At 38.7% G+C, this 72,089-nt stretch overlaps 3 protein-coding genes and 1 long non-coding RNA gene across 6 annotated transcripts in view; 2 read left to right on the top strand and 2 right to left on the bottom strand.

Moving 5' to 3' along the window:
- LOC307004536 (uncharacterized protein) overlaps window positions 1-1,075 on the bottom strand; it is a gene marked incomplete at its 3' end in the record, with an annotated part of 2,740 nt that extends 1,665 nt beyond the window's left edge. The window contains exons 1-4 of the mRNA XM_079623854.1: window positions 690-1,075; window positions 502-559; window positions 170-351; window positions 24-65 (exon numbers count right to left, since the gene is read on the bottom strand). The remainder of the gene's footprint in view (window positions 1-23; window positions 66-169; window positions 352-501; window positions 560-689) is intronic.
- Window positions 1,076-23,650: 22,575 nt separating this feature from the next.
- Window positions 23,651-29,507, top strand: LOC307004216. The gene is made up of 6 exons (XR_013798941.1): window positions 23,651-26,590; window positions 26,715-26,804; window positions 27,210-27,321; window positions 27,568-27,687; window positions 28,846-28,947; window positions 29,088-29,507. It is a non-coding gene; the product is annotated as an uncharacterized lncRNA (long non-coding RNA).
- A 4,752-nt stretch (window positions 29,508-34,259) lies between these two features.
- Window positions 34,260-40,922, top strand: LOC307004398 (uncharacterized protein). The gene is made up of 6 exons (XM_079623548.1): window positions 34,260-34,340; window positions 34,427-34,471; window positions 35,194-35,402; window positions 35,711-35,870; window positions 39,222-39,316; window positions 40,116-40,922. Exons 1-6 carry the CDS (start codon window positions 34,319-34,321, stop codon window positions 40,200-40,202), a joined length of 618 nt encoding a protein of 205 aa, XP_079479674.1. The 5' UTR covers window positions 34,260-34,318; the 3' UTR covers window positions 40,203-40,922.
- A 6,233-nt stretch (window positions 40,923-47,155) lies between these two features.
- LOC307003924 (uncharacterized protein) lies at window positions 47,156-65,053 on the bottom strand. 3 transcript variants are annotated; one of them, XM_079622809.1, is made up of 3 exons: window positions 64,705-65,034; window positions 64,233-64,350; window positions 47,156-48,965 (listed from the first exon to the last, which is right to left on the bottom strand). In XM_079622809.1, the coding sequence occupies exons 2-3, from the start codon at window positions 64,348-64,350 to the stop codon at window positions 48,094-48,096; spliced, it is 990 nt and encodes a 329-aa protein (XP_079478935.1). In that variant the 5' UTR covers window positions 64,705-65,034; the 3' UTR covers window positions 47,156-48,093. The 3 variants fall into 3 exon arrangements, with proteins under 3 accessions (XP_079478935.1, XP_079478937.1, XP_079478936.1); XM_079622811.1 differs by having other exon boundaries at window positions 47,488-48,965; window positions 64,967-65,053; XM_079622810.1 differs by lacking the exon at window positions 64,705-65,034 and adding an exon at window positions 64,554-64,674 and having other exon boundaries at window positions 47,488-48,965.
- Window positions 65,054-72,089: the final 7,036 nt, after the last annotated feature.

The following is a 72,089-nucleotide window of genomic DNA, read 5'->3' as shown; positions in this document are numbered from 1 at the left end:
CCCTAGGATTTAACTGTACTTACCTTTTAATGCCAGCCTGGCAGTTTCTGAAGAATCTGTAACAACTATGAAAAGAGAAATTAAACCATTTGACTGGATATACTGCATTTGGTTTGAATTTTGAATGTTTGAATTGACTGAATTTAATTACTTCTTTTTAAAAGCATACCTTTTTAAAAGCATACGGAGATGGCCTCTGGAGTAAATTCATTGAAGAGAACGCCAATTCATCTCCAGGGAACGATGCTGGGACATTGGGGTAAGACAACATGGGGGAATTGGGGCGTTGGAGGGTCTGATAGATTCGTGGAGGTGGTGATGGTTGGCTGTCCTGACTGGCTAGTTGGGTCGCTGCTTTGTGTAAATAAAAAAAAATATGTGGGTGGGGGGGGAGGTGGTTAGGGGCAGATGTGTGTAATGCATAATTAGATTCTCTATTTTTTGCAAAAGCTTTCTTTATGCACACACACACACACACAGCCACAATGTGGCTAACTATACCTGGAAATAACACTTTGGGGTTGGGCGAATCTGCGCTCGGCGATAAACTGGATTCGGTCTAAAAGTACAAGGGAGCAAAGCACTTAAATTGTCAACTTACAACAAATGGTCGAAACCTTTTCTATGTTTGCTTCGGACAAAGGCATCTGCCAAATGTGTGCAACTGGAAATTGGACATTCATTATTACCTTCTTTTTAGGCCATAGTGGCTCTCCTCCTCAGACTGGATGTCGGTGGTGTCACAATCTTTATTTACATATCTGTCCAGGCTCCTCGCTGCCTCATCATGACTATCTACAAACATAGAATAACAGTCAAGTACAGTCAGAGTCAGGAGAAATATTGTCAGACAGGGGATTGTCAGACCATTGTTCAGATTCTTATACCACGATTCTTATACCAGAACACCCACCACGAGTTATGAGGAGACGGATTGGTTGCCTAATAAGAGTCCTTAGAAGGGTATGGGGGCCAGAAGACTTTATCCCCTTCAACCCATATGTTTGGCACAATTTCAGTTGCACTACTGCTGAACTGTAAAACGCACCACTTGGTAATTTTTGTTTACTCTGTTTTCTATAGAGTCTTTGAAATTGAAATTAAAGCACAACAAAATGTATTTATAAACTGACGAACTGACTGCATAAACTGATTATATGAACTGATTTGGAAATTTTGGAAATTTTATTTGGTATGAATGATGGGAATGGCGATGAACTGTGTTTTGTACTTGTATGTACTTTTTGCCGATATGCTGAAGCCTTGTCAGACCAACATTCTTGCTCAACCCCCAAACTGTATATACCCCAATGTTTGCAGATGGAAAGGGATACTGGCCGTAGGATTCTTTCTTGGTAAACTTTTGAAAAATTAAGTAAGTCTCCTGACCTACCCTAACAATGTTTTCAACAACGGCAATGTCAGCTACAATTTGAAAACAGTTATCCCCAGACCTAGATGAAAACGTGTTCTTTTCCGTAACAAGCTTACGGTACTGGTCCCCATAACTTAATGAAGAGATCAATGGACCATCATAATGAGGATGCATGAATTTTTGTCCTTTCTTCACTGTGTCCAAGGTCGGTGCGGGTGATTCTGAGAGCCTTTTTACTACTGCTGTAAAGGCAAGTGAGGCTTGCGCAATAGGTGCTTCAGTTGTGCTAAATAATTATCGTTAGGAAATGCAGATATGTTGTCCAAGGGACTAAACAGACGGTATTCTGACGCCAAGTGTGTCAGCTGATGGACATTGTAGGTGATTTCACCTTTCCCATATAGTTGCCCAAAGTGAGTTACGAATTAAGTCAACAATTCCTGAGTGCAATCAATCATTTCCTCTGATGTTCCAGGAGACAACAGCAGATGCATAGCCACAGAAAGTAACATAAAGTTTTCATTAATTTCAAGGGCAACGGTATTTTTCAGGACTACTGGGCCAGCATAAAGCATGAAATATCGAAGCTCTGTAGCCTTCCACCGATCTATTTCAGAGAGGTGCCTGGGTTTCCGACTGAACTCAGGAGTGAAAGGTGCTAGTCCCTTCAATTTAACGGATATCTCTTCGATTGATTTACTTGACAACCTAGTTGCCAGTGATTTGCCCCTCATCCAAATATATAGTAACTAAAGACAGCACACGTGCATGTAATCTAATTGGAACATTGTTACCATTTTGACCAGACTAGCTAGCGGGGACAGTGTTTGTTTTAAGTGGTGTTCATTATCAGTCATAGAGTTGAAGTCTGTGTCTGTCCTCAATCTAACATTTGTTTCCGGACATGTCATCTTGTTGTGCCATTCACCCACAAGTGAAAACACTTGTTGCAGCCTGAATAACCATTGTGGCTTTTTATATTTTTAATAAAAGCTTGTGCATCGCATATAAATGAGCACACTTCTGCCATAATCTGCTGCCCATTGTGAACAATGCCATTTTTTTTTGAATGCCACTAAGGTCCTCAATAAATGGGCCCAAATACTCAAAGACACTCTTTGGTTTGGTAAAGCCACAGAAGAGGCTGACAAGGAATGGCGATTTTCTGTAATCAACATTAATGGTAGAATGGGCCAGAATTGAGTTCTGCTGCTTCGGAATAGTGGTAAACCATCTATACTGAACTGCAGCTTAATTGAGGTCAAATTAGCAGGCAGCTTCAAAGATTTCAGTTTTGACATCAATCCAGTAGCTAGACCAAAGTGATAATATTCCCCACCTTCCATTTTCTCAGTTTTTTCACCTTGTGTCTTGAGAATTGTCCGAACATCTCTTGGCAATTCTGGATGAAACACTCGCAAAATGCTCAAGAGTGCAGTCAATGCTGCTAATGAGACAGAAAAGGAAGAGGCCCAAAATCTTAGACTCGTCACTAACTCTAATGTTGGAGCTTCAGCATCAGAATCATCTGATTCTGAATCAACAGGCCTAGCTGATGGACAGTTGTAAACCGAGTCCAATGAGAGATGGGACTCACTGAATGCTGACCTCTGCTCAAGTTCCCCTATACTTGGTTGCTGCACAACTGAGCTGGATTCTGAAACACCTGACTCCAATGCTACACTTGGAAATTCAACATGTTCCAGTTCTGCAACAGGGTTGCCTTGCATGTTGGAACCAGTATAGGTTTTCTCCTATATAGGATAGGATTTCTGACTCTATGGCCCTAAGCATTGATTTAATTTTCCGCGTTTTTGACCAGCGTGATGTCATTGTGCAAGTTGTTTGCAGAAATTAAATAAAAAGAAATCAAAAAATTTGTTTTGTTTACTTGATGTGCAATAGTGATCTGTAAAAGAACAGAAAAGACAAAAGTCAGTGTTAAAAACAGCAATTAAAATTCACAATCACACAGTGTGACTGTACTTTATACATATGTACTCAGGTAACCAATCTGTTATCTGTTATTAAAAATATAAGAACAAATAAAGTTTCATATAAACAACATAATATACAAATTAAATAAACAGTGGTTTATTTATGTTTTCAGCTACAGTAATTTAACAGTAGCATACAATAAATAAATGTAAAAAATCAAAATAAAAAACGAAATACACTTTAATGTAGGCCTATAAAATATACAATTATCATTAAAGCTAGTGAATTACGCCCCCTCAACTGGACTCCCCGGCCCCTCAGATCACCATAAATGTCAAAGTGATTTTAATGATAAAATATGCTATTTAAAAATATGCTATTTAAAAATCACATTTGCCAACTGCATTTTTTCCCTATAGTGAATAACAAGCTAAAATAGCAACATTTTAGTTAAGGACAGTCTTAGGGAAAGTCGAATTTTGATTCGTCTTTTGAATTCAGAGAAAGTCTGAAATATTCGTATGCGTTTTTTTCATGTTCTTCATTACCTCTTAAAATACTTGCCGAATCCGTAGAATCAAAATAAGTCGAATACGATCCTAATTTTTAAATGACAGACGAAAGTTAAGGGGCATTGTGCAAACGTGGGGTCATAGGTATTTATTTTTTAACGTGCGGAAATTTCACTGTGCAAAGACCTTTACTGCTGAGGTGGTTTCACTCATCGAAAAGAAGATTGCAGCTCTACTGAGGCTAAAGGTACAATTACATATGTTGATTTAAAAGGTTTGATAATTAGTGGCAGTTGTCCGTGTAATTATTTTTTTTTCATTGTCATTGTAGCTGTTCAGGTTGTTTTAACCGTAATATTCCGTTAATGGGTTTCAACAAGCTGAGCATGTTTTTTTGTTTTTTTACTCCTGCTGTTGCTCGCAGGCCTTCAGGCTCCTTTTCTGAAATAAAACAAATGATGAGGTTAAGTGGCCGTTTAGAAATTGTATCTGTATAATTTTGCCTATACAACAAAACTATTTCTATAATTACGTCATTATTGAGCAACAATTCTATATGATGTGCTTATGTGTTAAAATACCTGAACCTCTTAAGGGATGTTCTAACATGAAACGAGCAACATCAACATTTTCATCACCCTTGTCACTTCAGACAGGAACAGGCAATCCATGACTCTGTACAGCCTCCAGAAAACACTGAAGAACTGTTGAGGCTTTGTGGTTAGTATTTGCTTGAAGATACATGATTTTCCTGCTATACCCATCAATTCCTCCATGGACAATTATTCGCCATCTAAAATAAGAACAGCAAAATAACAATTATTCCAAAGGAACACATGCGATAGGATTGTTACAAATAAGTGCATCTTGGAAAGTATAGCTGATGAATACTGTATGCATTTAATATAGTGTATATTATTTTTCTGTCAACTGCTTACATTTTCAAAACTTTGGCTCTTTTTTTTCACAACTTTACACACAAATCCAAGAATTGCACACACAAAATGCAAAATGCCTCACATCTCTTGTAAAATGAAGCACTGCATTCAAAATATCTCAAACACATCTCAAAAGCAAACATTTGTCTTACGTTGCAAACACCTTTGCCTTAACCCTCTAATGCATGAATTATGTTTTTGCATTAAAAAAAAATTTTAATCTTATTTTCTTGAAGATTTAAGATAACAGATTAACAAAAAAAAACACCCCCTTAGCAGATTTTATTTTGTTGCCTCAGGGCAACGCTATGCAGTATAGGTAGTAAATCACAAAAAAAATTAATATTGTCTCAACGTTTATTAGGAAAATCAAGAGGGAACTGGCACTCTATTCAATTAATAATGGGTTTCAAATATTTAATTGTAGCATTTGGTCCATTTACACACATCAAACAGTGGTAATTTTCCTTTTAAAAACACTTCAAATATGTCTTAGCAAGTAAAGTATTTAATCTGACTAAAACTTATTTGTCAATCCATCAAACAGAGGTAGTTTTCTTTTTTCAAACACTGTAGAACCTGTTTGAACAGTTCACTTTCTCACTCTGTGTGAAACTTCAAGAAGCAGTTGGAAGTGCTTGTAAAGCAGAGGTGGGTGTTACACTTCCTGCATTTAGCTTTTGGAGTGCCTTTGCAGCCTGGAACTCTGCACCTCCCCTTCTTCTCATCCATGATGATCCAGTGGCCTGTAGCATCCATCCGCACATCTGGGACTTGCTCTTTTCTACCATAAAATGTCCCTGCATCCATTTTCCTGTAAACATCAGTGCAGAAAAAGAAAAAACACTGATTTTGGCCTTCAAGAAAGACACATCTACCATTAGCATTGCTATTGCACTGAACACTAGCCTGTAAAAGTACAATTTAATTATTATTATTATTATTTTACCATATTGTGCACAAATAACATGTAATGATGTGTGATAACATCCAAACACATTGTCAGCAAAGACCTCCATAAAAAGTACCCCTTATCGCATAACGTTGCCCTGAGGCAACAAGAAGAAAAACTGAATTTCTAAACATGCTAAATTAAAAAAAAGTTAATAAAACTTGACAAACGGCTTCTCTACACCTTCATGCACATACATATATTTTTTATTTACAGTTCATGTCATTGTAAATAAGATTACTGAAGCAAATAATCTTACCACCTTCTCACACCATGTGCTCCTGTGACCACATGTCAGAAAAGGAAGTCCCGCCTTCAAATGATGCTTGATAGTGACTCCCACACCTTATTGGACCATTCTATAGCAATCATTTGACCATTCTGAGTGGTTGCAATTATTTAAAGAAACATGTACTGGAAATTAAACTTAAAAACACTTTCCGTTGCCTGAGAGCAACGCTATGCAGTAGAGGGATAATATTATATTTCAGGATATATCACATACCCAGTTATTCAAACCCTAAAGCTCTTCTTTCATGAGTTCATATGTACATTTCTGTACAAGATTGAAAGTAATTGGCAGAGAGATGTTGAAAAATTCACGGTTAGCACGAAAGTAAGATTGAAACCTAACTTTATTATTTTACTGTAAGCATTGTTTGTTGTGAATATAGTATTACACAGTCCGATAAACCTATAACTTGACCTTTGGCCTATTTATAGGCCTATCATAAAGCCATGATTGGTTGGTGTTAAGTAAAGCAATGAGTGTTTGCACATATGAGTGTGTGTGAGGCTCTGATGAATTACTGTGGCATTTTGATAGGTTGCATTTGAAAAAGGAAATCAAGATACTTCCTGTTAGATTTCTGTGTGTTACATAGAGAATTGTGTGTTGTGGTTTGCAAAAAGTGTTTTATAAAATTGAAAACTGAAAATTGAAGTCGAAGGCCGAGAATTAGAGTATGGTTTTGCAGATTTGGTGTGTGGTTCTGGTGTTTGAGTGTCAGGTTTCAGAATTTGTGTGACAAGTAAGGATTTTGTGTGTAAGCAGTTGAAAAAAACTGTATGTATACAATCTGTATACACCAAATTTTTATTTATAAAATACATCGACTATCTAGTGAGTTGGACTTGTAACTTGAAGGTTGTGGGTTCAATTCTCAGTACCAGCAGGAAATGACTGAGGTGCCTTTGAGCAAGACATCTAACCTTCAATCACTCCCCTGGCACTGCAGTGAATGTGTGCGTGTGTCCACAGTTTCAAAGTTTGCAGTGTGTGTGTGTGTGTTCAGTACTCCTAATGTGTGTGCACTAACTTGGATGGGTTAAATGCAGAGGACAAATTCAGAGGATTACCTTCACATCATGTCAACTTCCATAATTCTCCACAATCATAATGGTAACTGACATTGTTAAAAGGAAAACTAAAATAATGAAAAAGGTTAGTTTACATTTTTGTTACACATAGCTAAAATATAACATTATAAAATATTTATAACCATTTGCATACTGATCAGTTTTAAAATTGCACAATTACATTAAAAAAAAACATATTTTCACAAATAAATGTCTTCCAAGTATGTTGATGATTTATACATTATAAAACTGAAATTTCTTTTGGAAGAAAGTTTGCTTTTAATTGATGGAAAAGGGAAACTGATCAACTAAATGTACTACTATTAATTTTTTTTTTACCATCATAAATAAAAGACACTGTATCCCAAATGTTGACATCTATTAATTTGATTACTTGTTTTAATTTCAAGATTAAAAGTCTGTAAGACTTTTTTTTTTAAAACTTGTATTGTCTCCATGATGTACGGCTGAACAGTGGTTTGTTTTTTTATTTGTGGATTTTGTTGAATTTGAAATTCTTATATTATTGAATATTATGAAGTAAACAAACAAAGACTTGCCTCACAAGCTTGTGATTTCCATCTATGTGCCAAAGTGACAGTGGCGAGGGAACAGATAGGGTAGGGTCTTCTTGGTATGAGCATGACCTCAAGGCCTCGTAAGACACTTCCAATAGGATCAATGGATCGGAGAGTTGCTCGGACTCTTTGCTGAGTGATCCTTTTAGGGGGAAAAAAGCATAACACTAAATATATGGCAAAAGTTTTTCTTTTAAATATAGTTCAGGATATTGAACTAAAGATAGATTCCGTACATGTGATAATGTAAGTTCTACCAGAAAGACTCGGGAGATAAAATTATGTAACGAAGCATACATTTATTGACAGCCCAGCAAGCATAATTTATAAAGTTCTTTGGCGTAGGCCCCGTCCATAGGTCGTAATCCGAGGGTAGCGGATCTGCATCTCCTGCCTGAAGACAAAGGCAGGGGCGCAGCCGACCCCCCTGGGAGGCATGAACAGGACCATCCTGGTGGTGGTGGGGAGGGGGGAGGTTGTTGTCACGTCGGCATGTGTAAGTACCGATCTTTTATACAGAAAGTATAAAGACGTGATTGGATAGAATTTAAGTTAATAAGTGACGTAGTAATTAAGTCTTTCTGGCAGAACTTAAGCTAAAGCTTTCATTTTGTTGACTTGGATTTTAGAGACATTTTATTTCTTAAGTAAAGCTTGTAGGTTAAGAATATATTTTTAGAGTACAATATAGTAAGCATCTTATTTGCCATACCTTATGCCTATGCTCCTCAGATATCCAGAGACCATTCTGTATCCAGAGTTGGGAGTTGTTGCCACAATTCGTTGGAGATCCTCCTCACTAATGTCTGTAAAACTCTGCTTCACTGATAATTCAAATTCTTTCATTCATCTTCTAATTGTTCTAACACTCACATCCAAAAGTCTAGCAATTTCAGGAACAGTGAAGTCAAATTCAAGAAGGAATTCAAGGTGCTCTTTTGATATGTCAAAACGAGGGCGTCCCATTTTTCCTGATCGAATAATCGGTGCTTGGTAACCATTGGCTTGGTAACTGTGCACTGACAAGTAGTGACTAGTATTTCCAATGCAGACACCAGATTCCGCAAAACTTCTGGAGCATTGGGTATTAAAGTGGTTTTGGAAAACCTGGACAATACATTTTGAACTTGTTCAATTCTTATATAGACAAAGTCCATATCCTCATGAATGGATGCCAATCTACATCTAAGGTCGAGTAATATGTTGGAGACCTCTTACAAAAATTATTGGGGTAGCTGCTGCCCATCTCTGAAAAGACAAGACGGCATCACTGTTTTTGGACAAATGTTACAAATACATGCAAAACAAACAACCTATAGCAATCTTAGGCCGCTAGCTGTTGTCACGGCTGATAGAAAAAGGAAGAGGAGATGTGGATCTAAAAAACAGGTTTTATGCTTTAACAAAAACAGAGAAGGTAATCCATCATGAAACAAGAAAATAAAATGCAACACCAGTCAAAGATTTGAATCAAAATAAGGGTACATTAACACATGATACCGAGTAATTCAAATTGAAACAGGTTTGGAACGCAATGAGTAACAACTAAAGCAAACTAGTGACTAATAAAATCAGACAAAACAAGAAATAATAGGAGAAAACAAGAACAAAGAAACGACAGGGCAAAAATTAATACAAAATAATAGTCCTAGAACACACATAACAAACAAAAAAACTTGACAACTGTGTTTGGGATTTTTTTATGAAGGTTTCAAACTGGTCCAAGCTTTTCAGCTGGGGATCACTCATAACAACTTGAACAAGGAATATTAGGAATAATCCCATCAGATAATGACGAATAATTGCACCAAATCAAACAAGTAACAAGATTTACCCTGATGAACTGGATTGGTTCATTTTGATAGATTTTAATTTCGCCAACTAAAATCCAATGTAGTGAGCGGTGCAGATTCAACGAAATTAACGCAGCAGGAGACAGACCTCATTCATTGGTCAACTAGAGTAATGGCCGTGCAAGAGGTCTTTACAATTGGTTGCGAAAGCTGCCTTTTCCACGCAAAGGCGGGCTGTAAACTTAAACGCCTGTGGCTTAAAGATTAAAATAAGGAAATAACATAGTTTAATATGAAAAAACGGTGGAGTATCCCTTTAACGTTACATGACCTACACTAGTTCTGGGAAAGAAAAAAACTAAAAATCTTTGTCTCAATAGACACTTATTACAATAAAAATATTTTTTATGAAACAGAGAGAAAGAAAGTATAAAGGAAGAGAAAGAGCAATCATTTGACAGTCAAAATCAAAATGAAGTTTAAAATAAAGGGGTTAAATACAAGCTTTTTCTTCTGGTCTTCATTGAATAGGCAATTAAAGATTATTAATAAATATTAATCTACACTCTAAAAAATAACTGGGTTATTTTTAAACCCAAATGCTGGGTTGAGCATTTTGAATATGTCGCTGGGTTATTTTCTCCGTAATCAGCTGACAATGACCCAGCTCTTGGGTTTGTTTTGTCCTCACTGTTCAAATCACAACGTTAACAAGAGAACGAGAGGTTCAAGCAGGAGCGAGCGTAAAGGTGAGTAACACTGTTTTATTAACTATATTAACGTTAAGTTAGTCAAAGAAGTCAGAAAGTCAATAAGAAGTTATGTTGAAATTAACTATGAATTATTGACGACGGACCCTTACATTATTTAACACGAATGCTCACGAATGCTTTTCGTTTGTCGAACTAGCGGGTTTCTTGTACTTGAAACTGACTCGGCGGTGTTGGATGCAGTGTAACGTCACTGGCTAGTGGCTGCATACGTTATGCTAAAGAAGCTGTAAGTTAAGTCTACCAATTATTTATCTGTTTTTGTTAGTCATTTTCGAAAGGTAGCTTTACATACAATATTTGATTATGCTGCAGTATGTTCTCTGTGTTTGTGTCCTTAGTTCAATTTGGCTATAAAGCAGCTCTGCTGAAAACAGTGATGTCGTCGTCCAGCTCAGTACAATTCCCATCAAAAACAGTCATTGTTCAGCTGAAGTCAGTTCAGTGTTGCTTCAGTTCCGTACAAAAACCGTGTAAATATAATAAATTATGAAGTAGTTACTGTAGTTCAATTTGGTCTTAAATCGGCTCTGAAAAGTCATTCAGTTCAGTTCTCATCTGATATTGTCAGTGCAATCAAATCTATAATATTGATGAATATTAAGTGCCCCCAACTAATCAAGCCAGAGGCAACAGTGGCAAGGAACCCAAACTCCATCAGAATGGAGAGGGGGAAAAAAACCTTAGGAGAGACCAGGCTTATGTACTAAATAATAAAATTTATTATTTTGGTTTGTCATGCAATTTGGTACACAATCATTAAAATAATTATGATGATCATTGAATCGTGTATTTTTTTTTAAACTGCCAAGTAGAATAAACATTAACAACATTTATTTATGATTTTTACTATCTTGAAACTGCAATCAAATAATGGGCGCAATGCTCTCGGGCGATCGTTATACGAATAGACTAATACATTGGAATTAATTAAAAATATGAAATAACTACAGGTGATTTTATAAAATATTTTTTAATTATCCACAAAATGTCTCACTCAATTTAAGTCTTGCAGTCTGTACTATTGAGCTGATGAGTTAAATCAAGTGTGTTAGATAAGGGAGAGATACAAAATGTGCAGTGGTATGGGGTCCCCAGGACCGGTTTGAGAAGCACTGCTTTAAAGGAGAACTCCAGCGCAAAATGAACCTTTGGTCTAATTACACATTGTTACCTAGTCAACCGTTATCTGAGATTTGTTTTCATGATTATCGAATGTAAATAGTTGTATCTCTAAAAACAGTTTAGCCTATAACGCTAGTATAACGCTAGGGACCGTTCGGTATTTATGGAATGGGCCACCGGAGGAAAATAGGGGAGGGTCATGCCTTTTTATTCTTTGTTGAGGGGAGGGTCATCCAACTTTTTTTAGTCTAGGGGGAGGGTCACCCAACTTTTGTATTCATGAAAACAACAAACTTTCAAAGTGGCTTGTTTTGTGCATATTTTTCCATGTAGCTCTCTCAGTCTCGGGCCCCCCATAGCTAGCAGATGGGTCTGACCCAACAAAAATCAGACGCGAAAGATGGAAAGATCAAGTCCAGTTTGGCGCTGTGTGACAGTGCGCACGCGCTCAGAAAAGGTGCATCATGTCAGAACAGAACGCCAATGAAATGTTTACCACGAGCAAATAAACTTTTGTGATTGCGAATCACAAGCAGTGTCCTGTGAGTGTAACTCTACCGCTGCATGTGATATGTAGCCTACCTACGTCGTGTTTGGGACTGAGGCGCCAGAACTGCAGTTGATAGATGTGCGCTGTAGCACGATAGGCTACCATATTTCTTCAAAAGCAGATCGTGGAGATATTACATCATCCACGATCAAAAATTGTGATATCGCATAAGCACAAGTATAAAACGACTGTTAGGCTATCATCTCTGAAAACAAACACAAATAACGCGTGCTACATTAGGGCTGTTTACACCTGGCCACTTCATGCGTTTTCTCAGATCGGATAGCTATCTGATTTATCAAAACGATTCCATTTACACCTGGTGTGGTCGCATAAATGCGTTTTTGCAAAACGGATTTTAAATCCTATCTTCAATTCTTCAAATAGTTTGCACGTTGGCTCATCTGCAGTGATGCGTGTTGCAGTAGCGTCGTCTCTCACGTTTATTTTTATTTTATTGCATTTTTTGGGAGGAGTACAATTTACATATGTGGTTTCCACAACCAGATGCATTTACACATGTCCAGTTTTGTCGGGAATGTGGCCCTGACCTCCTGAAGTGGTTTGAGCGATCGGATTCAAATCCGTCTCGAATGCGTTTCGGAGGGCATTTATACCTGGTCTTTTTATGTGCTCATTTTTTTAATTAACGAAATGTCAATCTTTATAACAGAAGATACAACACAATACAACAATCTTCAAGATACAGTAAATCTTCAAATGTGAAGATGTGAAAACAGATTGTCACCTTAAAAACAGTCATTTGCGTGGTGGAACAAGTCATGCTAAATAGAATTATAGTTAGCAACTTGTTCTATTATTTTATTAGTTCATTAACTAGCCTAATTGTTAACTCAAAAATGTCATGTAAAGAGCTGGATACTTACTAATTAAATAATGTCAAATATAGTAAATGTATTGTTGCCATATACTAAATATTTGAGTAGTCGCACGTTAATTTCTGCTTAAATACTGCATGGGATATAGCCCATTCTGCGCTCAAGCGCATGCATAATCTTGACGCAAAAGCATGCTAATGAATAAATATGTATTTAAAAATAACGATGCATTTTAATTGTTTATTAATAAACTCTTTTTTTCCTAAATCAGTGCTGCAAACATGTCTCCATACATCTCCGCTGTAAAGTGCGCCTTTAGAGAAATGCATCTTATACGGATTATACATAATCAAATGATATTTGCTTTCGATTTGATTTTTTTCGTTTAAAAGTGGACATATCAAGCTTTATATAGATATTTTTTCATATATTTGAGGCTAGTATGCTATATAGCCTACGATATGTTTCAGCTTTTTTTTTTTTTTTTTTTTTTTGACGTGCTACAGTTCACGGAGACCATGAAAGCGCGCCCTGATTGTTTTATTTTATTTTACGAAAGCAAAACGTTTTCTTGTTATTGTGAGTTTACACAAATAAAAGTATTGCGACTGATGCATTATTCTTTTCTGTATGGCCATAAATAGAGTATTTTAAGTTGTTTCCACTGTTGATAGGAAAATGCAAATCGCATCGGCGCCTCCATGTCATGCAGTGCGCGCTACACACTCCGCACACACACTTGGTTATGCGCCTAAGAACAGCGAACAATTATCTAGGTTAACGTTAGAGTGAGCGGCGATGCCAGTCGGATAATCCTCATGTTTAACAAATCAAATCATGCCGTTTCTATCGCGAGTCAGTGCTGCGCCAGATTGAAAAATGCGGGTGTGCAGGAGTCTTTTAATGAACGTTTGGTGTAGGTCTAGGCATAGAGATATCTGAACATCTTTGCCAAGCGCAAACCAGTACAGAAGAAATCAATAAATGATCGGGGAGGGTCATGCCTTTTTTCACAATCATTTTGGAGGGTCATAGAAAAATGTATTGCCTGGCGAAGGGAGGGTCAAGTCTTTTTTGACTATAGATCTCAAAACTCCTCCGGTGGCCCCTTAAATAAATAACGAACAGTCCCCTAGTATATAGGGCATAGTGTAATGACAAATAAAAATCGCTTGTTAATACCACTAACAAGGCTCAAAATAGCCCCACACTAACACGGTAGCATAATGAGGGTCCCTACCTTCAAACCGAAGCATTGAGAACTTTGACAGTGTCCAGACAGTTTAATAAGAAGATATTTTATACATACAGTCAACTTCTCGTAGCCATCTTTGAAAAACAGACTCAATCAGTCGATCTAGGAACGCCGATCCAAATGCGCTGAACTGTGTAGAATCTCATATGGTCCAGCGCACTTGGATCGGCGTTCGGAGATCGACTGGTAGAGTCTGTTTTTCAAAGATGGCTACGAGAAGTTGACTGTATGTATAAAATATCTTCTTATTAAACTGTCTGGACACTTACACAGTTCTCAATGCTTCGGTTTGAAGGTAGGGACCCTCATTATGCTACCGTGTTAGTGTGGGGCTATTTTGAGCCTTTTTAGTGGTATTAACAAGCGATTTTTATTTGTCATTACTCAATGCCCCATATACTAGCGTTATACTAGCGTTATAGGCTAAACTGTTTTTAGAGATAAAACTATTTACATTCGACAATCAGGAAAACAAATCTCAGATAACGGTTGACTAGGTAACAATGTCTAATTAGACCAAAGGTTAATTTTGCGCCGGAGTTCTCCTTTAAGGGATAGTTCTCCCGAAAATGAAAATTCAGTAGTCATTTACTCACCCTCATGTTATTACAAACCTGAATGACTTTCTTCTACTGAACACAAAAGATGATATTTTGAAGAATGTTGGTAACAAAACAGTTAACAGTAGCCATTGACTTTTATAGTACTTTTTTCCTACTGTGGAAGTCAGTGGCTACCGTCAACTGTCTGGTTACTGACATTCTTTAAAATATATTTTGATGTTCAGCAGAAGAAATAAACTTGTACAGGTGTGGAACAACATGAGGGTGAGTAAATTAGACATGAGGGTAAGTAAATTTGCATTATAAGGTGGACTATCCCTTTAATAACACTAAATGTTTTCAGATTACCAGAGTACATATTTAACTATGACATATTTAAGTTAATTTCAATCATTCTACGTTGACCTTAGTTAGAAATGCACTTTGTTTAATTTAAAAGCTGATGAACGAACAAGTTCTAATATAACCTCGTTCATTGATGTACAACCTGTAAGTGAAACAACAGGGGACAACAGAGCAGGCTCATTTCTTTACACCTGTTTGTAGGGCTGCACGATAAATAGTTTTAATCGTGATCATGGTTATTGCTGATCTGACACGCATTTCATTTTCTCACAACTCTTTGTTAATTTAATATGTTGTTTAACTAATTTAAGACTGCTCTTATGAAAACCTAAGACATACTTTTAAATAATTATCTGTGTCTGATATTGTCATTCCCTCATTTAGTCTGGAACGAACATGGTGCTTTACCTGGAAAGAGAGAAGCGAAACCCTTCCCCTTTCCCAGCTAGCAGGAAACGTTCTCAGAACTTTGGCTAACATTCCCTACAAGTTTGGATAATGTTCTGTAGAAAACATTTGAATATAATGTTTAACGAATATTTTAAGGATGTTTTCTTATTTTGAAAAATGTTCCTATAACGTTAAATGTAAACTAAGATATAACATTTTAACTGAAACATTCAAAATATGTTTTGGGAATGTTTCTGAGGTAACAAGGTGTAAAATGATCTCCAAATAACATTGTCCCAATGTTTCATAATAACTAGACAAGAACATTCTCTCTGTCACATTAGGAAAATGTTACAAGGACATCATTGAGAGATGAGATGTTGAATGTTCTTTATAAAACGTTCTTCTAATATGACGAGTTAACACAATTAAAACATTCTACTTGCAACATTTTGAGCATATTCTGGGAATGTTGTTAAAGTTAAAGTTTGTAAAATGATCTCCAAATAGCATTGTCCCAATGTTTCATAAAAACAAGACAAGAACATTCTCTCTGTCACATTAGGAAAATGTTACAAGGACATCATTGAGAGATGAGATGACAAAGCATGTAGGCTACATTATGTTGGGCCCCGAAAAACTGGGACCTTTATAATTATCACCAACGTTCAACGTGATGTCACTGCGAAGGCCCAGATAAAATAACTGATGAGTGGAACTGTATCGTAAGAGCCTGTGGCAGGTTGACTCTTGGGGGAACTCCTCTTGTAACTGTTTGCAAATATCTCAGAACCTGGCAGTAGTTCTGGGAGTTCATCTTCCTGAAAGGTCCATTTAGCTAATTGTTACCATGACTCCCTCTCCACCCTTCTGTTGTCTGACTTGAATAGTGCTGGTCCCTCAAGATTCACTCCATAAAACCTTTAAAGAATCACTCTTCATATTTCATTAAACTTTAGACAGCTTGTGCTTATAAGTGTTGGTAATGTTTCACTTCCTTACCTTAGCAGTATCTGAGAACCTGATAGCTTTAGGCTAATTTTGGAGATTCACAGGTTGCAGTTCTGGAATTTGGTGGCACTGGAGTGTTTTACACTTAATTATTCTCCTTAATTCTCAAAGTATTTTGCAGTACATGCATCTGTCCTTCTCAGTATGTGACCCTGCAAAATTAAGGCATTTAATTATCTGATAACTTTTTAATTTGCACAATTTTTGACCTTTCAATGTCAGTTAAATCTCTTTTTTGGCCCATTTGCCTGTAAAAAAAGTACACCAACTGACACATTAAAACCTTAAGTTCAGCCTTAAAAATGTATTCAAGGTATAATCAAATTGCATGGCTACAAGTCATTTTGATTTAAATTATATTAAACTGACTTAAAAAAAAATTGTTGAAATTGTTTGAAACATTTTGACATATTGCCCTGACTTGTCGAGCATAAGTTTTCTTTAGTGTAGCCTATTATGCTCGTCTAAAAATATGTTTTTTGTTTGTTTAGTTTTTTTAATGTTTTTTTTAAAACTTGTTTTCACTTTACTTGAACTCATCAACAATTGCACCACCTAAATTATTTTACAGTCTGAATATGCTGATGTGGAATTCTAGGAAAGGCCTATGGTCAGACTATCGACTTGCATTAAAATTATGCACACTCAGTAGCCTATCTGCTTTTTAAAAATAATAATAATAATAATAACATCAAATCGTTTTGTAAAATAAAAGCCTAATAAAAAATATTTAGACAACTACAATATACTTTATGAACAATAATATTATCAATAATACTATTAAATAATTTTATTAATTTCAAATAATTTGATCGTTATAATATAATTGTTGTTTTAGTTGTACATTTTAAAAACAGGACGTGGAGATAACCACCCTACGCGAAGCAGCATTCGTGTGTGCTCACGCGTGCTTCAATGGCTTCAAAGAAGGCGGCGCATTAATCTGGAACCGTGATTAAACTGACTGGAACCAACTGTTTGGACGCACACCTTCCAACCAATCAGAATCTGTCATTAGTTCCACTCATCCTTCGAAGAGCAAGCCTGAAGCCAAGCCCGAAAGCTATAATCTACCTGGCTTCGTGCTGCGAAAAGGTAAGAATAACTCTTAAAGTAATGTATATTATTATAGGTATTGTTTTGATTAATTAGTAGTCCTACTAGGCCCATCTTCCTTTTTTTGTTCAAATAATGTTTAACCTGATGTGGACGGAAAGTTAGCCTGGGTAAAGATAATTTTAGCAGACATCTTGACTTAACGTTACACAGTGGTTGACTGAGGGGATTTTCATTTTGATTAGAAACGGGGAGAGATCCATTCCTGGCTAAAAGTATTAGTTATGGGGTATGTGTTTTAATGCTAACTTAGTCACTTGTGCATAAGTAGGATTGTGGTGCTCGTTTTGGATGATTATTACACACTGTTAAACAAGACTATCTCTAATAGCTATAACGTAGGTATGTGGACATATCAATAAATAGCGGCCGCCATTATGTCCCAAATCTCTGTGCCGAATTTTCCCTCATCACTCGGAGTGGGTCTCCTCAAATGCGCTGTTTTCATTGGCTCGCTGTGGGAATCCTTGATTATTTTTAGCCAATCACGTCATTAGGGGTTTCGGCTGCACATTTGTTTAAAAATTTTTCTAGTCAGGCTGCATTTTCCTCCTGAACGGTGATTTTAAACAAGACGGAAGAATTCAACTGTGAAGAAATTATTTTCACCTACTTTGGACACTTCTCAGAGGTAGGTGGACATAAAGAACATATGTTTGTGGTATGCTGTACAAAGTTTCATGGCCATTTAAACTCCCCCACTTTTTTTATGACTACCGACAACGTTACCTCAGAGCTGTCAAAATGCAGCGCGTTGTTTCCGCTCAACTTTTTGTCTCTTCTTTGGTCTCCTCCACTTTCTTTCCTCCACCGGTGTTAGTATTGTTAACTCTGTATATACTTACACAACTGGAAATGGCATGAATCAACCAAAATCCATCTTTTAAATTAAGGATGGGAGCTTAGCATCCTTTTTGATTAAATATGAATGAATGAAAACGGAGCGGGGAGAGAGCGGGAGGAGAACGATGCAGCAGAGAAACAGGAATAATAATGTTTTAAAAATCTGAAATAATGTTTTAATGATCTAAAATAATGTTTTAAAAATCTGGGTAAGTGTAAATACAAAATTACAATGTGCTAAAATAATAAATTAGAATATCAAATATGCATAGAGGTTATGCAGACTTGCAGATTCTATTTATATTCAAATCTGAATAGAAATTAAATCTCAAATGAATGGACAAATCAAAATCAAACATAAGTTAGAAAGTCTAATTGAGGGACAAATCAAAGAATAACAATAATAACATTTCAGGGATAGCCACTCAATTTTGTGATGATATCACACGCATTAGCCAAGAAATGATCACTTAAAAATACTCCAAAAGCACAAATAGCACATTTTTTTAGAACAGCTAAAGGACCAGCTAAAAATGTTCTGTCTAAAATGCCCAACATACAAGACATAATTATTTATCATTTGAATTATTAAAAATGTGGTCTTTTCCTGTAGATATTGAGGTTCTGGGCCATTTATTTGCATCTTATTTAAACTAATTGGCTTGTGCTTCTGTGCTTATCCATTGCCTGTATTTAATACAAAATGTTAATGATTTACTATTACCTTTTAGATGTCAAGATGCCTCAGAAGAGAAAAGGACAAAATGCAAATATTAACGCCAGACCAGGAAAAGCCAAGCAACATGTAATGGACAATTTTTCCTCCCTGCCTGGTGCATTAAATGACCTTTTGATTGGACATGTGGTCTTCCTCTATCTTTGCTCATATGAGTGTAACCGGGCAAATACTGTTATGTTCCTGTCTTCATTTCAGGAGCAGGGACCAGTGAGACTCTTAGAAGCTGCGGTTATAAAGGTAGTGCGAAATTTCGAAAAGTTTAAAAGGCTTTCGAGGCCGATTGTGTTTGAAAATTTTGACTCAATGTGTCGTGAGAAGTTTTCATTCCTAATGGAGCAATCTGAAACCAAGCAACTCAGTCATGCAAGTGAGATGGGGCCTGAGCCATCAGCTACTCCTGCAAATGTTTCTGAAATTTCTCCTGTAAAAAACACAAGGAGGACATCGAAGTGCACGTCCTGTAAAGTATACAAGAAAAGTCTGCAAATCATGCGACAGCGGCAGCTTGCCATGCAGAGGGAAAAGCTACAAACAATTAGACATTTTTCATTTCTAAAAAAAAGGGAGGCTGTGAAAAATCTTAACCAAAAAATTAAACGGAAGGACACTAAAATTACTGCACTACAAGAAAAGCTAGACACTTCAGTCAATGCACAAAACTTAAGTGACACCAAGCCCTTTCAGGTCTGAGTAATAAATACAAAAGACTGAAAAGACAATATAAGAAGAAAACACATGCACAGGGAGAGTCGTCTAGTGAAGTGAGAACCCAAGAGCTGGAGACAAAGTTGGAGCTGAAAGAAGAGGAAATCATACACCTTCAAAACAAAAAGCTAATGCTAGAAGAGAAAATTAAAGAATTGGAAGCAGAACAGAAAGAAACCAAATTGGACAAAAAAACGTATTCCGCAGATATGCGTATGATGCTGTAGCAGACCAGGTTCCCACAAGCAATGTCCCTAGGCTTATTAAAAAGTTCTCTGCTCGTTTTGAAATGACCTTGACTGATGTGCCTCATAGGTCTACTGTGGAAGCGATGACCCGTGAACTTGGTGCAATTGCTGAGCTTCAAACAGCCGAGGAAATACTCAAAAATAAAAACACCACCCTTGGATTTGACGCAACCACACAAGAAGGGGTCCATATAAATAGTGTGCACATAACAACAGAAACAAAGTGTTATGCTGCAGCTGTTGACAAACTTCCTGGGGGGACTGCCGAGGATTACAGTACCCATATAATAGAAACAATTGATCATCTGGCCAGTGTACATTCCTATTTCTACAACGGAGATTATCAGGACACACGTAGTAAAATGATTGACAACATATCAAACACACTAACTGACAGGTGCGCGGCCAACCACGCTGCAATACTGCTTGTAAATGAATCATGGGACAAAACTTTAAATGAGCTCAACTGCCATTTGCATCCCTTAGATTCGATAGCAATAAAAACCCGCTCCGCTTTAAAAGAATGTGAGGATACACTGGCATTGAAAAAACTATGGGGAAAAGACTGTTCTGCTGGAAACATTGTGATGGCAATGAATAAATTAAGATACAAAGACGGAAAAGGAGATCCACGTGGCTTTGTAACATTCCTGGACAACCAGAAATTGCCCAGAGGCATACTTCCTCGTTATAGGGGAAATCGGCTTCACATTCTTTTCCACATCTGTGGAGTCTTCATTCAGCATTACTCTGTTTTCATCAAGTTTTTGGAGAAAGGAACATCATGTGGCGGTTTGCGAGCAAGCTTGCTCTCCGACTTCAGGTCAACCACAGGCCACGTTCAGATGCAGGTTTTGGGCCTTTTGGGAAAACTGCTGACCGGTCCGTGGATGAAGAAATTCTACAGGGCAGCAGTGAACCAAATTGACCATGTGGAAGCAATATCTATGGTTAAGGAGGTGGTCACTGGACTGAAGGAGCAAAGGAGCCCCTTGGATCTCTTGACACAGAGCAATGATTTTTTTGGAGATGCTCTTAAAGACTCAGATGCAACTCTACAGAAGTTGAGAGATCCTCCAAAAGATGAGGACCTGTTCAAAGTCATGATGGAAGCTTGTCTTGGTGCCATTGTCGAGGTCTTAGAAAGACAATATAAAAAATATTTTGAGATGGACCTGACCGAAAAACTTAAAGAGGAAACCAAGTCCGCCAGAACACACAACATTGATGCAGAGGAAATCATGGGAATGTTTAGTGCATCTAAAAAAAGATCCCCAAATGCCACCCTTTGTTTTCTCTCATGTAAGATGAGGGCTCAAAAGAACAAAACCGTTGGATTCCTTGATGACATGGATACAGAAAAGAGAGATGCAATTTTGAAAAAAAGCTGTGAAGCTGGGACAGGTCCAGAGGCAGAAGAGGAGAGTAAAGCAGAATGATCTGAGGGATGAGCTGAGTAAAAGGCAAGCTATGAAAGAACAAGCAAAGGAGGTAACAGCAAGAAACAAGCTGGAAAGAAAACTAAAGAATATCCAGATTAAAGATCTCGAAGAGAAATTTCCAGAGCTTGAAAAGTCAAAACTCGAAAAGATCACAGAGCTGTTGTCTGGCAAAGCAGTTGGAAGGAACATGTGCCATGTTTGGTGTGAAGAAGGGAAACGCATTGTGTACAATGGAAGAATTGTAAAAATGAAAGCAAAAGGAAAAAGGTGTGTTGTTGCGTACTGGGGGGAGGACGAATCCTATGAAGATGCAACTGATTTTGACATGTCTGTGTTTGCGCTGGCAGCCGATCTAATTGCCGATGATCTCACCATCTAACAGACTATATAGTCTCTGTTAATAAGGGTGTGACATTATATCGATCACCACTTCTCTGCCAGATAGCCAGTCATCTACAGTGTCCTCTTCTCTTGCCTCAGCCTTTCTCTGCTCGGAAATCACCTGCAATCCACGGTCCAGCATTGTCTCCAACCAATGTTAGTGTGACATGGGATAATTTATTTCACTTATTTATTTAAGAAAACGGGGGCACAAAGCACATGAAAACAAATGTAAATGATGAATAAAAAAAAAAAACGTTTTTGTTTAAAAAAAATGTAAAAATGTTTCTTAAAAATTGTGATGTATCATAGGTTATTTTTGTGCAATATACATACCGTAAAATAAAAAAGTTATGTATATATAAATTGTAAAAAATGTGTTTCTACAGTCAGAAATATTGTTCATGATTTTAGTTTTTAAAAATAAATGATATCATTTTCCTTGGATCGTTGTTTTCCATTCAATTATTTGTATTTTCAACAACTGCTTGTCAGAAAAATACCATAAGATAGGCCAAATCAGTCATTATGCATGATAAAATTAAGTTTCAACACGTTGGATCCAAAGAACTCTTTGAAACCCATCTCCACAGAAAATTTCATTTAGATATCTTGAATATTGAAAAAGTTATGAGCATTTTTGTGAACAAAAAACTCGTTTTCGGTCACACTAATTTCTATTGTTTCAACCTTAGAAATGAGACAATAATAGGCGCTGATTACTGTACTATAAAATGATGTAACTTTCTTCATACTTGACATATTTACATTATTTTAATTTTATTTTAAAGGGGGTTCCCAGGTCTTCCCACATATGCTATCCATTTGTCTATTTGTTGAATTTGAATTTTTTGTCCACATACCTATATAACGTTACCATTATTTGCGATGTTGCCTAGTATTTATTTTGTTTGCGGGGACACAATAAGCGTTTTCTGTAAACGCAACATAAATTCACAAAAGTCAACAATTGTATTTATTCACTGTAACGTTAATGCACATCTTTAGAATCCTATTGTGAGGAACATATTCAAATTCAGGCAGCGACCGTTACCGTCAAATCCCGCTTAAATTCAAACATAAATTTGAAATAAAACAAATGGCGCCTAAAGAAGCTTTAAGACCACTGATCTCCTATATAGATCAGTTATTACTTACAACACTTAATTTCATATAAAACAAAAAAGTTAAATTCTGCTCTTTAGCTCAATAATATAAAGACAGGACTGCAACTGCAACTCATCTTCATTTGGATTTTGATATTTTTCCAATAATACATTATCGTGATTACACTTATTTGCCTGTTAAGTTTTTCTCTACAAAAATACATAGGTTATATTTAGAAATGGTTATTGGTAGGTTAGATGTAGAAGTGGGATTAGGGTGGCAAATACCTTATTAATGCAATATTCTTACAACAATTGTCTTTTTTCTACTAATTTTTGTCAATTTCGTTTTATATATTCTTTTTATATTATATATAAAATGGTTATGTTTGGGGCAGGGTTACAGAATCTAACATGTAAAAAAACAACTTAATAATGTTTACATTTAAATATTGTAAATTATGTTGACTTTGGTCATCTTCTTGTGACACTTTTCCAGGGGTGTTGTTGTGTTATAGGCCTAGTTCTGAATATATGATCAACTTAATATGATTCACTTCACAAATGTTTACTCATGCTGCAATTTCGCTTGTGTTCTTTTTTCTTTACAGTGAAAGCATCATGGATGCAACATTGTGCTCGGTATGTTTTTTTTAATCAACATTTTTCTGTTTTCCTCTTTAACTTTCATCAGTATACATTTAGTTGCAATGTCAGATAGAAAGTACTCATCCCTTTGGAAAAGGGCAAAAAGATTAGAACAAAAATATGAGTTTCATCAGAGTTTTTGCCAACAAATGTCTCTCCTCATTGCTCTTCACTGCTTTCCCAAGAACTTACACAAGAGGAGAGTTCTGTCAAACAGAATAGTGCAGATGAGGGATATTTGGATAATTTCCTGTCCCAGAGCAGCTATAGGGAAACTAACCTACCACTTAGACATTGCATTGCACAGTGGACAAATGAATTTCATGTAAAACACAATGCAGTGGATTCTTTGTTAAAAATTTTGATTGAAAATGGACACCCAGACCTGCCAAGGACAGCAAAAACACTGCTTGCCACCAGTGAAAGTGTTGAGTTTGAGCTTAAATCAGGAATGCAGTATATCTACCTTGGCTGCAAAGACCCGCTCCTGAATCATTTGAAAATGTATCCTGTACAGGATATTTCTGAATTAGATTTAATCGACTTTTCGCTCAATATTGATGGCTTGCCGCTTTTCAAAAGTAGCAAGAAGACACTGTGGCCAGTGTTGTGCAAATTGAATTTATCTCCTCCCTCAGTATTTCCGTTGGCTTTGTGTTTTGGTTTGTCAAAACCCAAAAATCTTGACTTTCTTGATGATGTTGTTGGTGACCTTCGCAGCATTATAGAAAATGGACTAGAGACAGACAGTGGTTTGATGAGGCTGCGTTGTGTTACATGTGATGCCCCAGCCAAGGCTCTTGTGAAGTCTATAAAACTGTGTTCAGGCTATTATGGGTGTGACAAATGTACACAAAAAGGAGTGTGGGATGGCCATCGGGTGATCTATCCTGAAATAAAAAACCTAACATTGAGAACTGATCAAACATTTCGAGATAAATCTCAGGAGGAGCACCACCTCTCTTCAGTTCTGTCGCCATTTTGCCAGCTCCCAATAAACATGATTGAACAGTTCCCTGCGGATTATATGCACCAGTGTTGCCTTGGGGTTATGCGCAAAATGATCCTCATGTGGCTGAGGGGACCACTGGGAATCAGATTGTCATCTAGCCATGTTAAGCAGGTCAAGTTTACAGCTTCTGAAGCTTAAAGCATGCATTCCAAAGGTGTTTGCAAGGAAACCAAGAGGCTTGGACGAGATTGATAGATGGAAGGCCACAGAGTTGAGACAGTTTGCCCTCTATACTGGAAAAATTGTGCTTAAAGGCATAATTGCAGAACAGCTCTATGAGCACTTCCTGGTTTTTAGTGTGGCATTATCCATCCTTGTTTGCCCAAGACTGTCAAAACAGTACAATCACAATGCAGAGGAGTTGTTGGTGTACTTCATTGCACAGGGAAGACATTTGTATGGGGACGAGTTTCTTGTCTACAATGTCCACAGTTTGGTACACCTGGCATCGGATGCAAACCTTTATGGCAGTCTAGATGAGTGCAGTGCTTTCTCTTTTGAGAATTACTTGCATCAGCTGAAAAGATTGGTTCGTTCTGGGCGAAATCCTCTCTCACAGATTGTGAGGCGGCTTAGGGAAGCAGACAAACTGAGGAAGATACTTCGTGAACCAAAGAAGACTGTAGAAATAAAAAAAACCAACAATGTCTACACTCTTAGTGACCTAGAGTGCTGTGAAGTTGTTGCAGTGTCTGGTGAGACAGAGCATGGGGAAAAGATGTTGCTCTATCGTATCTATGATCGACTTGAGCCATTCTTCATGCAGCCCTGTGACTCAAGGTTGATTGGAGTCTACACAACCAGAGACAGTCACACTCGGATGAAAACATTATCTGAGAGGCATTTGGGCTGGCAGGCATTTATGACTGAGGCAGACAGTGGTTTGAGGATTGTACTTACCTTGCTCCATTCATTCTGAGGAGTTCACATACTTAAAGGATTAAATCACTTTAGAATAAAAATTTCCTGATAATTTACTCATCCGCATGTCATCCAAGATGTTTATGTCTTGCTTTCTTCAGTTAAAAAACAATTAATGTTTTTGAGGAAAACATTCCAGAATATTTCTCCATATAGTGGATTTCACCGGGGTCAAACTGGTTGAAGGTCCAAATCGCAGTTTCAATGCAGCTTCAAAGGGCTCACGATCCCAGTCGAGGAATAAGAGTCTCATCCAGCGAAACAATCGTCATTTTCTGTAAAAAAATCTGAACCTATATACCTTTTAACCAAAAATGCTCGTCTTGCTCTAGCTCTGCGATGCACCACGCATTACGTCATTATGTTGGAAAGGTCACGCATGACGAAGACGTAAGTACCGACCCAGTGTTTACAAAACAAACACGTTTTTACCTTCTTTTTTTTTGTAAAGGATGATGTCGGACGATTTTGAAGTTGGATGAGAAGATGAGATGTAGTTTTTCACCCTACCCTACCTTTTTGAACCGGAGTACACAGATGAACTTCACGTCACGCGTGACCTTTCCAACGTGATATCGTAATTTGTGACGCATTGCAGAGCTAGAGTGAGACAAGCATTTGTGGGTAAAAAGTAAATAAATAAATAAAAATATTTACAAAATGGCCGATTGTTACACTAGATGAGACCCTTTCCCCGGCTGCGATCGTGTAATGTAACCTTCAACCCGCTGGTTGCAATTCCATTATATAGAGAAAAATCCTGGAATGTGTTCCTCAAAATCCTTAATTTCTTTTTGACTGAAGAAAGAAAGACATAGACATTTTGGATGACATGGGGGTGAGTAAATTATCAGGAAATTTTAATTCTAAAGTGAACTAATCATTTAATACGCAGTAACATATTTGTTCATGTATTATGTAGCAAATTTTTTTTTTTTCGAGCAATAGTTTTTTAATTAATATTGCCCACAGAGGACACATTTGGCTGTGTGGCTTACAACTGTCAGTTGTCATTTTTTTGTGTGCTGTAAACCACCCTAAGATTTTATTTTATTATTTTTATTTATTTAAAATTTCCATTGAGTGGAAATACAACACATTCAGTACATCCAACATCAACACAATACATCCAAGTGGTACGTACTTGTAAAAGTATATAATAACAAAATAATAATAATTTATATATATAATAATAATAATATGAATACATTTGCTCGGGGGAAAGATCACAATCTGACAACTTTTAATTTTTTTCCCCAGAACACGGTCAAACAGTTTGCAGTGGTGAAATTTGTGAAATCCAACACAGTGGATGCTGTGCCAACTAACTGGCTAGAGATAACTGAAAAGGTATTTCCTAATAATAGATAAGTTTATGTAATATATAACAATGTAAGCTTGTAATGTTTTCAAGAAATTGATTCTAAGCTAGGGATATGTTTCAACTGGCACAGATGAACTATCAAATGCTGTTGTCAGTCATTCCGGGAAATGGCAAGTACTAAACATTCTGCAAATAATGCTGGTCGGTCAGTTAGCCTCGTTTGCAGCAACATTATACTGAAGAATAAATCCTGCAGCACCTGCTGATTGCCCAAAACTGTGATTTAAGTTGGCATTTGACATTTTGAATTTGTATTTGACTTGACACTTGTGCGAAACTCCCTTTGGACTCTGGTAAAGTGGACTTGGTCACACCTCTGATCTATTGTTTATTATACAAAGATATGCATTTTTATTTTATATTTTTTGTAGACCGTGTTTTGCTACTGGCCGCAGAAGAATGTCACCGCCAAAGTCAAAAGGAGAGAGATACCAGACAAAGCAAGTTGGACCAAATGTAGAGTCTCAGTTTTAACATACACAGGTATTATATTGTTTCACACAGTTTTATCTTGAGAATTATTCCCACATCTACTAAAAAAAGACATTTCAAATGATTACATTATTGACACACATGAGTGAAAGGGATAATTTACAGCTATGGAAAAAAAATTAAGAGACCACTTAACATTGATTTCTGAACTTGAAGTGTTCTCTTAATTTTTTCCAGAGCTTTATACACACACACAAATTGAATATCTCTGCTCTGATCTCTACCGATATTTTGTAGACAACTACAACAAGGCCAGAGACAAGGTCAGCCAAGCAACAATGACCTCAAATTTGGACAGTGACCAGGAAAAAGAAACAGGCAGGAAGATTGTCACTCCTGCTCGGTACCTCGACTCAGGTAAAAGACAGTTTGGTGGCTGTTTGTTTTTTTTAGTTTTATTTCTTTCCATTTTTCAAAAGAATATCTAATGTTACGCTGTGTGTGTATATATATATATATATATATATATATATATATATATATATATATTAGGGATGTAACGATTCACTCGCAACCGGTTGAAAATCAATACAAATGTGTAACAATTCAAGCGAGGAGCGAGCACACTGGCGTGAAGCTAGCGAGTGTTTTTAGTTCATTCCCATGGAACTTGAGCTTGTGTGAGCCAAGCTCAACTTTCTATAGGAATTAACTGAAAACACTCGGTTTGCTCCGCTCGTGGTGCGCCAGTGTGCACCATACAGTTTGATGGTGTGCATATTGCATATTTGTGCATATTTGACGGTGTGCACTAGTCACACAGTAGACATGGCGACAGCAAGCGTATATGTTGACGTTGACTTATTCAAATCGGAGGTGTGGCGGCATTTTGACTTTCCATAGACTAATAACAATCACCACTGTGAGAAGCACCAGTCATCTCCATTTTCATGTAAAAAGGCATTAATACGTCAAGTGTGAGAGCCACAGAGATAACAAGGTGCATCGGTGTTTTCATGGCAACCAGGTGTATTTATTTTACTATCTCTTTCTCTAAATGTGTACATGGATTTTTTATTTTTTTTAATAACTTGTTGATGGGTGTGGCATATTTTTCTAAATGTGTTCTGTTTTTTTTTTTACTCTTGCTTGTGTAATGATACAAATGATAACAAAATTAAAATCTTGCCTTTATTACAATGTAAAATCTCTGTCAATGTGTTACTAATTTTACATTATTTTTACATAGTGTGCGAAGGTACCAGTGTCCAGCCTCTTGACCAGACAGACAGAAAGACTGATTTGAAAAACTTGAAGGGATTTCTTTTTTTTTGGTTATAATTTTGAAAAAAATATTTCAAAATTAAAAAGAAATGTGCATCTTTTTGTCTGAAAAATAATAAAAAAGGGACACTTTTTCATTTATAATGGTCTTAAATCTCATTTGTTAAAAAAATCGTAAGAAAATCGTATCGTGAAACCATTATTGCGAATCGTATTGCATCGTGAGTTGAGTGAATTGTTACATCCCTAAAAAAAATATATATATATATATATAAGATATATCTCCATTAGAAACAGATATAGATGAGCCTTTTCCCAAGAGAGTGAAGAAAAAGACTGATACATCTGCCACAATGACTCCTCAGACTCCACAGATGCCAAACATGCCTTCCTGTAAGTAAATGGTACTGAGTAACCACAACGTGTTTGATGTCTGTGTATAATCTTTGTGTCTTGTTTTCGTCAGAAAATTGTATATATACTTTCAGTGAACTGCATTAACTTTCTAACTTGCAATGACCTTGTGTTTTTAGTCACCCCATCAATGGATTTCTTTTCAGCCAGACACAACGAGGACAGCCCATAAGTCTCCATTTTAACACTTTATTAACATTGTTTTTACCCTTGGCTGGCTGTACATTTAAGAATTTTCTCACAAATTTATTTGTTTGAAATTCATTCAAGTTAAATTAGATTTGTGTTGTATAGTATTAAGAAATGTAGAAAAGATGTAGCTGATCCATGTTCTGTTTGGGGCAGGCCCCTCTGATCAACTTGCAGTTTGCTAGCTACTATTAAAAGTTACTGAAACTCTACTTTTCAACTAGGGATGTGACGGTGAGAAAATTTTCACCGGTTATTCGACGTGTGACAACACCGGTAATAAAAGTATCACCGGGGGGGGCGTTGGAGTGTTTCCCTCTTTTGCACCTTGCTTTTAAATCGCTAGTAAAATAAGTAAAATACGCATGCCTCACGGGCATTCATAATGGTGCGGAGGAGAACAAAGTTTTCGTTTAATTCCTATGGAAGAGCGCAAACACACACTCGCACCATATAAATGCCCGTGTGCATTTTGCTTTTGTAGGCTTAGCACCAATTTCGGGGGCGGCAGTTGCTTGAATGGTGGTGGCTACAACAAAACAGTAGTAGAATGACAAACACGCTTAAATAGGCGATTTACATTTCGCTTTGAAACCCAATATTCCGCCGTCGTCTTGTCAGTCAGTGGGGCGAAGTGAGGTGAAATCTGACTCCTGCTGCTGATTTGTGCTGTGACTTGTTCAGCTCACACTTGAATTGAGCAGACGCGGTCAGTTTTTAATTGTATAAGAAATCAAAACGACGGTGGGGGCGGTGCTGCGGTGGGCAAGTGATGTAGCTGGTGTTGCAGCTGAAGACCGGTAACAGGCTATCTCAGCAAGCCTACTTTCTACATTTGTAAAACTTAGAGCAGATTTTTTGCTATCTAAGAACAAGGACAAACAAAAAAGACACACAGAAAGTATGATGAATCATATATTGATTATGGTTTAGTAGCCTGTAAAGGACCTGATGGTGTGTTTTTTTGCCTAGAAAAGGCTCTCATACTGAATGCAAGACAGAAAATATAGAATTCATCACATTGACTGATAAACTGTACGTCTATTGAAATGTTCCCAACTTGAGATTTGAATCCATGGCGGAAGGAAGTAGTTCTGCACACAATAGGAAAGAAACTCCGTCATTGTTTCTTATTTATTAACTAACTTATGCCTTTGAACTGTTGTATAAACGGAATATCACACTTGTAGCCGTGCGATATGGCTGTATATCAGCAAGCTGTGATTACCTATGGCCTCGTGCCTACAGCCGAATCACAGCCGTGCTGATATACAGCCATATCACACGGCTACAAGTGTGATATTGCTCATATATAGCAGAAATAGTTAAAAACCTAGTCTGATTTGTATTTTAATAAATTCTGTTTCTGTTTGTTTATTTATATAGCACTGTTTAAACATCAACCAAGTTGAACCAAAGTGCTTTACATACAGAATTTAGTACAAAGACAGCTTATGCTGAGCTTCGAAAACACAACACAAACAATATATACACGGCATACAACAACATCTCTTCTATCTAATTAAACGCTAATGACATCAAGTGACGTTTCAGCAAGTTTTTAAAAATGGAAAGTGATTTGGCAGTTCTAATAGATAGTGGCAGCTCATTCCACTGTCTCGGCCCTATTACCGCAAAGGCCCGGTCACCTTTGTGGAGACGATGTGTTCTGGGCACTGTGAGTAACTTCTGGGTCTCTGAGCGCAATGTTCTAGAGGGATTGTATGGCGTTAGCTGACTAGTCAGATATGGTGGGGCTTGGTTATTTAAAGCTTTATAGATGAAAAGTAGTGTTTTATATTTTATTCTGGCTTGTACTGGAAGCCAGTTTAGAGACTCCAGGACGGGTTTTATTGATTCATGTTTTTTAACTCTCATTAAAAGCCTCCCTGCTGCATTTTGCACCGATTGTAGACGAGACAACGAAGCAGCGGTGACGCCACCGTATAGCGAATTACAAAAATCAAGCCTAGAAAAGATAAAAGTGTGGAAAGCTCTTTCAAAGTCTTTATTTGATAAAAAAGGTTTGGTTTTCGCTAATAGACGCAAATTATAAAAACATGACCGGACCACAGAATTTATTTGTTTGTCAAATTTTAGGTTGTTGTCAATTAAAAAGCCTAAATCTCTAACTATTTTTCGCGAGTACGGTGCTAGGGGACTTGAGTCTAATATAATTTCTGCAGAGTTTTTGTGACCAAACATAATAACCTCTGTTTTTTCCTCGTTTAGCATTAAAAAGTTTTTAGCCATCCAGATTTTAACGTCGTTTAGGCATTCTAAAAGTGACTCAAATGTACTAGTGGAGCGCTTGAGTGGTAAGTACATTTGCGTGTCGTCGGCGTAAAAATGGAATGACACTCCGTGTTTTCTAAAAATGCTACCCAAAGGTAAGCAAATATAACGAGAATAATACTGGTGAAAGGAACCCCCCACGCAAGAGATTTTTTACCCGAGGTCGCATTATTATGTTTAACTGAGAAGCATCTACCGCTCAGGTAGGACTGAAACCATTTCAGGACTGTGCCTTTTAATCCTACTGAATGTTCCAGGCGGGAGATGAGGATGTTGTGGTCGATCATGTCAAAAGCGGCGCTCAAATCAAGCAGCACTAGAACAACATCGTCTCCTTTGTCTAGGGCCAAAAAGATATCGCTTAGCACTTTCAATAGTGCCGACTCTGTACTGTGGGCGGTTTTGAACCCTGATTGGAACATTTCTCCTATTGAGTTTTTATTTAAAAATGTTAGTAGTTGCTGCAACACCACTTTTTCTAAAATTTTTGAGATAAAAGAGATCTGCGAGATTGGCCTATAATTTTTCATTTCATCCTGACTCAGGTTTGGCCGCTTCAGCCGCGGTGTCACCACCGCGTGTTTAAACTCTTGAGGATAAGTCCCGCTGGACAAGCTCTTATTAAACAGATGGGTTATACTCAGTGCTACAGATTCAAAGGTCTGCTTTAACAGGCGACTAGGCATCATATCATTTGCACAAAATGTTGGTTTTAATTTTTGCACAATATCCTTCAGGACTGTCAAAGCAATAGGTTCAAAGACTCCCCACTCGACAATGCAAGCAGGATAGCTGGAAGGATCTAATTTTACTAGAGGAATCTGAGAGCGTTGTTTGGCTATTTTTTGGCTGAAAAAATTAAGAAAGTCTTCACAGGAAATAAGTGAAGTCTTTTGATGTATGTTACTCGCAGGTTGCATTACAGAATTAATAATAGAAAATAGAAGTTTTGAATTATTAATGTTTGCCCTAATAATATTGGAGAAATAGGTATTTTTAGCCTTACTTACTGCTCTTTGGTAACTAAATAAGGAATCTCTAAGAACCTCGTAGTGAACTTGTAATTTGCTTTTTTTCCATTTTCTCTCAGTTCGCCTACATTGCTTTCTGATATCCCGGGTGTTATCATTTAGCCAGGGGTTTATCTTTGTTTTATTGCTTATCGGTCTGAGCGGGGCAATAGTGTCTAAAATGTCAATACAGGTTGAATTTAAAAGAGTCCAATGCTCGTCAACATCTAAATGCTGAAGAGAAGTTTCCAGCATCGAGGTATTACTTTTGGTTTTAAACAGGGCTGAAAAGTCTTCATTTGAGGTGCTGCTTAATTTTCTTGACCAGCGCTTTGGTTCCTCTTGAGATATTGGTAGGATGGCTGTAGTAGTCTTAAAGATGATTGGCATATGGTCAGAAAAGTTGGTCTCACAGATGTTTACAGCATCAATTTGCAGGTTATGGGTTAGAATTAAGTCTAAAATATGACCTAGTTTATGAGTAGGGCTTTTAACCCATTGTGTTAGATCAAACGACTCAGTCACATTTAAAAATTCACTTGAGAGGGTGTCATTTGCGCAACAAATATGAACATTAAAATCTCCCAGAATTAAGAAGCAGTCATAGTTTGTGGACAATGCACTCATAAGATCAGAGAGTTCCTGAATAAAAACCCTGTTTGGCTTTGGGGGTCGGTAGATTAGAGCCACCGTAACTGGGTTTGTGGTTACAATTTGAAACAGTTGTAGTTCAAAACTCTTCGGCGGTTCAACCGTGAGTAATTTGCAGTGAGTGGATTTTTTGTAAATAGTCATTAATCCTCCCCCGCGACCGGACGGGCGAGGGGAATTTAAACAAACATATCCCTCTGGCAACAGTTCAGACAGTGGTGATGAGTCTCCTACCTTTAGCCAGGTTTCTGATATGAAGAAGAAGTCCAGATCGTTTGTCGTGATAAAATCATTAAGGATAAAGGTTTTGTTTACCACCGAGCGGGCGTTTGTCAGTGCCAGCTTGATTGGTATTAAATCTTTAACCAGGCGATTTACATGGCGCAGACTGCGGAGATTCTTATGATCCACACCTCTCCCCTTTAGGCGTGGTGGCCCGAACCTTCGGGGGACTCTGCGGGAGCTTAACCCCACCTGTTGAATCCAGCCGCATGTTCCCTCCAGGAAACGACGCGAGAAAAAGCGGCCCTGGACATCTCCCGGCGGGAACAATGATGTCCCTCCGCTGGACATAAGATGAGGTGTCTGCCGCGTCTTCAGTTTGACCGCGAAGCCGGCTCGGCATCCCCTTTTTCGCCGACGTTTTTTCCGTGACGCATCGTATGCCGGGCGCCAGAGATGGCCAGGAACGCTGGCCAGGAAGGGAGGGGGATCATGGCTCTCTCCTGCACACTGGGCTGTCTGCGCATCATTTAAGTTTGATTTGATGGACAAAAGTTGGTCCCGGTCGTACGATAGGAGTCCACAAATTTGTTTTGTTAAGCAGTTTAGGCACAGTAAAAACAACACAGTAAAACATCCCCCAGACAGACGGCTTGCCACACACATCGGCGCCATCTTGAAACCATGTGAAAATTACATGATTTTGCACATAAATATCTCATTTCATAACTTTTCATCGTGCCTCTAAAGTTTAAAAATGCGCTCCTAAAAATAAGCGTCAAGCCCTGACTTTGCAAATAATTTTGTGACTCTGCATTTCTTTTTTTTCTTTTTTAGGTCATGCTATAGGTCTTCAGATTTATTCATAATGGTCTTAAAAAGTTTTAAATTAGACATGATGAAACCCTGATGTAACCAGGTTTTTTTTTTTTTTTTTTTTGGCAGCTTTGCTCACAAATTTTGATGTGGCCTCAACCAGCACTATGTTACAGAGCAGTGACCAAGGTATGCCTGTCATCACTAGACAACTTGCTTTTGGTGACATCATTAAATTGTACACAATTTTAACTTGTTATTTTGCACAAATTTAGGTCCCTCTATCACCAGCACTCCGAATACAACTCCAAACACTCAGAGTAAGTTGGATTCTTGATCATTGCCATTGCCATCAAAAAATTACACAAACTAGTAGGCATTGTCACCACACTGACGTTTTTTGGTTTACTTTTTTAAGTTAGAAAAGAGCAGTGCCCTTTTTTTTTTTGGCAACCACTGAATCAGCTGTCCTGTCAGTCTAATCAAGGTAACCGTCACCACAACGGAATGCCCGCCTCTCCATTCATCCGATTGGACAATAAAAATAAAAAACGCTTTTCTGCTCAGAGTTGATTTTTTATTTTATTTTTCAACTTCAGACGCTGAGGGCGCTTCTGCAAAAATGCAAGGCGCATTAACAGCGGGCAAAACACTCACTGCCAATAAAAAAACAATTGAAAAAAACGCGTTCTGTGTGATCAGGGCCTAAGTCTGTCAGCCATCAGCGATGGACGTATAGTCCCTCCCAACCCTAAAGAGGACGCGTATATATGACAATACATTTCGCTGTTCATCTCTGGCTTTACTGCTCAGTGTTATTTCTGGCTCAGCATATTTATTATATTAAAAATTGTATGTATTTTGTGCTCCATAATCATGTTATAGTTGAGGTCATTTGTAGAGTAGGTAAGGCCCAAACTAACTCAAGGCCAGGGGCCCCCAGCCCCCTAAGACCCTGCCTTGCACACACTCATACCTTAACCTACTTCTTGTGGTCAAAAGGACCATGGGACAATTGCTCAGATGTATTTTTATATTTCAGATGATTCTTGCACACCAGCATACGTGAGGGCCATCTTTATGAGACTGGACAAGATCGAACACTCTCTAGAGACCATTCAGTCAATTTTAACCAAAAACATGAGTTCTGATGACCCTGAAATTGAAGAGCTGACCAGGTCACTACAGACTCCAGCACAACTTGAAGAAGCTTCTGATAAGCTAAAGGACACAGCTCACAGAAAGAAAGTGGTATGTGAAAATAGGACATTGCTGTATTTGTGTGTGTGTGTGTGTGTGTGTGTGTGTGTGTGTGTGTGTGTGTGTGTGTGTGTGTGTGTGTGTGTGTGTGTGTGTGTGTGTGTGTGTGTGTGTGTGTGTGTGTAAAACAGCCAGTAGTGAATACAGTGTATTTCGACACTCAGTCATGATCAGAGGAGTTATAAAGCTCATTGTATTTGTTTGGATAAGGTGTTTGAATAAACTACAAAGGAAATCACTAGGAAATACAAGCCTTGTCCTATCAGATAACTATTTTTCTGCATTGATTCTCTTTACAGGTTGATTATCTGTCGCTGCTGGGAGATAAATCTCCTGGTGACTCTGTACGACGAATTATGAGAAAAATTGGAACAAATGCTCTTTGGGCCAATTACAGTTTGAAGGGTCGAAAGGGGAAAATAAATTTTCAGGACCTGGCTATATATTCCATCATAATCCGTAAGTTCGCCAAGACCCACCCCCTTTACTTACTAATGTTGCTATGTCCGAAAAGCTACGCCGCTCTCACACACACCATGTTCTCACGCAGTGAAAATACACCGCGAAGCAGAGAGGAGACTGACAACACACTGACAGACACAGACCAGCTTACTTTTGACATGAAACAAAGTCTCAACTTTCAAATTTGGCAATTTTGTCATAAAATTTTAACAATAAAAAGCGTTTTGTAGCTCTTTAATGTGTGTGACAGATCGCTGTAGAGCATCAGTTAAAGCCGCTCGTGAACCGATCATCTCTTCCTTCTAGTTCATTTATAGCATCAAATAAACATGAATGAACATGAAGGAATGTTGTTTTAACCGTGGAAAGACGTCAGTACACTCCGCTTCTCAAGATCACATCCTCCAACGTTAATCTAGTAAGCTAACTCTCCTCCTGGCTGCTTTGTCAGACAAAAATGGCAGATTAGGCGAATAGAGTTATTATGTGCAAACAGCTGGAAACTATATTTGTGCAGGGAACTACACTGCGACCAAAATGGTTGCATATGCGACCTTTTGAAATGCCATTGCGACCCTAATTTTTAATGGGTCGCAAATGTATCACTGATTATTTTTGTACCTACCTTATGTTTTAGGCAATATGCTATGATTTACTATGAGCATTTATTAAAACAGAAATGTGTATTTTAAGAACACGTTTTATAACGTGCTCTGAGCATTCAACACACAAAGTTGGCTTCAGCCCCGCGACTTATAAAGTAATCGGGTTGATGAGCGCGTTTATGTCACACGTTTCTCGCTGTTCGCGCATAACTATTCTCTATTGGTTCTTTATTTGTTTTAAATAGCAGACGTAATATTAATCCGTCTCTGGTCATGATTTGGAGACATTGAGCATTGAACCGTTTTGCCGTGCTGCTTATATTTATCACGCAGTAAAAATGCCCCTCCCCGCGGCCAAAACCAGTCGTCTGTGGATGAGAATCCAAAACAAGGACTGGTGGGACGTTGTCCTGCTTCACTTCACAGACGCTGAGTGAAATGAGAATTTTAGAATGACGGGACACTCATTTATATGACACTTTATTCAACAGGAAGAACAGCTCGTTCCGCGCGTCATACGTCATTGTACATGCGCAGTCCTTTCAGTTTCGGTTTTCAATCCGATCAAGTGTTGACATGTTCTCTCGATCGCATTACAAAAGGAATAAACAAACCCTTTCAATCCGATCGAAATTGCATTCGGATCGAGCTCAATCCGATCGATTAAGGCGTTTACATGAAGATCTTTTTAGTCCGATTATAAGTGTCCATGTAAATTGAAGCTTCACAATGACAGTATGAAGCACGCGAAATGTATAGACAGGTACATATCCCGTGACGCAGCAGCACTCCCCACTGCATTACGGCATCAAGCAAACAGAGCAAGTGAGGAATCTGAATTGATAATTAAGTTCAATGTAGCTTATAATATAGCCTTATTTGTGGCTTATTATATTTCACTTAATTGTGAAGTGGACATGTATTTTTTTTTTTTTTGTATCTCTAATGCCGAATAGTCAATACTGAAAATCTATTATTATATTATTTTATGGATTATATTTATTTTATTTTATTTTAAGAGTTCAGGAGTCTGCCCATCTGTGCCAACCATAGCATGATGAAATCCAAAATAAATTAATTTTGCACATTATTGTGTACTGTATTTTCTATTGCAGTAAATCTATCCCAACCAATGTTAAAGAAAACAAGGCGGCATGTGGTTTAAAAGATGGAAAGTAAAATAAAAAGCACATCTGTATGCAATACAGTTTCATTATTGTTCATTATTACCCAGAGCGGCTTACTATAAATAATTTGTGCGACCAAATCATGTTTTGCGCCAGTAACTGAAAAAGTTAGTAGCGCAAGTGCCACCAGTGGAAAAGGTTAGTGTAGTTCCCTGTTGTGCAGTTTGCACATGTCAAAAAATCTATTCTGATTTGAAGCTTGTGACATAAACGCGCACAACAACACGATCACGTGTTTAGCGTTCATGTAACATTCAGATTCATCAATCAAGATGAATTCAGGGTGTCATCAACACTCAATGTCCCTCAGCAACATGTGCTTTTGTTGTTGCTCACTTTTTTTGGTTTGTTTTCTGCAGCAACTCTGAGCACTTTTCATATTCTTTATCCTGGCTGAAGCACTTTTTTCAGTCTAAGATTAATATAATCAACCTATGTTAGCCTATAGCTTAAAGTTAAAGATATTAATAAGTTGAGTTATTAACTTATGTTTATTTGATGGTGATTTCACATTTCTTGTTTGTATGAAGGCGCAATACAAATAAAATATTAACAATAATTTATTTGTACCATTTTTTTTCTAAAATATTAAATAGTTTTATAGGTTTCAGAGACTTGGCAAATACATTTTTCAGAAGTTTGAAGGTACAGACATTAATTTTGGCCGTTTTTCCTGAGGCTTTTATATTGTTCATATCGATATCGGAATTATATCGTATCGACCGAGATTAAGAAATATATTGTGATATAAATTTTGGCCATATCTTCCAGCCCTATGATGACGAGACGACATCAATGTCATTAAACAAAAACTGACTGCATGCACAACATCATTGACAAAAAAAGACAAGACTAAACTGTAGTTTTAAAACATACAACATTAAAAAATATCCCTTTATTATTGCCAAAAAAAGAAAAGAGGAGAGTAGATATGTTTTTCATAATCCTCCACAAGCGTTCATTCTTGCGGTTGCTAGATGTGAAGACTTTAAATCCACCCAATTATGCAGTTTTTGCTGTGTTTTACTTAATCTTTGCAATCTGGCAACCATGACGTGCACATACTCTCTACACTGCGGAAGAAGCACTAATTATCATAAAACACTGGCAAACATGTACAGGAGTATAGTGATCTCCATTGAGATATTTTGCTTAAATGAAAATGTCACACAGCCAGTCTGTTTCTTTACTGATTGTGCCGTTTTCTGCAACTAAATCTGCCATGAAATATTCTGATAAATCCAAAAAGGATCTTGACTATTTTTTGTGATCATGGTTGCTGAATAAAGTCACTTACGCAACTTCGTGCCACAATACAAAGTTAGAGCATATGATGTTAGTCTTTTGTGGTTTATGGTAACGATTTTTTTAAATTTCAGCTTAAATTGGTTGCTTACTATATAGGACATTAAGAAATAAAAAGGTTGATCTTGAAATATTGAAACTACAAGGCTACAACTACTTTGTCAATTACGGCTTCAGCTATATTAAAGTACTTAAATATTTTTCTTAGTTGTTTAAGAAACTTGTTTTTCCTTCTTTGCCTTTATATTTAGAGGCCTGCCACAAGATCCACCCCACGACTCTGCAAAAAACCATTGAAAACTGTGTAGCTGATACACTGAGATATGCTCCTCACAGAGTGACTCAGGTCAGTGTTAATCATTTGTTCAAAAGACAAGGATGTAAAGTATTCGCTTTTCAGCAAATTATACTTTTTTCACATGAATTTAGGTGACTTGTGTCAATTTATTTTTTATAAGCATTATATAGAAATTCGAAATTCCACCATCGTGATGATTAGATCTAAGATGAAAATGTATTAGCTTTAAGAGGGTAGGCATAACAACATTTTCTGGCTAAGCTAGAAAGCCATGTTCGGTGAACTCGCGAAAAAAGTAACTGACCCACTGCATTACAGTTTACAGTGTAGCTGACATGTAGCTGCAAATTTACATGGTATAAATTAGATTTTACAGGGTGGTTTGAGATGGTAATGCAAATGTTCAAATAACGTTTTTTCATTTGACAAAAAAATATGCCTTTGTCGGAAAAATTTACATTGCATAGAATTGACATTTACTTTATTGCTGTTACCTGTTTTTAGTAGTTTGGTTCATTTATCCATCTTTTTTGTTGTAAATATAAATAATTTATTTGTGTATCCTGTTGTTTATGAAAGATTAAACTTGCAAAAAAATATATAAATCAATACATTCAATAATAGGAAAATATATTAATATAAATAAATATTTTTTCTTTTTCTTTTTTTCTGTATGTATTTATAACTATATTTTGTTTTACTTTGTTTTTTATTTGAATATTTACGTAATTCTAATGCATTCATTTGTATTTATTTCCCTTTATTTTTACATGCATGAAAGACAAGAGCATCTACTTTAAGAAATCAGAAATTATTCTGATTTTATTTCACATTATTGTCTATACAGGTGGATAATGAAGGACCATCCATGACCATCCACGAACATGCAGCAGCAGCACCAGAGGGGAGCGGCCTGTTTGAATCTGCTGACTAAAGAACCGTTAGCAAAAATGTTGAGATTGTTGTTAATTCATAGTTGTTTCTTGATCAGTTTAATTATTATTATTTTAATTTTTTTTATGGTACAAAAACAAATGTTTAAAAATGTTCAGAATTTTGTTTATTTATAGTTCTTGAGCGGTTTTATTAGATTTTTTATTTTTATTTAATTTATCCTGTCTCATGATGTGCACATTTTCTTTCTGTTAAAGCTAATAAAGTTTCAAATGTTACTACACAAAATTTGCATGTTATTAAAGCATGAAGTTTGACTCTAAATAAAACTGTCTGGAAACATTTAACAAACTGGGGGAAAAAAAACTTTATAACAATGTTAGGGAATAATGTTCCAACAATGTTATCACTAAAACCGTATGTTTAAAATGTGTTTTTAAAGTAATTATTGTATCTTTTAGGAGAACATTCTGGAAACGTTTTAAGACTGTTGTGGTAGACAATGTTCAAAAAATATTATCACTAAACATTTTAACAATGATAGTACCAAACAGTTTTAGAATATATTTTAGAGAACGTTATCCTACCTCTATAGGAGAACATTCTGGGAACTACAATAAAACTTACCACTTAACTTTATAAAAAATGTTTGAGGATAATGTTCTAAAAATGTTATGTCTAAACATTTAAGGAATATCATCACAAAACCTATAATGTTTTTATAGAATGTTATCCTAACTTTCAAAAGAACATTCTAAGAACAAAAATAAAATGTACAACAGAAAACTTTATAAAAACGTTAGGAAATAATGTTCTAACAATATTACTACTAAACAATTTTATAATGTTGTTAAATAATGTTATCTTAACATTTTAAAAGAACATTCTGGGAACAAAAATAAACCTATCCGTTGAAAACAGTATAAAAACATTAGAGAATAATGTTTTAACAATGTTATCAATAAATATTTTTAAAGAATGTTATTCTAACGTTTAAAATTTCATTCTAGGAACTTTAATAAAACTACCTGCTGAAAACTGTATAAGAACGTTAGAAAATAATGTAATAAGAATGTCACCATTAAACATTGTAATAATGTTTTTAAATAATGTTATCCTAACTTTTAAAATAACATTTTGGGAACAAAAATAAAACTACCCGCTGAAAACTGTATAAGAATATTATGGAATAATGTTTTAACAATGTTATTTATTAATATTTTTTTAATGTTTTTAAATAATGTTATTCTATCTTTTAAAAGAACATTCTAGGAACAAAAATAAAACTACCCGCTGAAAACTTTATAAGAACATTAGTGAATAATGTTATAAGAATGTTACTACTAAACATTTTAATAATGTTTTTAAAGAATGTTATCCGAACTTTTAAAAGAACATTCTGGGAACAAAAATAAAACTACCCGCTGAAAACATTTATAGAACAATGCATGCTAATGTTCTCAGAACATTTTTAGAACAAAAAAATTCTAGCTGGGATTGTCTTGGAGCTTGGGATGGCTGGACAGTTTTTTCAAATATACCGGTTTCACGTGTCTCCCATTTTTTGCTGCACAGGACTAATTGATTGCTTATTTAAATGAATTGCAATGTATGTATTTATGTTTTTTTTCTTTTTTGTAAAGAGAATCTTTAGCTATGTGAAAAATGTCTCACTCCATGCCGTGAAGGTTTAAAATATGAACAGTGTGTATGAGTTAATCAACCAATAATTAAAAAATGTAATTTATCCTTGGATTTATTTTAATTTACTCTTAACATTATTTTCTGGTCACACTAATTGTAAAAAACAAAATTTCACTTTCTCCGGAGGATCCATTCTTAAATATTTTGGTGGTGGTGTAGAAACATCTCAGGAGACTGACACCAGAGATGACACAAGTAAATATTTCCCACTGCCTTTTTTTTTTTTGTATAGTTTTGTGTGCAACTTCAACATAGCTAATTTTCCTCTTGCCAGTAAAAAAAAATGTTTTATAATCACAATTCACTATGTTGTCTTATTGTCCTTTAATATTAATTTAAGATTAATGCGTTTTATCTACTCCGGCGATATTATGTGCAAGAAATCTGGAATCACACTTAAATTTATACCAGACTACGCCCCCCTAGTGGAGGGCCAGGGAAATACTCCAAAGAACAAAGTGACCGTAGTCTCTGCAGAAAGGAGTTTCTCAAAGCTGAAGCTTATAAAAACTTACCTAAGGTCCTCCTTGGCACAAGAACGCTTCAGTGTTTCATCAGTGTCAACCACCAGGTTGGAAGCAAGATGTCCTATGATGGCATGATAGAGGACTTTGCATCTCAAAAAGCAAGAAGACACATTCTGAGAGAAAAAGTCATTAGAAGGAACAGGGAATAAAAAGGAGAGGAGGTGAAGTGAAAGTTTTAGTTTTTTTTTAGTTTTTTTTAAATATTATTTATAGAATTTATATTATTTGCTTATTTATTTGATTAATTTTTGTATCATTCATTGCATTTTAAATGCTGTTAATTGTTTTGTTGTTTACTGTTTTGGGGTTTGAATGTGTACTGAATATGTGAAAAAGGTATGTGTCACGATCACCGACTCCATGACCTCCCTCTCTGGCCGCCACAGGGCGCCCGCACCCGAATACTGACTTTCCCCTACGAACTGGATTTCCCATAGTACATCATTCCTGGACTAATCCCGCATCCACCTGCCATCACTGATCACTCACGCCTGGACTATCACCTCGTCTTTGCCTGCCCTGCTCTGTCCCTTCTGCCCGTGCCTGACCTTTTCCTGTCGACCACTCTATAATAAAACTTGTTGCAAAATGGACCTGACTGATTCTGATGATTCATCACAGTATGAGAGTTTGGTTACACTTTATTTTAAGGTGTTCGTGTAACAGTGTAATTATACATTTAAGTAACGGGTAATACTAAGTAACTACATGTACTTACATGTAGTTAGGGTAGGATTAGGGTGTGTTTAGGGGTATGCATAATTTACTGTTATTACTGTAGTAACGACATGTAACGTGTAACAATGGCATTGTAAAACATTTTTTACACTAAAATGTAAAAAGTGTTACCTAGAGTTTTTATTAGATTTATGTATATATTTTATAAATAAACATTTTATATACACATTTGGCTAATGATTGTTCACTGAAGTAGTGTTTTTGTATTTGGAATATATAAAAAATAAATACCAACTCAAACTAGAATCTTTGACACATCAATAGAATGAATAAATATGTTTAAATCACTTTAGGAGGAAGCAAAGAAATTACTGGTCCAACTTCTCCCTCTTTTTAAAGTGTGGAAATGGGAAAAGAAGTTCAAAGATCAAGACTCCAGCAACACCTGTAGTATATGCAACAACTTTATTGAAGATGTTTTAATACTAAAGGTTTTACGCCGCCTAGTGGACAAAAACAGTTAGTGCTGTTTTAAAATGTACAAAGCATTCAGACAGGTAGATGTAGAAATTTGGCACATCTGTAATCTTTACTTTTACTGTTTCAGTGAGTGTACTTTAATAAGCAGTAAAATAAGTATGGGCAATCATGTTAAAAGAGGTACAGATGAAATGTGTAAGGGTTAGATTGTATACAGTTGCTGGTTTGCAGTGGCAATACTTCATTATTCAAAGCAAGGCAGGGCCCCAAAATCATCCTGCTCTTTTTGATTAAGATTATTGTAGAGGTTATGAAAATTGTTTGCTCCCAGGCTTTGCTCTGAAGGGTTCAAAATCTGAGCTGTCCACAAGCAAACCTTGCTGAGGTTTGAACCCCCAACACAATGACATAGTATGTTTGATTCTGAGATTGAAGATCGCATAGTTGTTGGAGGTTGTGTGCCTTGATTAGGGTTGCCAACCATTCCGTATAATACGTAATCGTCCCGTATTTGACACATAAAAGTCTTGTTCCGTATTTTTGAGAATCAATTCAGTGCAAATCCATGACAGACACACACATAGCTTCTAATATATGTCAGACTATGAACAAAGACATTTGTAGGCTATGATAAGAAAAAAAACAGACGGTGCGTGCGGTAGATACTAATTTCTCCCCGTTTGTCTAAGATCAGCGTAGCGTTTTTAACATCTTGGAGCATCATCAGAGAATGCCTTTTTAATTGGTCGTTTCAGTCATTGTGAGTCATGTATCGTAGCAACGATAACAACAAGTGACAACAGCCGGAAATGTAAAAATTACTACCTCCGAGCAGCGGGCGAAAAAGAAAAAGAAAAGAGCGCAAAAATATAGAATTGAATGGGAAAATTGCTTTTCCCCACAACTCTCCTGTCTCAGTCGGCAGAGATACCGTATTTCAATTATAATTGGGATTGCAGTCCTCTGGTTAAGCGTTTATTAGGGTATTACTAGAAAACTGATGAACATCAAACATCACGTTGAATAGACTCAACGAAGAAATAATGCTTTAATTATTATCCCCCCAACAAAAATAAGTAACACAGCTTACTCAGGTGATCGTTGTCTCCTTAGTTGTAGGCATTGAGGGACTGATGAAAATAATGTGCTAGCATAAAATAGCATCCTCGCACTACCGTTGCATGAGCAATTAAAGAATAATTATTACGAATGTAGTTCCCACTACCTGTGGCCCAAGAGAAAAAGTGGTTTAGAAAATGGATGGATGTTAAAATAGCTGCATTTACATGGAACCTCTAAATTATTTCAAAATCAGACTATAGCACAGTTGGAAGGAAAAAGTCACATGTAACCAGTGAAATGTCAATGAATTGCTTATCAATGGCATTGTATCCTTGTAACCTTCGGTTATCGGTAAACCGATTGAATTTTCAGTTGGATTGAAGGGGGTGGAATAAACCTTTTCATGAACCGATCAAACGAAAAATTACACCATGTAAACGAGCTGATCCGATTACTTTTGAGAGTAGGCTATGTCTTTCTGTGCATGCCCGGTTTTGTGCCGGATAATTCTGTCAGCTACAGCAGCATTTTAAAAGCTATAAGACATTTAAGACTTCATAAACTGTTTCAATCTGATATTACTATCTAAACATATTTGTATATATATTTCACTCCGTTTTGATTAGCTTATGACACTGATTATCATGCTAAAAATACTGACTTTTGCGTAATGTAGCTTATTTGCGAATATCTGCTTAGGTGTAAATATGATTTAGTGCAAATATATTTCAGCCTCCGGTAAAATGTGATACTGTCTAAATATTAGACATTATATTTTACATATAAATGTTCGGTTTTGGTTAGCCTATGACAATTATCTTGCTAAAATATTGCCACAGATGATTGTGAATACAGGTGAAAATGTTTGAAATGCTCTAAATGCGTGTGGTCTATATGGCCATCAACAGCTCGCGGTGACGCGATCTATGGCCCATAAATAGATATTTCTCTGTCCTATGGGCCATTAACAGATATATAGACTACATGCATTGTGAGTCCATAGCTACCCATTAATTGCCCATCTTTGGATAATGTATGCTAACAGGTTTTTTTTTTTTTTTTAGGAATGTGTCTGCATCTCCAGCACCGCAGAGGGACACGCAGGTGTTGTTCAGTTCTCAGTGCGATGGAGAATCATACAGAGTAAGTGCACAGACGTAATATTTTACTGATGAAATGTAATTGTGTTTACATCGTCATAATATACAAGTAGGGCCTCCCTATTCTTGTGTGAAATTACAAAAACTGTTGTCTTTTTTTAAATCCATGGCCATTAGTGATTGATAATGATAATAATACAGTTTCTTTGATTGTGTTATCAACAGATGTGACAATGAACATGTCCAAGCACCGGTCCCGAAGAGAGCCATGGCAAACAAGCAACAGGTCCAAGTCCACCCTGTCGTGGAAAACCGAGACTGATGTTGACATGGTTGCACAGACTGCGCGATTCCTGCCCGGGAAACTGGACCGCAACTAAGCTCTGTTGACTCTCATTCGCCCATGAGTCTTTTCAAACTTTTTTTTTTTCAGAAAGTGCCGTGTCAACTCTGTGCCACAACACCAATGCTCAGGCTGCCAAGGCAACTGCAAAGGGCTGCAAATATAAATGGACAGATGTCAGCATCAGTGAGATGTACCGTTATATTGGGCTGCTGTTTTACATGGCCATGGTGAAGGTCAGCTCCATCAGGGACTACTGGCAGCAAATCAGGTTATATAGCAACTTATACAGTTATATATAGGTTATATCTATATAGGTATATGTAGAATTTGATATAGGTATCCGTCAAAAGTTTGCAAACATTTTTTTATGTTTTTAGAAGAAGTCTCTTATGCTCATCAACTCTGCGTTTATTTGATAAGAAAATACAGAAAAAAAACAGTGATGTTGTGAAATAGTATTCCAATTTAAAATAGCCTAACTGTATATTTTAAAATGTTATTAATTTCTGTGATTCATCATTACTTCAGTGTCACATGATCCTTCAGAAATCATTCTTCCTCAATCTGATTTGATGATTTTTTTTTAAATCAGTGTTGCAAACAGTTGTGTTGCTTAGTATTTTTTATAAACTGTGATAGTTTTTTCAGGATTCTTTGATGAATAAAAAAATATTAAAGAACAGCATTTATTTAAAATCTATTGTATTGTAACAGTATAGGCTACATTACCTTTCTTTCTTTTTTTGAAAGGATGTGTTAATTGATAGTAATCACTTATATTGTTAGAAAAGATTCAATTTCAATTTTGAATAAATGCTTTTCTTTTTAATCAGTGAATCCTGAAAAAAGTATCACAGGTTATAAAAAAATAATAAGCAGCTCAACGGTTTCCAACATTGATAATACCTGATTATCAAATCAGGATATTATACTGATTTCTGAAGGATCATGTGACACTGAAGACTGGAGTAAGGATGCTGAAAATTCAGCTTTGATCAAATAAATAAATTATATTTTAAAGTATATTAAAATAGAAAATCATTATTTTAAATTGTAATAATATTTCACAATATTACTGTTGTTTCTGTATTTTTTTATCAAATAAATGCAGCCTTCTTCCAAAAATATTAAAAATGGTAATGTGTCCAAACGTTTGACTGGTACTATATGTTTATATATGTACGGTAGCACTGTGGTCTTATGAGGCACAACATTTAGTTCCTCCACATAGAGGAATTACAATAAAACAGAAAAACAAAACCTTTGAATCTCCTCTCATTCTCAGATTCTCCTCTCTGCCTCACAGCACCGTGATGGGGGCATTAGCCATGGATGGGGGAGTGTCTATTGTCTCCCCTCATTCATATTCATGGCCATCAACACCCCTACGCATACAGCAGTGATGGCACAAAAACTGACTTGCAAAGTTTAAATCGTTATATTGTTGTTTTGTGAAAGAGTGATCAGAATGATTTTCACATCATTTTGTAGTAAACATTCTAGCCTACAAGAATGGTAACTCAAAAGTCTTGTGCCAAACTATTCAGTATGAGTTATATGGGCTCATTGCAGTGACAATTTTTTCCCCAAAACGTACTAACCACGCATAATAATTTTTTTCTATAAAATGCAAACATGTAACTTCCATTTTGCTCACATATTATTGTAGCAGAGTTTGTGCTGAATACAGCATAATTGTGAGTTGGCCTAAGGTATGTTGTAAGTAGCTGAGATAAACACAAATGTCAGGGCATGTCAAAACATCTCAAGGACCCCAAAAATCCCTCAGACCCCAGAGGGTTAATACTTTGCACAGGCTTAGTTTTATGCATTTTACTTGATACAGATTTATACTTGAAATCATGAAATATTGTAACTAGTTCATTCTTCATTTGACTAATCAATAACATTGAAGGAATCTAATTCTTGACATTGGCTTCTTTACTCCTCTCGTAGTCACTGGACATTAATTGGGAATTTGGCCCTCTAAGGTGATTTAGTACCATAACAATAATCAGCACAATATACAGTCTCTCAAACATAAGGAGTTTCCTGTCTATGAAACTCATTCCACACTGATGACGTACAAAAACAGTGAGTACTCATGTGGTATTTAAGGGCAACCTTATACCTAAAACTTTTTCCACAGTCACCACATGTAAATGGCTTCTCTCCAGTGTGAGTTCTCATGTGCCTGTTAAGGATTCCTTTTCGGTTGAAACTTTTTCCACACTGTTGGCAAGTGAAAAGTCTTTCTTGAGTGTGAATTCTAATGTGGTCATTAAGGTTTGCTTTTCGGTTGAAACTTCTTCCACACTGTTGGCAGGTGTAAGGTTGCTCTCCAGTGTGAACTTTAAGATGGACTTTAAGATTTCCAATTTGAGTGAAACTCTTTCCACACTGTTGGCAGGTGTAAGGCTTCTCTCCAGTGTGAATTCTCATGTGTCTGTTAAGGCTTACTTTTTCAGCAAAAGTCTTTCCACACTGTTGGCAGGTACGGTGCTTCTCTCCTGTGTGAATTTTCATGTGGATTTTAAATTTTTCATGTTGATCGAAACTCTTTCCACACTGTTGGCAGACGTAAGGCTTCCCTCTAGTATGAATTATCATGTGGACATTAAGGTTTCCATGTTGATTGAAACTCCTTCCACATTTAGGACATTTGTAAGGCTTCTCTCCTGTGTGAATTCTCATGTGCCTGTTAAGGCTTCCTTTTAGAGTGAATCTGTTTCCACACTGTTGGCAGGTAAAATTACTTCTAGTTCCTGTCTTTTGAGTCACTTCTAGTTCAGCTTGTGAGCAACTGAAAGGTTTTTCTTCGGTTATGCAATCATGATGATTCTTATATTGATCTTTCTGGTCCATTTCATTTAGTACTTCAGTCTCCTCTTTCAGCACCATCAGGTCTAAGGCAAAAAGAGAATGCAAATGTTTATTTAATTTACCAGTTTAATGGCACAAAGCAACAGACAACAAAACATTTAAACATGTAAAGTGTCAAAACCAACATACAACTAGATCCTATAACCGTCGCACCTAGGGGAAAAGGGGACTGAGTGCATAGGGCCCAAAGACTTATAGGGGGGGGCATTGATGTCCTGTCCATAACAATGTCCTTCAAAATACCTGAGGAGCCCCATCTTTTTATCCCTAAACTGAAAAAGAACTTTGCTCCGATCGAAGTACATCAAACATTGATGACAGCACCGCCACACAGCATCTTCTCAATAAAGAATCCTGCTGAAGATACACCAGATTAATTCCAGGGCGCGCCCTTAGAGACTGTACAGCAGAGTTGCGTGAGGTACTCACAAACATCTTTAACCTTTCTGTTGCAGTGCACTGTTCCAACCTGCCTTAAGACGTCCACAATAGTGCCGGTGCCAAAGCAGGCTGCTATAACATCCCTCAGTGATTATAGGCCCATTGCACTAACATCGGTAATAATGAAATGCACGGAGAGACTGGTTTTATATCACATCAAGGCTGCTCTGCCATCCACCATGGACCCCCCACCAGTATGCATACAGGGCCAATAGGACGACAGACGATGCCATCACTACTGCCCTCCACACAGCACTGTACCACCTGGAACATCAAGGGATGTATGCTGCTGTTCATTGACTACAGTTCTGCATTTAATACCATCTTACTGACTGTTCTACAAGATGTCTAACCTAGGCATACAGCATAACATCTGCCTGTGGATTAAGGACTTCTTAAAGGACAAGTTCGGTATTTTACTCTTAAAGCCCTGTTGTCAGATCGTTTCTGATGAAATAGAACGGTTAAGATTAAAATTTGGACACATGCTGCTGTCCCGAGAATTTTCGGTTTCTTTCGCTTCTCGGGACAGCAGCATGTGTCCAAATTTTAATCTTAACCGTTCTATTTCATCAGAAACTATCTGAAAACAGGGCTTTAAGTGTAAAATACCGAACTTGTCCTTTAACGAAACTGCCAGTCAGTGAGGATGGGCCTTTTGAACTCTTTGTATACTCATGACTGTATACCATCTTATGACACTAACATCATCATTAAATTTGCTGATGACACGACTGTCTCAAGTCAAGTCATCTTCATTTATATAGACAATATACAATGTAGATTGTTTCAAAGCGGCTTTACAGTGATAAACGGATAATTTAAGGTAACAGAGATTGTTTTGGCTTTATAGCGGTTCTTGAATAAAGATATTTTCCAGCTAAAGTTAGTTTTGATTGATTCACTTCTGTCGCAACTATCATTAGTTATTAAATTAGAGGCCGCTAAGATGACACCATTCTCTCTACACAGACTTTAAACGCGAACCTGTAAGTAACGCTTATGACGCTCACGTGCGCATTAAGAATTAATTATATAGTTCTGCGCATTTGAATATATGTGTGCAGGTTTGTAATCCCCTACAAGCCACGCCTAAACAAACTACTTGTCTGGCCTTAAAAAAAATTATACAGAATTGTAACACTTCGGGGTAGATACGCGAAACTGAAATTATCCCGACAACGCTTTATCTGTAGAGTGGTAAAGTGATCCTTCACAGGGGAGAGACTAGTTGGCACTTCAGCACTGCGTTGTCCTCGGGTCCAGGCGAAGGGCCTTCCTCAGATCTGGATACGGCCTGGACCCGGCAGGCTGCGGGAAAACCTCGGGATAAATAAAGACACTAAAATTAGCGTAGATGCCATTCTTCTTATGATGTAACGAGTACATCAGGATTTAAGGGAAGTGTTCCCAGTTCCGGCTGACCTAATCTATGCAGCCTAACATTGAATTATAGAAGTCTATAATGTGTTATGTGAATGCTAGGCCAAAGAGATGTGTCTTTAATCTACCTTTGAACTGACAGAGTGTGTCTGCTTCCCGGACAATGGTAGGAAGACTGTTCCAAAGTGTTGGTGCTAAATAGGAAAATAATCTACCGCCAGCAGTCGATTTTGACATTCTAGGTATTATTACCTGGCTGGAATTTTGAGATCGCAATAGACGTGAAAGACTATAATGCGTTAAGAGCTCACTCAAGTACTGCAGAACTAAACCATTTATTGCTTTGCAAGTAATCAGTAATATTTTAAAATTTATACAATGTTTAATAGGGAGCCAATGCAGTGTTGACAGAACGGGGCTAATATGGTCATACTTCCTGGTTCTGGTAAGAACTTGAGCTGCTGCGTTTTGAACTAGCTGTAGTTTGTTTATTAAGCGTGCAGGGCAACCACCCAGTAGAGCATTACAATAATCTAGCCTTGAGGTCATGAACGCATGAACTAATTGTTCCGCATTTGTCAATGAGAGCATATTGCGTAATTTAAATATACACTGGGGAGAACAAGTATTTGATACACTACCGATTTTGCGGGTTTTCCTACTTACAAAGCAAGGTCTGTAATTTTTATCATAGGTACAGTTCAACTGTGAGAGACGGAATCTAAAACAAAAATCCAGAAAATCACATTGTATGATTTTTAAATCCGGCTCTCACAGACCTGTTCATTTTTCTTTAAGAAGCCCTCCTGTTCTCCACCTGTATTAACTGCACCTGTTTGAACTCGTTACCTGTATAAAAGACACCTGTCTACACACTCAATCAAACAGACTCCAACCTCTCCACAATGGCCAAGACCAGAGAGCTGTGTAAGGACATCAGGGATAAAATTGTAGACCTGCACAAGGCTGGCATGGGCTAGAGGACACTAGGCAAGCAGCTTGGTGAGAAGGCAACAACTGTTGGCGCAATTATTAGAAAATGGAAGAAGTTCAAGATGACGGTCAATCTCCCTCGGTCTGGGGCACCATGCAAGATCTCACCTCGTGGGGCATCAATGATCATGAGGAAGGTGAGGGATCAGCCCAGAACTACAAGGCAGGACCTGGTCAATGACCTGAAGAGAGCTGGGACCACAGACTCAAAGAAAACCATTAGTAACACACTACGCCGTCATGGATTAAAATCCTGCAGCGCACGCAAGGTCCTCCTGCTGAAGCCAGCGCATGTCCAGGCCTGTCTGAAGTTTGCCAATGACCATCTGGATGATCCAGAGGAGGAATGGAAGAAGGTCATGTGGTCTGATGAGACAAAAACAGAGCTTTTTGGTCTAAACTCCACTCGCCGTGTTTGGAGGAAGAAGGATGAGTACAACCCCAAGAACACCATCCCAACCGTGAAGCATGGAGTTGGAAACATCATTCTTTGGGGATACTTTTCTGCAAAGGGGACAGGACGACTGCACTGTATTGAGGGGAGGATGGATGGGGCCATGTATCGCGAGATCTTGGCCAACAACCTCCTTCCCTCAGTAAGAGCATTGAAGATGGGTCGTCGCTGGGTCTTCCAGCATGACAACGACCCCAAACACACACTCAGGGCAACTAAGGAGTGGCTCCATAAGAAGCATCTCAAGGTCCTGGAGTGGCCTAGCCAGTCTCCAGACCTGAACCCAATAGAAAATCTTTGGAGGCAGCTGAAAGTCTGTATTGCCCAGCGACAGCCCCGAAACCTGGAGGATCTGGAGAATGTCTGTATGGAGGAGTGGGCCAAAATCCCTGCTGCAGTGTGTGCAAACCTAGTCAAGAACTACAGGAAACGTATGATCTCTGTAATTGCAGTATCCAATACTTATGTCATGCAATAAAATGCAAATTAATTACTTAAATCATACAATGTGATTTTCTGGATTTTTGTTTTAGATTCCGTCACTCACAGTTGGACGAGTACTATGATAAAAATAACAGACTTCTACATGCTTTGTAAGTGGGAAAACCTGCAAAATCGGCAGTGTATCAAATACTTGTTCTCCCCAGTGTATTTTTAAGATGGGAAAATGCAGTTTTACAGATACTAGACACGTCACTTTCAAATTAAAGATTGGTATAAAAGAGCACACGATGACAAAGATTTAACAGAGCAGCCATCAAGTGTTAGACAGTATTCTAGGTTATAACATGTGGAAGTTTTTTTTTGTCCAATAATTAGAATCTCTGTTTTTTCAGAATTTATCAAATTTTTTATATCAGCTATGCATTTCATTCATTTTGTGAATTAGTAGGTTTCGTTAGGTTTTGAAGAAATATACAGCTGAGTATCGCCGGCATAACAGTGAAAGCTAATTCCATGTTTCCTAATGATATCTCCTAATGGTAGCATGTACAGAGTGAACAGCAGCGGTCCTAGTACTGAGCCTTGTGGTACGCTATACTGAACTTGTGATCGATAAGACATCTCTTCATTTACTGCTACAAACTGATAACGGTCAGATAATTATGATTTAAACCATGCTAGTGCAATTCCACTAATGCCAACATAATGTTCGAGTCTATTTAAAAGAATGTTGTGGTCAATAGTGTCAAATGCAGCACTAAGATCGAGTAACACCAATAGAGAGATACAACCACGATCGGATGATAAGAGCAAATCATTTGTGACTCTAACGAGAGCTGTCTTGGTACTATGGTACGGTCTAAATCCGGCCTGAAAATCCTTGCAGATATAATTTCTTTCTAGAAAGGAACACAGTTGTGAGGATACTGCTTTTTCTGGTATCTTTGACAGAAAAGGCAGATTTGAGATCGGCCTGTAATTGACTAATTTTGTATGATCAAGTTGCGTTTTTTTAACAAGCGGTTTAATCATAGCCAGCTTAAAGGTTTTTGGTACGTATCCTAGAGACAAAGATGAATTAATGATATTAAAGGATTAGTTCACTTTTAAAGTGAAAATTCTGTCATCATATACTCACCCTTAAGTTGTTTCAAACCTGTATGAATTTCTTTCTTCTGCTGAACACAAAGGAAGATATTTAGAAGAATGTCAGTAACCAAACAGTTTTTGGTTCCCATTGACTTCCATAGTAGGAAAAATATATACTATGGAAGTCAATGGGAACCAAAAACTGTCTGGTTACTGACATTCTTCTAAATATCTTAAAGGAGGTCTTTCCTCACCGGGATCGGCCATGGGGCTGAGTCTGACAGCCGCACTAACTCCGAGAACCACGTCTGATTCTCCCACCGGGGAGCTATGAGGAGCACCGAATGACGCATTTCCCTGATTCTCTTGATTACCTGTGGTAACATTGAGACCGGAGGGAACGCGTATAACGGGCATCTGGGCCATATCTGGGCCAGAGCGTCCTCGTTCTTCGAAAAGAACCTTGGGCAGTGGGTGTTGTCGGTTGATGCAAATAAGTTGACTTTTGCCCTGCCAAACCGGTGCCACAATAACTGGACTGACTGAGGGTGCAGGGACCATTCCCCCGGGGGAACATTGTTCCTGGACAGTCTGTCCGGTCCATCGTTCAGGCGTCCTGGCACATGCGCGGCTCTGAGCGAGCGCAAGTGGTGCAGAGCCCAGACGAGCAGGCGGTCCGCCAGATCGCAGAGGGTCCTGGATCTGACACCCCTGGCGGTTCACGTATGATACCACAGACATGTTGTCCGTTCGAACCAGTACGCGGTGGCCCCGCAGAAATGGGAGGAAGTATTTCACAGTGTACTCAACCGCTATCATCACCAGACAGTTTATATGGAGGAGCTTCTCCGTGTCTGACCAGAGGCCAACGACCGGTCTGCCCTCGAAAATCCCGCCCCAACCTAGGTTGGAGGCGTCCGTCGAGATAACTTTTCGGTACGAGACAGTTCCCATTGTCACTCCCCGCTGATACCAGTCGGTCACTAACCAGGGCTGCAGAGCTGAAACACAGCTCTGAGTCACTCTTATTCGCGAACCGCCGGAAGCCCAGGCTCGGTGATGTACGCGAGCGTTAAGCCAGCGTTGCAGAGGGGGCATACGCAATAGACCTAGCCGGAGCACTGCTGCGGCTGAAGCCATAAAGCCCAGCATTCTCTGAAACGTTTTCAGGGGAAACACACTGCCTTTCTGGAAAGACGCTGAACACGTCGCGCGCGCTGTGTTGACAAGCGAGCCGTCATTGCCACCGAGTCGAGCTCTATTCCCAGAAAAGAAGCTGACTGACGGGGCAGCAGTGAGCTCTTGGTCCAGTTGACCGTGAGACCCAAGCTTTCCAGATGACTGAGTCACAGCTCTGTGAGACATGAGTTCCGCCTCTGATTGTGTGAATTCAGCCAGTCGTGCAGATAGTTCAGTATATATAGGGGAGCGAGAGCCGCGTCCATACACATATACAGGGTGCTAAAGACAGGCCGAACGGCAGGACGGTGTACTGATATACCTGACCGTTGAAGGCGAATCTCAAGAATGGCCTGTGACGGGGTATGATCTGGATCTGAAAGTACAATAAACCAGTCCCTCGGGCGAATCTGCGCGAGGATTTGTCTGGTCGTGATCATTTTGAACGGTCTTTTCATGAGAGCTTTGTTCAAATGTCTCAGATCTAATATAGGTCTGAGCGCTCCATCCTTCTTGGGCACGAGAAAATAACGGCTGTAAAAGCCTGATTCGCTCATAGAAGGATGTATCGGCTCTATCGCCCGTTTGCACAACAGTTTTGTTATTTCTGCGTGAAGTAGGTGTGCTACTTCTGGGTTCACGCTCGTCGCGGTCCGGGCTCGAAAGCGCGGGGGACGGCGAGCGAACTGCAGCGCAGAGCCCTGTTTTACAACGTTCAGCACCCATTCTGACACACCCGGGATCGCTTCCCATGCTTTCGCACGCATAGCTAGGGGCAGAATGTTCTCCGTGTTCTGAGCACCGCACTGCGCGGGTTCGAGAAACTGAAACGGAGGTATCAACGCCCTCGTTGACTGAATATTGCTGCTCGCTGACGACAGCAGCCGGCTGTTTCACATTCAATGACTCGGCCGCTAGGGACGGAGAACAATTTGTGGCACGAACAGCGGTGCTTGTGAGCGATATAGGGGAAACAGCATCTTTTCCTCTTCGCGAGTGCTAGGAGGATTTCGCGGGCTCGGGCTTCAGCGCGATCTTCTGCCAGGGTCCCCGGGGGGGAGGCGGACTGTGACGGCTGTTCGAGCATGATCGAGGGCGGCCGCCCTTTCGTCGCTGCGAAGATGGCGGAGGCTGGGATGGGCGCTGCTGTGAAGAGCTTCGTGCAGGAGGCTGTGTCCGAGAGCGGCCTGCAGCGGAGTTAGAGCGTCATGGAAGGAACAAGTTCATGGCCTGAGACGTTTTCTGAACCTCTGAAAACCGGTCCACAATCCCGCTTACAGCTGGGCCGAAGAGGCCGGCGGGAGAGAGCGGGGCGTTGAGGAACACGGCGCGTTCAGACTCACTCATGTGGGCGAGCGTCAACCAGAGGTGCCTCTCCGTCACTGTGAGCGAAGCCATGCATCTTCCCATCGCCTGGGCTTCGGATTTCGTGGCGCGGAGGGAAAGGTCCGTCGCGCTGCGCAAATCCATCACGACCTCCCGAACCAGGCCTTTCTCGTCCATGCAGCGGAGGAGTTCAGCCTGGAGAATCTGGAGGAAAGCCATGGAATGCAGGGTGGAAGCGGCCTGTCCAGCTGCGGCGAAAGCGTGGCTGACAAGGGCTGAAGTGTTCCTGCAGGCTTTAGATGGGAGAGCAGACTTTGAGCGCCATTTTGGTGATGGCGTGCAAAGGTGCACTGCAACCGCCTCTTCCACTGGGGGAATCCGGCTGTAGCCTTTTACGACAGCTCAGTCCACGTGGGAGAGAGTCGAGGAAGTAGGGGAGCGGAGTCTCGCGGAGAATGGAGCGGTCCACGATTTAGAGAGCTTGGTGTGGAGCTCTGGCAGGAAGGGTGCTGACCTAGAGGCGGGCGCTAGGCGGCGGCTAGGTAGGAAGCACCCGTCGAGCCTGTTGGGCGCGGGCGCCTCTGGCGGAGACCAATCGAGGCCTAGCTGGTCGACGGCCATGGTGAGGAGGCGGATGAGTTCAGCGTCCACATTAGACCGGGCCTTGCCAGATTCCTGAGTCGAAGAGGAGGTGGAGTGGGTGGATCCAGACCACTCTTCACTGTCAGACGCCAGGAGAGAACAGCTGTTGTCGATTGGCGTCATTCCCCGCCTCGTCCCCTATGTCGACGGCAGTGAGGGCCGAAGCCGGCGGTGAAGGGGAACACGAAGCTCGAGGGGAAGGTTCCGGCGAGCGTTCTGTTTGTTTGTATACTTTATTGTCCTTTTTCAGGAAATTTGTCTTGGACTCAAAGCTGCATTTATACCAAAATACATACATACAACATAGGCACACACAAACCAATAAATAAAAAGCTGAAATCTTTATGAGCATTACCAGACTACATTACTATATCTTGCTATTAATAGATACAGGGATAAAATACTTTTTGTAACGGTTGCTCTTACATAATGGGACTCTATACCGTCTTCCTGATGGTAGCATCTGATACATTGAAAATAAAACATGGCTTGAATCACTCACTATTGTCTGTGCATTTTTTAAAATCAGCGATTCGTAAATTGATTGAAGTGATGAGTACTCCCTTACACCCATAACTTTCATTGCAATTTTCACAAGACGAGCAAGCTGTGATTTTAATTGGACCGTAAGATTGCCATACCAAGTTTGCATCCCATAATTCAAAAGACTACCTAAAACAGCGTAATAAAATAATTGCATAATTCTCTGATTTACACCAAACAACCCAAGTCTTCTTAAAAAATAGTCGTTGTTGGAATTTTGAACAAAGATAATCAATGTGGGCTTTCCAAGTAAATGAACGATCAATGATCACACCTAGATACTTATAGGTATCCACCTGCTCAACGATATTATCATAGATGATAACTGGGCTATAATCACCTAATCTTTTTGGATCTATTATCATTTCCTTCGTTTTTGATAAATTTACGATAAGATGATTTACATTGCACCACCGCACAAAATTCTCAATTTCAGACTGATACGCTAATATATCTTGATCTTTCTCTAGGAGACTCAATATCACTGTGTCATCAGAGTATTTAATAATATAGTTGTTCTTATTTATACTAAAACAGTCATTTGTATAAAGAGTAAACAGAAAGGGCGAACATACGCAACCTTGAGGCACACCAATACTAATAGATTTAACATCAGAGAGTGTATTATTTACTTTTACATATTGTGTACGATTGGTTAAGAAAGAGAAAAGCCACTTAATGATAAAAGGGTTTACATTGCTTTTTACAAGCTTACCCAGGAGTAACTGCGGCTGAAGCGTATTAAAAGCGGAGCTAAAATCTACAAAGAGCAGTCGTGCATAAGCATTAGATGTTTCTAGATGTTGAAGAGTCAAATGAGTGATAGTGTTAACAGCATCAACAGTCCCTCTTCCCACCATATAGGCAAATTGAAATGGATCCAATAATGAATTTACACTACATTTCAGTCTCGACAACACATACCTCTCCAGACATTTCATAATTACAGAAGTTATAGCAATTGGTCTAAAATCATTATTATCAACAGCACCTGTTTTTTTAGGAACAGGAGTAATAATAGTCTTTTTCCATAACAAAGGAACCATATGACTGTCTAACGATTGCTGGAAAATTGGACACCAAGCTGGAGTTAATTCTTCTGCACACTCTCGTAGAAGATAAGCTGAGATACCATCTGGCCCAGTTGATTTCTTAGTGCAAGTTTTCCGAAAAAGAGAAGTAACTTCTTGAGGGTCCACAAGTAATCTAACATCCATTGCACATTCAATATTTAGTAAAAACTCTTCACATTCCTTAACAGGATCATTTTTATCAAACCGAATAAAAAAGTAATTCAACTCATTTGCTTTCTTAAAATCGTCAGTGGTAATGAAACGTTGTTTTTTAGAATCCATGTTAGAGATTGTTCTCAGTGAATTCCACAGTTTATTATTGTTCATCGATGCAATGTTTTGTTCAATGTAGTCCTTTTTTCGCTTCCTAGCTTCCCATAATAGTTTATTCAGTTCCTTTTGGACGACTTTTAACTCAACCCGGTCCTTTTTCAGAAAAGCTACTTTTTTCCTATTGATGCAGGCTTTCACTTCTTTTGTTATGTGAGACTTATTATTAGGGAACACCGTTATCTCCTTTTTGGGGAGTTTTGTATCGCGAGCGACGAAGCTCCGGGAGTCTCTGGGCATGGCGCTTCTTCTTCCACGGGCCACTGGAGAGAGGCGGAGCGACAGCTTCGGCGTCGAATAAGGCAAGTCGAGCCCGCAGGGTCGACATTGCCATTTCTTCGCAGTGAACGCAGCCACCCGTAGAAAGAGCGATGGCTGCGTGTTCACGGCCCAGGCAGAGAGTGCAGATCACGTGGCGGTCCCCGTCGCTGAGCGCGGCTCGGCATGAACCACAGGAAAACCGAGGCATTTTGCAACAAACGCCTCGCTCTTTTAGGACGTGAGTCGCGGCGGCGAGCTCACGAAGAGTTTGCTTTAAAAGGATACTTGTCGCCGGATAGCGTAGCTGGCACGGAAGGCTGAAGGTGGCGAAGACGGTCGGCTTCTTCAGGCGCTGTCCTAAGCTGGCTGGTCGCTTGATTCGACGGCGGCGGCTTCTCTCAGAGATCAGCGTTGCGTAGAGCTTCGCTGAAGAGATGAAAATCAAGTTTTAAGCAGCCTGAGCCCTTCCTTTTATACGCTAAGCCACTCCCATTTTGGCGGGCTTTGACGCGTGAGGGTGCTTCGGGCGTGACGTCACGCCAGGCTCAGTGGTAGGCTGCTGCAGTTGCCGAGCAAGTATCTCGAGCAAAGAGACTACCCGGTGCGTAATTTTACATTACGCAGTACGAGAGAACCTCTCGTAAGAGAACTATCCGGTCTAAAATGTTCACTGCAGAGGCGGGTGTTGGTGGTGATCCTCAGTTCTCCATCAAGGTGGCTCTTCACAAAATTAATCCACCCCTTCTTAATATCAAAGTTTTAAGAAATTTAAAAGCCGTTTTGTAAATTTGCTTCGTGGTAACCAGGTAATAGTATTCATTTACATGACGAAGGCATAGCTAGCAAGCAAACTGTAGGCTGTAGTAACTAACGAAAATGACAGTAACTTACGATTGAGCGGGCAAACCACTGATGCTAATGCACTCTAGTTATTATAGTGTGTTAGGGGAGGGGCCATCAAGCCATGATTTCAGGCTCACCCAAAAAATCCTTGACACAAAAATGGTGAAAAACTGTTTAACGGTCTAACTCCACAACTTAGTACTACATAGTTCACAGTCTTTTAATCCACCCTCCAGCTGGGATCAGGACAATACTGTTTTTTTTTTGTTTTTTTTTTGGATCAACATTATCCCAATCCTACTAAAAAGTTTGGTCCAGATAAGATTAATTCACCTTTTGGGTGAACTATCCCTTTAAATGTTATTTTTAATGTCATGACCAAAAACATTATTTGTTCATTTCATCCTTCATAGCTTCACGCCATTTGTAAAATGGCCAGGTGTATGAAAACTAACACTTCTGTTTAATAAAAAATAAAAAAGATGAAATTATCACTATAACCAGTATATGGCGGCATTTTTAAATCAACAAGAAAACAATTTGTCAAAGTTTAACACTTTTTGAACAAAAGTACGAAATAAAAATCTCATAAAAAAACAAAAACTTCAAATCGCAAAGAATTAAACAAAGCAAGTAAAGAGTCCTATAATCACTCAGAAATATTAGAAAATAATGCACACACAATGTGTAACAGCCACTGCCTGATGGACATACACTTGTTAAAGGGCACCTGTTATGGAATTTTGAAATTTACCTTTCATGTAGTGTGTAACATAGATCTAAGTGAACAAAAACATCCTGCAAAGTTTGAAATATGAAAGTGCACCGTATATAAAGTTATTGTCTTTCAAAAGTAAGAGTCGACTCGGAGTCATTTTTATGAATCGTTAGAAGACCGAAGCTTTTTCTCTGACTAGATGACGTCAACTTGTCAAGTTATTTGAATACGATACGCCCACTTATTGCGCTCCAAGGCCAGCAGGGAAACCTTGAAAACATCATGGCGAGACGCTGTGTTCTGAAGTGCGACTCAAAAGCCAACTTTTTTCATCTGCCCAAGGAGGAGCATTTGAAGACTAAGTTCATATATACAAATAGCTACAATTCATATATATACAACTATACCACAGAAGTATAGTCCGAGCCTTGTGCTTTGTTCGCGCCATTTTGAAGACGATTGCTTTTTAAATGCAATCAAACTTGGATTCGCGAGCCGGCTGATATTGAAGGAAGGTTCAATTCCAAGTGTATTTGCATCAGCTTCCTCCTCCGTATCACAACCTGTAAGTGTTATTAATAATTGTTGCTTTTATGTTTTATGTAGCATGCTTAATAATTATTTTGTTTGTTGTGTAAGCACCGTTTAGCTTCTAGGTCTTCAATGACAATTGTATTGAGATTTGTGAAGTGTTTGTCGTTGTTTTCGGAGTTGTCTTAAAGAATAGAGTAATACCTCGTAGTAACGTAACTGCATTTTTTTTTTTTTTTTAAACGTTATGTTTATGCATCGGGCTAACGCAAACAAAGACTGATTGTGCTTTTACAATATGAACTCTGGGCTATGCTCGCTAACATAACATTACATTCTTTATCTTATTTTTAGTTTTTTACTACAAACTACAAAGCAGTGGACTATAATCATTATTATAACATAATTTAATTTAATTGATAAAAGCATCATTGTACTCCGTATTAAACAATAAGTATTATCACTGTAAACACTGCTGGGTCATCTGACCAATCAACGCAGATTAGCGTCGCGCAAAGGAGGGGTTTGAAAAATTAGTCGTTGAACGATTCATTTGGGAGTCGGTGAGCAAATCAGGTAAAAATAAATGCATATTATACGACAACAAAAGTGTTTTTTGTCATTGCATGCATGTAAAACTGTTGTTGGGGACTCCCTAAACAACATTAGGAACATTTTAAATGTCATAATAGGTGCCCTTTAATAGAGATGTAGAGGAACTACACAGCTGTGACATCTCATAATGTTCTGTAAATTAAGTAAAAACTTTTCACTGAGAAATGCCCTGCTGAAGTCATGCTTGGGATGGAGGTTAGGGTTGAATAACTAGCTCTTCCAAAGTTGCATCATCGGACTGAAGCTTGACTTAATATGATAAAATCAATGTCATTGTTACTGTCTTTACAGTGTGTACAATTGCTGAAGATTGGACTGGGCCATTTGACCAATCAGAGCAGAGTAGACCAATCACAACAGACTGGGTCATCTGACCAATCAGAGCAGATAGACCGATCACAACAGACTGGGCCATCTGACCAATCAGAGCAGAGTAGACCAATCTCAACAGACTGAGTCATCTGACCAATCAGAGCAGAGTAGACCATTCACAACAGACTGGGGAATCTGACCAAAAAGAGCAGAGTAGACCAATCACAACAGACTGGGGCGTCTGACCAATCAGAGCAGAGTAGCTCAATCACAACAGACTGGGGCATCTGACCAATCACAACATACTGGGTCATCTGACCAATCAGAGCAGAGCAGACCAATCACAACTGGCTGGGTCATCTGACCAATCAGAGCAGAGACCAATCACAACTGACTGGGTCATCTGACAAATCAGAGCAGAGTAGACCAATCACAACAGACTGGGTAATCTGACCAATCAGAGGAGAGTCATTTGTGGAGGAGTTTAGAGAGACTGAATCCTCAAATTAATCATTTGAGACTCTTTGAGAAATTAGGTAAAGTGCAATGAATATTATGAGAAAATTAAAGTGTTTTTGATCTTGCATACATGTAAATCTGTTGTAGGAAACCTCAAAACAAAATTAGGAACCTTTAACTTAGCATAACAGGGGTGAAATATTTTTTCCTGTTTCATATATTAGCGGTTCACTCTGTTCTACTAACAACACACTAGCTAAACTCTGATTTTGTGTTGCTTTGACTAAGGATGTGAAATTTTAAATCAAAAGGTGGATAATATGATGGACTACCAGAGAAGATCAGCAGCTTTAAAGTCCCTATAAAGTCAAAATTAGGTATGTGTTCTGAGTTTGTCACACCACAGAAAAATGTGTTATTAGCCACCCAGCCAAATTTGAATGATAAAAAAAGCCCTCAAGTAAATAAAATAAGCTATCAAAATCTTGAAAAAATTAGCAGAATTCTGAATACTGCTCTCAAAAGCGGAGGGCGTGTCCGCTGGCTGCGCTGAAACCACGCCCACTCGCGGGAAAGCTGCCAACGGTGATATTAGGTGATACTGCTTTCGGGACAGGAGAGGCTTGTTCGACTTGAACTGGCGCTGCACAGACCAATCGGTGAATGACATCAAAGTACCGCGGGAGCGATAAGAGAGCAGACGGCTCGTAAGCTTTTGAATCGTTCTCGCGGTGCTTTGATGTCATAAACCGATCGTACTGTGCTGCACCGGTTCAAGTCGAACAAGCCTGAGGATGAAGGCCGAGGCGGGAGATAGACGGTTCGGCCCCATTCACCAGTAACAGCGGATTATCAGTGAATCCCAGTTGTCTACGACGAAAGTTTATAAAACTATCCAGTGTAAATCCTCATCAGTATCAGTGGTTTATCCTCAGCTCTCCATCAAGGTGGTCACAAAATTAATCCACCTTCTTGATGTGATCATTTTTCGGATATTTAAATAAGGTCACCAATCGGTTTTGTACGTGAACGCATCCAGGTGATACGCATTTCCGTGACGAACGCATAGCTACCTAGCAAACTGTAGACTGTAGTAACCAATAGTACTGACAGTAACTCGCGATTGAGCGGCGAACTGATGTGAATGTGCTCTATTGTTAGGGGCGTGTCCAGGAGCTCAGGGGCTCCAGTGTCATCGAGCCCCCGTTTTAGCCCCGCCCAAAAAATCCTGAACACAGCAATGGTGATAAACTGTTTGACGGTCTAACTCCACAATTCAGTACTTCACAGTCTTTGTAATGTGTTTTAGCAATACATTTCTAACATTTATAATGTGTTTAGATTTTTATTTATTTATTGCCTTTACATGGACTTTAAACATCACTGAAGGCTCATATGATCCACTCAATTATTACTTATTGCTTCATTTTATGTTCATACTATTTATGTTTCGATTTTTGTAGAGCACTTTTGAGGACGAACAATACAAAAATGGGTATACTATACAATGGTTTATTACACAGATTAATTGTTTTGTTTAGACTACTGTATTAATAGCTGTATGATTAAACTTCTGTATATTCTCTATTTCTGTAAAGCTGGACATTTTAATAAGCATCAAATGACTGAGTTCATCTTTGAGAATGAAACCAACCTGTTTGTTCCTCAGGATCTTCATGTTTCACTGTTAATGTTTCTTCAATCTTCACGTCTTCAATCTCCTCTTTAATAAACGCCATCTTGTCTTCACTCTCCTCTTTAATAAACGCCATCTTTAAGATGAGAATAATTAAGAGTTAATGGTCTTAAATTACCTGGTTAATACAAAAACACTCAAAACTAACACTACAAATTAATAAACACTTATAATTTAGGCATTTATAATGTACATTTGGTATTTAATAAATTACAGATTATATTAATGACTACACTCCTATGAAAATATTAGCAGTTGTTTAGTAAAAGCTGTCATTACACATGTTATTGTTTGTTGTTCTCGTTCATTTACAATGTTTGAGCAGCACGTGTCGTGATTCACGCGATTCGAATCACTGAATCGTTTAGCAAAATATTTGATTCAATTGACTCGGAGTGTCGAAAAGCTCAGTTTCTCCATCACTACTTACCAGTGACTGAATTCGTGTTTAAGATGAACTGCTTCACGAAAAAGTGGAGCGAAATGAGACGCAAGTTTGCTGTTTGTCATGTGTGGATGCGCTTTACTCATAAAAATATCCTTCATTAAAGTTAGATAAAGCATTACAATAGTAGGCTATATTGGGCCTACCATAAATAAATAAATGCACATCGCTATTTATAAAAAGAAAGAAAGAATAAAACACTGAACTGTTTCTATCTTTTTAAACAGCTTAAACTCTTAAAACGAACCTTTATTCAGCCAAATCAAAACAGACACAGGAGCGTGGCGCAGCCTTATGACGTCATATATCCAGACTAAAATAAAAGTCCTGTGCTGTCTAGAATCACAGAAGTGCATAGAAATGTACTGTCTATCTGTCTAACTATTTTTACTAGATAATCCCTGTATTAAAAATGTAAATATTTTAAATATAAGAGTCAAGTGTTTTTACCAATATTAAAAATGTGGACATAGGCCTATGAAGTTCTAAATATAGTTATATAATAATGTGTAAATTATTATATTCAAGAATCAGTATAGGCAAAAGAAGCAATACATTTTGTATCTATAAATGTTATTAATTAAATACCAAAAATGATTGCTAAGAGGCTCAGGCCAATTCAAAACGTAATATTTCACAGAATTTTAATGAAATCAAAAGTCAAGCCTTTAATGTCAAGGGTCTTTAGTGTGAGTTGCTCACTATGTAGTGATTGAAACTAATGAGTGAACACAGACACAATTCACACCTGCTCCACATACAACTCTGCACTATTAAAATATGCTAGTTCAATAAATGGCCTGTTTATAAGTGATAAACAAATAAAGTGTTATTTCTTCATATTGTATAAATGTGTTTTCCTGAAAGTATTTTTAGGATTAATTTATAAAGTGGCAAACACACAATAAAAATGATTGTGAAATAGTGTTCGAGTTCAATTTGACTAAGATCATCTATCGTAAGTAAATGTGATCATGTTTTATTATTCATTATGTTTACTTTCATGACTCTCTTCTTTAATTTTACATAGACTTGAAAATGGAAAATCCAAACTGAATGGTTGTAATTCCTGAATGTTTTAGTATACAGATATAAGTTTGGTCTCTGTTGAAGAAAACACTTTGGCAGATTATACTATAATGATTGAAGTTTACTGTAATGAAAATATACTTAAATATACCTTAAGTTGGGTGCTCGACAGAGGAAATACAAAAAAATTTGAAAAAAAGTCAGCACACCAAGGCTTCAAAATTACTAATATTTTTATAATGGCCTCTTAGACAGGTACCATTTCAAGTAGGCTCTTCATCGTTACCCTTTTGGAACTCTCTGCCTGTTTTGACATGGCCCCTGAGACCAACCCGAACCTCTCTGTGCTCTTTGTTCCAGTTCCTCCTGCCCTGGTGGTTTTATGCTCCGCTGTGGTGGTCCTCAGCTACGCCTTAGTGGTCTTCAGCTCCGTTGAGTTGGTTTTCAGTCCTGCTCTGCTCTGCTCTGCTCTGGCTCCCCAATCCACCTCAATTTCCAGTTTTGCTTTATTTCTTGATCTTACTAATGTCCTACTCCTACCCTATTCATGCGAGGAGGGCTGATCTCGGCTGATTTGTTTCTGAAGTCACTTCGAAATCAAGCCGCTTATACTGGTCTAAGGAGCGAATTGTGTGTTCAAGATCACAAACCTAAATCTGATGTGAAATCCGTGTTGGGAACAAATCCTTCCATCCATTCGAGAGCTGTCCTAAGTGAGTGTTTGTGACGAACTAGAAGGTTGTCTTAAGCGAGTATCTGAGCAACAGATTAGTGTTTGAAAGCTGTCTTGAATGAATGTCTGGTGCCAAACTAGAAGCAGACTAGTCACTGAAAAAGCTGCCTTAGCGCGTGCAACAGAACTGAAAGCTGCCTTAGCGCGTGCAACAGAACTGAAAGCTGCCTTAGCGCGTGCAACAGAACTGAAAGCTGCCTTAGCGCGTGCAACAGAACTGAAAGCTGCCTTAGCGCGTGCAACAGAACTGAAAGCTGACTTAGCGCGTGCAACAGAACTGAAAGCTGACTTAGCGCGTGCAACAGAACTGAAAGCTGACTTAGCGCGTGCAACAGAACTGAAAGCTGACTTAGCGCGTGCAACAGAACTGAAAGCTGACTTAGCGCGTGCAACAGAACTGAAAGCTGCCTTAGCGCGTGCAACAGAACTGAAAGCTGCCTTAGCACGTGCAACAGAACTGAAAGCTGACTTAGCGCGTGCAACAGAACTGAAAGCTGACTTAGCGCGTGCAAGCTGACTTAGCGCGTGCAACAGAACTGAAAGCTGACTTAGCGCGTGCAACAGAACTGAAAGCTGACTTAGCGCGTGCAACAGAACTGAAAGCTGACTTAGCGCGTGCAACAGAACTGAAAGCTGACTTAGCGCGTGCAACAGAACTGAAAGCTGACTTAGCGCGTGCAACAGAACTGAAAGCTGACTTAGCGCGTGCAACAGAACTAAAAGCTGACTTAGCGCGTGCAACAGAACTGAAAGCTGACTTAGCGCGTGCAACAGAACTGAAAGCTGACTTAGCGCGTGCAACAGAACTGAAAGCTGCCTTAGCGCGTGCAACAGATCTAAAAGCTGTTTTAGGGAGCTTACTCACCCTGCCACACTGGCAAAAGCCAAATTGGCTCTTTACAGATCCCCTGAATAAATGCTTCATAATTATTGTGCTACTACGGTCTACAAACTCCAGTTATTATTTATATTTAACTTGCATGGTTCTCTTTTCTATGCATATTGCTGGAGCATTATTGTAGTGAGCCTGAAGTTTAAGATTTTCATTGCCATTGAGCGCTTCACTGAAATTGCTGTACACATTAAAAAGCTTTAGTTATTTTGATTATAAATTTTTTTACAGGTGTGAACATTTCACCCCAAAATGCAATTCTAGGGTGTGCAGTTGGTATTTCCCCAACAGCAAAGTTGCTGGGCCATCGCAGTTCATGTGGAATGAGGGGAAGACTTTCCAATTGACCGTTCGCAAAGACCTACCCTGTTACTAGTAGTAACTGTTGCTATGTCCGACAAGCCACGCCGCTCTCACGCCACATCATGTTCTCACGCAGTGAAAAATACATTGCGGAGCAGAAAGGACACTGACAACGCGCTGACAGACAGGACAGGACAGGATAGACCAGGTTACTTTTGATATTAAACAAAGTCTCACCTTTCAAATTTTGTCATTTTTTAAAAGAAATGTAAACAATAAATACTGTTTTGTGGCTCTTTCATGTGTCTGACAGATCGCTGTAGAGCCTCAGTTTAAGCCGCTCGTGAACCGATCATCTCTTCCTTCTAGTTTATTTATAGCATCAAATAAACATGAATGAACATCAGAAGGAATGTTGTTTTAACCGCGGAAAGGCGTCAGTACACTCCGCTTTTCAAGTTCAAATCCTCCAATGTTAATCTACTAACTCTCCTGACTGCTTTGTCGGACAAAATGGCAGATGGCGAAGTATGATTGGTCAGATCACCTGTCAATCAAGCTCCTTGCGAAGGGTCAATTCCCCAACTACCTCTATGTCAGATTCAGCCACAACACCAGCGCCAGAACCTACAGCTCCACCCACTCGTTCCACCTCACCTGAATACTAACCTGCTGCACCTGTTCACGCTCATTATGAACTCAGTTAATTACTCACCAGTCTCCACACATCCTTTGTCTGGTCCCGTCACTTACTACCGTGTGTATGGACTTATCTGACTGCTTACTGATCTTGATCTTTGCATCTTCCTCGAAGTGACTAGATTCATTCTCTTGAACCTGCAAAAGACAAAGAGACTTACATTATCAGCTAAGTGGAGACGCAGTGACTTTTCCTGCTACAGTTTGCTTACCTGATTCATTCCTTTAGCACTTTGAGATTTCGTGGAAATGTAAAGTGCATCATAAACTAAATTTATTAGTATTATTGTGTTTGTACAATATAATAAAGAGCCAGTATCTGTGAATCTGCTGTCTCCTCTTCTGTTTGTGACACCATTTAAAACAAGGAAGGCTGTCTATCACTGATTATACCCTCAAGTTGTAAACCCACGCAGCAGCAAGTCGCTGGAACGAGAGCTCTCTCATCAACACTTTCAGACAAGGGTTATCTACGCAACTCCGGCTGCATCTTGCTGCATACGATGATTCCATCAGCCTCAAGAATTCATTCAGCTTGTACCAGAGTGACCCATTATATGCACGGATGTCTAGAGACCTTCCAGGGCCAGCCAAGCAGCTCTTCTCGCCAACCAGGGCAAGCAAGCTCTCCAGAACCAATGCAAGCAGAATCGACTTTATCTATGGCTAAAAGCAGAAGAACGTTGACCTAGGGTTTTTTAAAATTGCGGTGCTTCTGGGCATGTTATCCTCAAGAGCTCTCGACCCTTGGTGAGTTTTGGTCAATCTAATTATTAGTGATGCACCGAAATGAAAATTCTGGACCGAAACCGATACCGAAAATTTAGGATGCACTTGGCCGAAAACCGAAACCGAAAATTAAACTTCTTTTAAAAACGTTAATATATATTTATTTATATTGCTTAATTTTTAATGGATCTGAAATGAAAAATCACAAACCAATAGAATAATCATCAAACTTTTATTACCACTAACAGTTACATAACAAAACCTAAAATATTTTATATATTATATATATATTTTATATTACATGCCCTTCATGAGGCACGCGCGCGCGGTCTCTTGCTCTCTCTGCCGTGCACGCGCTACACGGTTTGGAGCACAGTCTCTGTCTCGCAGGCGCACTCGCTCTAGATTCCGGAGATTTTAACGGCCTCTTTGAGGAGCGGCAGCGACTCGTAGCCCTTTTCCGCTGCACTATCCACAGAGGAGAGCGTTGCGGACATGGAGGAGCTTGTGTGTGCGGAATATGAAGCGCGCCACGTCTTGGTGAGTTCCTGATGAACCTCGGGGAAGAACGGCCAGGTCTGTGACAAGGAGCCTGCTGGCGCCCGGCAAAAACCAGCAGTCCAGCTGACTTTGGGGTGGTTCCTCGGGCGAGGCCCACTCAAGCCTGAGGTCTGCGACAGCCGCGGTGAGGATTCTCAGCATCTCCGCATCAGAGTTGGTCCTGGTAGCTGAGACTCTGGCACTGAGAGACGAGGGTGTGGTCGACAAAGCCCGACCATTCCTCCTCAGACGCCACAATGGAGAGGCTGTCATCGTGTTCGTCGTCCAATGCACCGAATGAGACTAGGCCCGCCACGTGGGTGCGGGGGCACGGCCGGTGTGGGCTCGCTTAGCTCCATACTCTCGGGCTGCCGTTGGCTGTGGCGCTTCATTTTCCTCTGTAAAAGTAGAGCGGAAAAAGGAAGAGCGTCCCCATCTTTAGAGAGAGCTAGCCCTGTCTGCAGCACCGAGACAGGCATGCTTTCGCAGAGAGAGAAGCCACTGGCAGAGAGTGCAGATTCAGCATGGGAGGACCCAGGCATGAAACACACTCCGAGTGCCCGTCGCCCTCGTGCAGGTGGGATCCGCACGTGGCGCATGTTGAGCGAGGCATTTGGAACAACGCTCGCTATGTTCTTTCAGACTGTGTAACGTAACAGTAGCAGAAAGGATATCGTGTCGATCGCCGGATGGCCACTGGAGAACGGCGACAAGAGAAAACGGCTTCCGGGTGAGTGAAGGCACTGTCCACTGTGCGATGGCTCGTTCAGATGTAAAACTTTGCAGGATGTTTTCATTCACTTAGAGCTATGTTACACACTACATGAAAGATCATTTTCAAAAATCCATAATTTAAAATAATACCTTTTTCGCTAACTGTGATTTTGTATATGTACATTTCTGAAATACATAACTTCTTAAATGTCATATGGAGAGATTATGGTCCATTTTATTTCATGTGTTTCTTGTGTTTATCTGGCACTGGTTTGTTGTTTTGTTGTGATTTTATTTTATTCACGTTATTATTTTGGTGGTTGTTTGACCATGTTTTGGAATGTGGGGTAACGCCCCCGTGTTCTCCTGGGTGCCCGGACCACAGCTAATTAGTTGGACAGCTGTTGGTGATTGCCACCTCAAATCACAGACTGTTTAAAAAAGCGAAGGAGCTGTGGTGGTGTGTGTCTGCGGCCCCACGAACTGTCATCGCAACTCTGTCCCCACGTCATTGCTGGATTGTTTATGTTGTTGCCACAATCATCGCACATTGTTCGTCTCCTCCGCTGTGCTAAGCTTACGGTCATCCTCTGCTGTGCTGGAACTTCTGCCGTCCTCTGTTGCGCTGGGATTGCTGCTGTCCTCCGCTGTGCTGTCCGAGCCCCGCCTTGTCCGTTCTGGTCCTGTAGTTCGAGGAGCGCTGTTCAACGAGACTGGGGGTTAGATTCGTCTGCTCCCAGTTTATGGGTGAGTGACGTTCTATCCCAAGTTATGCTGTCTTGCCTCGTCCGAAGTTAAGATCCACGTCTGTCCACTGTAGTCATACCATTATAACTTATATTTACGGATTGTAGTACTTTAATTGATTATTGCACGATTGATAGCTTTCTAGTGTGGTGCTGTGCTAATGCTGTGTTTGTTATCTATTGTGGAGATACTGGCGGCTTTCTTCCTGTTGTGTGAGTGTTGTGCTGGTGCGTGCGGTGATTGACAGGTGGCCTGCTGCGTATACGTCACTGCCTGGCGTGAGACGGACTTGTGAGAGAGGGACCGCTTATGGACTTCCAGTGGCCTTGAACGTGTTGTCTGATGTCCATCTTTTACTTCGATTAATAGGTTTAAGAGCCTGATTGAGAGAGTGTGTGTGTGTGCATGGGCACCTCATTTTTCTATTGAATTAGAGATTATAATAAATATATTTTTTTACTGAATTTGTTGTCTTGGTGAATCTGTTGTGTTGCTCCCACCAAACTAAAAGAACTTGCAGTTACTTATTTAATCGAGTCCCAGCTCTTCAATTGGGTGGCGTAGTCGAGCTACATCGCCTATATCACATAAACAGTTACCTCTGATAACAGATCACTCTTAATTGTAATATGGACTCATGCACTTTCTGTAAAGCTGCTTTGAAATGATGTGTATTGTGAAAAAGCGCTATACAAATAAGTGTGAATTGAATTGAATTAATCTCTGTTGCCATGCATTTGCCACAAGACCCCGCCCACACGCTGCTCTGATTGGCTGTTTTTGGCTGAAGGTATTTTGTCACATTTTATAGTCACGTCCCAATGGATAGACTTATTGCTTGTCGTTGGAATCTTATCGCACATCGTGTCTGTTAGGACACAGGGTTAGACACATTTGGTGTGAGTCATCCACCGTTATACAGTGGGAACATGGCGTCACACACTTTCTATATCTCAACCCTGGCATGATGTACAAACTTAACTC

Source organism: Phoxinus phoxinus, assembly GCF_949152265.1.
Source record: "Phoxinus phoxinus genome assembly, chromosome: 9".
Lineage (NCBI taxonomy): Eukaryota > Metazoa > Chordata > Actinopteri > Cypriniformes > Leuciscidae > Phoxinus > Phoxinus phoxinus.
This window is presented reverse-complemented; position numbering and strand designations above follow the sequence as displayed.

Excerpts from the sequence above, each read along its gene's own strand:
- LOC307004398 (XM_079623548.1), top strand. The coding sequence starts at position 34,319 with ATGTTACAGAGCAGTGACCAAG. Across the intron at positions 34,472-35,193 it reads TACAACTCCAAACACTCAGA|ATGATTCTTGCACACCAGCA; the intron begins GTAAGTTGGATT and ends TTTATATTTCAG. Across the intron at positions 35,403-35,710 it reads CAGCTCACAGAAAGAAAGTG|GTTGATTATCTGTCGCTGCT; the intron begins GTATGTGAAAAT and ends TTCTCTTTACAG.
- LOC307003924 (XM_079622811.1), bottom strand. The coding sequence starts at position 64,350 with ATGGCGTTTATTAAAGAGGAGAGTGAAGACAAGATGGCGTTTATTAAA. Across the intron at positions 48,966-64,232 it reads AGATCCTGAGGAACAAACAG|ACCTGATGGTGCTGAAAGAG; the intron begins GTTGGTTTCATT and ends TTTTTGCCTTAG.